This window comes from Chrysochloris asiatica, unplaced genomic scaffold, assembly GCF_000296735.1.
Source record: "Chrysochloris asiatica unplaced genomic scaffold, ChrAsi1.0 scaffold00007, whole genome shotgun sequence".
NCBI lineage: Eukaryota > Metazoa > Chordata > Mammalia > Afrosoricida > Chrysochloridae > Chrysochloris > Chrysochloris asiatica.
The window spans coordinates 29,651,519-29,713,266 of NW_006408525.1; the positions used below are offsets into that span (position 1 = coordinate 29,651,519).

At 46.1% G+C, this 61,748-nt stretch overlaps 2 protein-coding genes across 2 annotated transcripts; one reads left to right on the forward strand and one right to left on the reverse strand.

Moving 5' to 3' along the window:
* Positions 1-47,523: 47,523 nt before the first annotated feature.
* NAGS (N-acetylglutamate synthase) lies at positions 47,524-51,742 on the forward strand. Its single transcript, XM_006832720.1, has 7 exons — positions 47,524-47,931; positions 48,426-48,700; positions 48,784-48,997; positions 49,302-49,482; positions 50,573-50,744; positions 50,842-51,024; positions 51,589-51,742. The coding sequence occupies exons 1-7, from the start codon at positions 47,524-47,526 to the stop codon at positions 51,740-51,742; spliced, it is 1,587 nt and encodes a 528-aa protein (XP_006832784.1).
* A 2,105-nt stretch (positions 51,743-53,847) lies between these two features.
* Positions 53,848-56,401, reverse strand: TMEM101 (transmembrane protein 101). The gene is made up of 4 exons (XM_006832721.1): positions 56,260-56,401; positions 55,782-55,962; positions 54,841-54,987; positions 53,848-54,156 (listed from the first exon to the last, which is right to left on the reverse strand). The coding sequence occupies exons 1-4, from the start codon at positions 56,394-56,396 to the stop codon at positions 53,848-53,850; spliced, it is 774 nt and encodes a 257-aa protein (XP_006832785.1). The 5' UTR covers positions 56,397-56,401.
* Positions 56,402-61,748: the final 5,347 nt, after the last annotated feature.

The window sequence follows — 61,748 nt, forward strand, 5'->3', positions numbered from 1 at the left end:
GGACCGAGGATCAGCATCCATACTGCCTGTGAATAGCTGGCGCAAAGGACACCTTTCCAGCCTGTTGTTTGTAGCACCTTGGAGAAGGCCCAGAAAGGGACAGGACCTGAGGAAAAGTTTCTAGTAGAGACAGGAGTGAGAATTATGGTCTCTTAGCCAGCTCTGGTAGTGTAGTGGTTACGAATTGGGCTGTGAACCTCAGGGTCAGCAGTTCGAAACTACCAGCTGTTCTGTGGGAGAAAGATGAGGCTTTCTGCTCCCATATTTACAGCCTCTGAAACCCTGTACGGGGTCACTATGGGTCGGAACCGACTCCATGGCACATAACAACAACTGCTTAGCTGGAGTCCTGGTGTGGTGCTGTGGGTTAATGCATCAGACTGCAAAGTTGTTTGAACTGAAAGTTTGGTGGTTCAAGCTCACCCTAATACAGGGTCTGCTATGGGTCAGAATCGACTTGATGGCACTTAACAAGAACAACAACAACAACCCTTCAGCTGCTGTTTCTGACGTCCTGGGGGCCCTCTCTGGACACCTTATTATGTTCTCTCTCAGATGAAGAGTTGGAGACAAGGGTGGGAGGAGACAGAGCCCCAGAGTCAGAATGGGCCATCTGCGTCCAGCCTAATAGCATCAGACCAGGGTCCAACCAGTCCTATTTAGAGTCCTATACAGGAGGGATCCTGATACAGTGTGCCCCTACCCCCACACCAGTGCCTTCTAGGTCTGGGGGATGCCAGGGCCCACTGCAGTCACCACTGGACCTCAGAAAGAGGAAAGTTCAAATGTTCATTAAATACCTACTGCATAACATGACCGCAGACATGATTGGAGGACTGAGTTTATTCATGGATTCCAAATGAGGAAACTGAAGTTCTGAGCCTTGAGGTCAACTAGGATCTGAACAAGACAAAAGAGGTGGGGTAGACTCCCAGCAAAAACCTTCTCAATGATGGGGACAGAAGGGTACAGCACCAGGAATAACCACTGAGGATCAGGAGTCATGCATGACAGCTGAGGAGAGGAGACCAAGTTTGGGGGCCTGCCACCCACTCTGAGAGAGGGACTTCCAGACTGCCAATCCTATCAGACCTACCTGCCCACACCAGAAAGACTCCTAACAGCTCCTCCCCAGCCTGACCACAGCCTCCAGGGCTTCTAGGCATCCCATCAGCCCCTGTGGGCAGCAGGGCCATCTTATCTCAGGCCCCATTCTGGGCCAACCCCTCCACTCTTCAGGACAGATGGCTGAGGGTGCTATTTTTAGAGCTCTCCTGAGATGGAGAGCCCAGGGCTGCCTCAAATCACCTTTTTATGGGTTCAATCACCTGCACTTTCCGGAAATAGCTTATCAGCCATCTTCATGGGTCCTGAACATCGTAAGAAAGACAAGGCCCTCTTGTTAAGGATGGAGGACACCAGTACTATGGGACATGGATGCTACTTCAGAGGAAAAAAATCTTCCTCAGGAAGCCGTAGTCTTGGGGGCATAGCACAGCCCTGTCCTTTCAGAACCCCTTGTGGGGGTGGGGTCCCAAAGCTGAGAGGAGAGGCACTCAACCAACCCAGGAGAGCCCTAATCTGGGGAGGTTACCAGAACCCAGAGACAGAGAAAAAGACAAGCCTGTGCCCCTTTGGAGGAAACAGCAGAAATAAACACATTCCACTTCATTCCTTCCAAGGCATGGGAAGACAAAGACCGCTCACCTAGGAATAGAGAGATGGCAGCAGGGGACTAGCTGGGAGAACTGTGATCCCAGGTTCAGGGTCTAGACAAGGACTTCAGGCTACAGTGGCTGAAAATATCAGAGACTGCTGGTGGTGATGGGCTTTGCACCAGTATCTCTAGTGACAGGGTGGGTGGGGGCTGTCCAGGAGGTGGTTTCCAGTGTACTGATGGGGCAGAGAGAAGGGGGAGGTTTTGTCGTGCCCCCAGGCAATCTGTGGTATTCCTGGAATCCCCTCATGCCCAGGGGAGTGTAGGGTGCAAGAACAGATTGGGGAGAGGAGAAACAGTGGAGAAACTAGGGGGTATATACAAAGGTCTAGATTTGGGGTACAACCTCTGAAGAAATACACCCCCTTCTATCCCTCAATCCCCACCCCACCCCACTCCTGCCTTTAAAGTCAAAATAAAAGTACTGCAGAAGGTCCCTGGGTGGACCAAGAGCCAGCCTCCCCTCATCTTACAAACTCTCTCTATCCATCACACCCCCCACCCTCCAATTCCACTCCCCAATTAAAGGGCAAGCTGATTGGTTCATTAATCACCAGCTCTTCATTAGGGAGCTTATTAACTTGTTGATTTGTGGGGAGGATGTCTCAGGCCTCAATCAATAGACTCAGCTACCCCCCACCCACACACCCACCACCACCATGGATGCGTGACTCAACAGCTGTGAGACATGTCTGGGGAGTTGGGGTTGGAGTGAGGGCGTTGACAGCTGTGAAGGGAGAAATTTCAGTATCAGTCGTAATTGTACATTTGAGACCAAGACTTGCCTCCAACTTGTCCTCAAAGGGAAGGGGACAGAATGATTATCATTGGGGTCTCCTTGGTCCCTGTTCTCAGAGGTCAGGGTGACCATGCACTTGAATCCTAGCAGGCCATTCATCTTGCCCCGTGGTTTCAAGGGCCATTCATCAAGATAAGGTGGCCCGGACCACTCACCCAAGAGGCATAGCACCCCTCACATTTGGCCACTCCCCACACACAAGCTGTCTCAGAGATGTACTGCACAGCACCATCACACCCTCAGGTCAGGCCTTGTGTCCAAGGTGCTGTATGCACAGCCAACAGATCGCTACACACAAGAGTGATGATTGAATCCTCATCTAGTCAACATTTATTAAGCCCCTATTTGGAGTCCTGATGTGCAGCCAGAGTGCTCCTTGGAGGCCAGGATGGCCAAACTTCGTCTCTCATGTTTTGGACATATTGTCAGGAGGGAACAGTCACCGGAGAAGGATATCATGTTTGTTAAGGTGGAGAGTCAGAGCAAAAAAAGGAAGACCCCCAACGAGATGGATTGGCAAAATGGCAGCATCAATGGGCTCAAGAATGACAACAATTGTAAGGTTGGCCCAGGATCCGGCAGTATTTCGTTCTGTTGTGCACAGGGTCGCCTTGAGTTGGTACTGACTTGATGGCACCTAACAACAATAGGAATCCTGCTGTGGTGCATTAGGATAAGCACTGAACTATTAACTGAAAGGTTGGCAGTTCAAACCCACCAGCTGCTCCTTGGAAACCCTATACAGGGTCACTATGAGTCAGAACCGACTCCATGGCACTTCACAACAATGACAACAAGCCCTTATTATGTACCCCCACCACTTGTCTGTCAGTTTGTCATACTGTGGTGGCTTGAGTGTTTCCAGAAGCTATGCCACTGGTATTTTAAAGACCAGCAGAGTCACCCATGGTGGACAGGTTTCAAGGGAGCTTCCAGACTAAGTCAGTCTAGGAAGGAGAGGCAGACCATCTCTGAAAAGTTGTTGTTGTTGTTGTTAGGTGCCGCCGAGTCGGTCTGACTTATAGCAACCTTGTATTGGGTTTCCACTGACCTTGTGGCTCAAATGGACCTTGTGGTCCAGTGCTTTATCTGACAGAGCCACACCAGGACTCCCCTGAAATGTTAGCCACAAAAAACTTATGAATAGTAGTTGAACTTTGTCTGATACAGTGCCATAAGATGAGTTCCCTCAGGTTGGAAGGTACTCAAAATATGACTGGGGAAAAGCTGCCTCCTCAAAGTAGAGTTGACCTCAGTGACATGGATAGAGCCAAGCTTTCAGGACCTTTATTTGCTGATGCACAGGTCAAAATGAGAAGGAACAACAGCAAACATGCATTAATAACCAGAATGTGGAATAGACGAAGCATGAATCTAGGAAAATTGGAAGTTGTCAGAAATGAAATGGAATGCATAAAGATTGACATCTTAGACATTAATGAGCTGAAATGGGCTGATATTGGCCATTTTGAATCAGACCATCATATGGTTTACTATGTCAGGAATGACAAATTGAAGAGGAATGGTGTCACATTCAATGTTAAAAAGAACATTCCAAGATCTCTCTTGAACTACAGTGCTGTTTGTGATAGGATAATATCCATATGCCTATAAGGGAGCCCTGGTGTGGCACTGTGGATTAATGCACTGGGCTGCAAGGTTGGTCGGCAGTTCAAGTTCACCAGCTGTTCCTTGGAACCCTATGCAGGGATGCTATGAGTCAAAACTTCAACAACATAAGGAAGACCAATTAATACCACTATTATTCAGATTTATCCACCAATCACTAAAGTCAGTGATGATGAAACTGAAGAATTCAATCAAATCTAAAATTTTACCAATCTATAAAATTCTGAAAGTGATCAAACCTACAATTAAGAAGTATTCATATTCATATTACTGGTGACTGGAATGCAAAAGTTTAAAACAAAGAGGAAGGATCAGTAATTGAAAAATATGGCCTTGGTGATAAAAATGATGTTGGAGATCATATAACAGAATTTTACAGATGAAAAGAATACAGAATGGTGGAGTACAGGGAATTTTGGGGAGAATGGTTTAAAATCAGGAAAGATGGTGTATTCTTTCACCATATTTATTCAATCTATATGCTGAGCAAATAATCCAAGAAGTTGGATTATATGAAGAACATGGCATCAGGATTGGAGGATGACCCATTAACAACCTGCAATATGCAGATGATACAACCTTGCTTACTGAAAGTGAAGAGGAGTTAAAATACTTACTGATGAAGATCAAAGACCACAGCCGTCGGTATGGGTTGCATCTCAATGTAAAGAAAACAAAAATTGGATCAATAATTAACATCATAATATTATTTTTGATGAATAGTTTTGGAGAAAAGATTGAAGTTGTCAAGACTCCATTTAGCTTGGATCTGTCATTAACATTCATGGAAGCAGCAGTCAAGAAATCAAACGACATATTGGGAATAGGCAAATCTTCTGCACAAGATAGATTTCAAGTGTTGAGGACTGAAGTGTGCCTGACCCAAGCCATGGTATTTTCAGTAACCTCACATGCATGTGAAAGCTGGACAGTGACTAAGGAAGACCGTGGAAGAACTGATGCATTTGAGTTATGATCTTGGAGGAGAATATTAAAAGTACCATGGACTGCTATAAGAACAAACACATCTGTGTTGGAAGAAGCACCACCGGAATATTCCTTGGAAGTCAGGATGATGAGACTTTGTCTCTCGTATTTCAGACATATTGTTAGGAGGGACCAGTTCCTAGAGAAGGACATTATGCTACATAAAATGGAGGGTCAGTGAAAAAGAGAAGACCCCCAATTAAATGGATTAGCACAATAGCAGCCTCAATTTAGCTCATGCCTCACAATGATTGTAAGAATGGAGCAGGACTGGGTAGTGTTCGTTCTGTTGTGCACAAGGTTGCTATGAGTCAGAATCTATGCAACAGCACCTAACGACAATGACAGCAACGAAGGAAGGCCCCACCTATAAAGTGGCCTTTGAAGAAAAGAGAGGTGACAAGCCATGAGGTTACCTTGAACGATAATTTTCCAGGCAGTGTGGGGAGGATTGGACAGCAAGTGCAAAGGCCTTGAGGTGAGAATGTGCTTAGCAGTTTAAGGATTAGGAAGAGACTGACGTAGCTGGAGTGAAGTGAGCAATGGAGAGTGGCAGGAAATGAGGCATGAGAAGCAGAAGGGGATTGGCTCATGTTAGTCTTTGTAGGATAAGCACTGGACTGGGAACCACAGGTCGGTGGTTCGAGCCCACCAGCCGCTCCATGGAGAAAAGATGAGGCTTTCCGTTCCCATGAAGTTGTGCAGCCTCAGAAACCCTATACAGAGTCACTATAAGTCAGAACCTACTTGTTGGAGCTTTAACAACACCAACAAAAGATTTTGATATACTGTCTAGGCGGGGCTGATGAAATGAAATGTGGATAGGTCTCTTGTGATACAATAGTGAATAATTGTTATCAGGACTGATTGTGAGGGTTGGAAAAGTAAAGGTAGACATTTTGTAGCAAGGAGGGGAGTGATTAACTTTTCAGTCTAGGAGCGGAGGTGCCTAGGACCATCAAGGGAGAAGAGCAGAGTACAGGACCCTACCCAGAGAAACAGTGATGCCTGAGATGGAGGCAGAGACGATGACGCGGAGAGATGGAGCAGCTGGGGACTTTAGATCCAGAGAGGGAGAGGGGCTGTGCGCTGACGACCAAGGGGCAGGCTTGTAGTGTATGCCCTTTGGTTGAGTGATGATGCATGGAGGAGATTGTAACCATGGCAATGAAACAATATACGATAGGATGAATGTAAAACTAATGTTCTCCCATGTAAACTATCACATAATTCACAATAAAACATTTTTTTTAAAAAGAAGACTTTGATTTTAAAAAGTTTTTTTTTAAAGACTAGCTTTTGTTCAGAATGAAATGGAAACTTTGACTAGAGGACTGACCTACTTTGACTTAGTTGTAAGAGCACCACTGATGAGAATTAACTGAAAGGCAGCAAGGCCAGAAGCAGAGAGAGCAGTTCGTAGCCAATTGCAATCATCCAGGGGAGAGACGATGATAATAGCATGGACCAGAGTGGCAAACCACACACAATCCTCAATGCCAATGTCTCATACACATTTACATCAAGAATTGCTGTACAGTCCTAATAGCCCATCTAACTGAAACAATCTGCTGAAGAAGGTTGTGGAAAATCAATGGATGTCTGCAGCAGCTCCTAGACTGTGGGTCTGTCTGCTCTGATTGTCCAAGTTCCTGGCTTATTAATTAGTCCATGTGAGATACTCTATGGTACCTTCAGTACTTGTCACAGCCCAGGAAAATATTGTCTGTGGTAATGGTGCCCATAGAAATGCAATCATGCACTTTTTATTTATTTATTTTTGCTTTAACAAACGGAAATTTATCCTCTCCCAATTTAGGAGGCTAGCAGTGCCAGCTTCAGTGGAAGACTTTCTCTCTTTGTTGGCACTGGAGAAAGGTCCCTTCCTTTCAGCATCGGTAGGCCCAGCATCCCTTGGAAATTTCCATTTATCTTCACATCACTCTTCCTGTAGATCTAGGAGCTTCATGGTGCAATGATCCCAGGTCTAAAGTACTCACTTCATTCCTGGTTCCTCTTTCTTGGTAGTAGGTCCCCAAGCATGCACATTTAGTCATGAGCACAATTGTGCCCTTATTTGAAAAAACACTTGGACTCTTTGCAGAGAATGAAGAATAAGCAACTGATCCATTAAAAATGACCACATCCCCATAGATCTGATGGAAAATCTGTTTTTAAAATAAGTTTCAAGGTGATAAAACTTTTGATAATACTAACAGTTTGATATGTTTGCAGTCACTGAATTTACAAAATAAATATTCATATAGGAAATAAAAACATACAAAAAATGACCTCATCCTACCAAATAAGTCACATTCAAGGAAACTCTGTAATTCTGTTGGACAAATGATAGGCTGAGACACACTCTATGTCTCATGATGTGTCATCATGTGCAAAGCACCACAGAGGGCAGGTGGGACCATGGATAAGTGAGTGAGGTCGGTGGAAGCTGTCCAATTTGAGTCCCATTATGGATTCTATTTATACCTGAGGAATGAGCTTCAGAGCTTCATAATTTCAGTTCTCCCTTCAAACTTCCCTTTTTCTGATGTTGTGGGTCTTTCTGTAAATTACAGTGATAAATACCTGTAACATGGTTGGTGCATGCTCAGGACTCAGCATTCTTTCTAGACAGAGATCAGTAAATGCTCTGTAAAAGGCCAAATAGTAAATATTTTTAGGCTTTGTTGCAACTACTCAACTCTGCTGTTGTAATACAAAAGCAAACATAGAATAATACAAAAATGAGTGGGCATAGGTGTGTGCCCATAAAACTTTTTTCATGGACATTACAACTCAAATTTCATATAATTTCCACATCATGAATTCTTCTTTGAATTTTCTTCCAACTATTTAAAAATGTAGATCCATTCTTAGTTGGACTGCAACGTTGGTTTGAACCACAAGGTCAGTGGTTCAAGCTCACCAGCCGCTCCTCGGAAACCCTATACGGGGTCCCTATAGGTTGGAACTGACTCGACGGCATTTAACAACAACAGCAACAGAGGCAAAATGAGGAAGAACACCAGAATTTGAAGAACCACTGAGCTATCAATGAGTCTCCCATTTTTCCTCTGATACTCCCCAGCTGACACTGGGTATGAAGAGAGGGGCTCCCAAGAAAAGCTCTCTGGTTTTGCTTCAACAAGTGGAAGACAAACATCTAATAGTCAGAGTAGAAGAAATAACACTTTTTTTCCCTTTCCTTTTCTTCATTTTCTCATGCCCCAGAACCCAGGCAATTGCCTGACAGTGAAGTATTGGCAGCGACATCAGCAGCTGCAGGACCCACCAACACCTACAACTCTGAAGAAGGAGAAGAGGCCCCCCTGATCAAAAGAGCTGTGGTCCCACCATCAAGGGAGAAGAGTAGAGAGCGGGGCCCTACGCAGAGAAGCAGTGATGCCAGAAATGGAGGCAGAGATGATGACATGGAGAGATGGAGCAGCTGGGGACTCTAGACCCAGAGAGGGAGAGGGGCTGTGTGCTGATGACCGGGGGTGCAGGCTTGTAGTGTATACCCTTTGGTTGGTTGATGCATGGAGGGGATTGTAACCATGGCAATGAAATGATATATGATAGAATAAATGTAAGCTAATGTTCTCCCTTGTAAACTATCATATAATTCACAATAAAACATTAAGATTAAAAAAAGAGAGAGAGAGAGAGCTGTGGTCCCAATAGTGTGCTGAACCACACTGCTTTTGTTCTGTCTCTGTTCTCCTGACATTGGGCCCTGGACATGGGCACATTCCCAGGAAGCGTCAGCTGTGGGCAGAGAACATAAAAGGAAAGTACCTGGGAATCAGGAGATCATCACAGAGCAGGGAGAGTTAGGGACAGTAACACCAATAACTCCTACAGGTCATGAACTACTAGACTCACTCCTGAGCTGTACATCAGTGGATCTGGTCTTAAACAGTATTCCAAAGACTTTGAGAATGGAACTCGGGACTAAACTACTGTCCAGGACCTAGATTAGCCACCGGATGACATACATGTGGAACAGAACTCAATTAGCACTTCAAAGTCTTTGAAAACAGAAATGGCATTGAAACCACAACCCATAAGAGACTGGTCAGGACTTATGACCAGAACTCAGCTGGGTCAATTGCCTGCTAAAACAAAAATGCCAGCATCTTCCACAAGATTTCAATAATATCCAGAGTCTTATAATTTTTCAAATGTCCAGGATGCAATCTAAAATTATTTGGTATACTAACAATGAGGACCACCACTCGTCTGTCATTTTGTCATACTGTGGTGGCTTACATGTTGCTGTGATGCTGGAAGCTATGCCCCCGGTACTTCAAATACCAGCAGGGTCACCCATGCTGGACAGATTTCATAGGAGCTTCAAAACTAAGACAGACTAGGAAGAAGGAGAGGCATACCATTTCTGAAGGTTAGCCATTGAATATCTTATGAAGAGCTGCAGAACATTGTCAGATATAGTGTCAGAAGACGAGCCCCTCACATTGGAAGGCACTCAAAATATGACTGGGGAAGAGCTGCCTCCTCAAAGTTGAGTTACCTATGATGACGTGAATTGTGTAAAGCTTTCAGGACCTTCATTTACTGATGGAGTACAATTCAATATGAGGAGAAACAGCTGCAAACATCCATTAATAATCAGAACATGCTATGTACGCAGTATAAGTCTAGGAGAATTGGAAGTTGACAAAAATGGAATGGAATACATAAAGATCAACATTATAGGCATTAGGGAGCTGAACTGGACTGGTATTGGCCATTTTGAATCTGACAATCACAAGGTTTACTATGCCAGGAATGACAAATTGAAGAGGAATGGCGTCGCATTCATTGTCAAAAAGAACATTTCAAGATCTATATCTATTTTGAATACAACTCTGTCTATGATAGGATAATATCCATATGTCTACAAAGAAGACCAAGGACCTTAGTTTGAATCTACCAATTACTCCAAGGGAGAAAGAGGAGGCTTTCTGCTCCTGTAAAAAACAAGTCAAAACTGACACGGTAGCACACCACCACCACCACAAGGAAGACCAGTTAGTATCACTGTTATTCTGGTGTGGCACTGTGGGCTAATGCGCTGGACTGCAAAGTCTATTTGAACCACAAGGTCAGTGGTTCAAGCTAACAGGGTCACTATGGGTATAAACCAACTCAACAGCACTTAACAACAACAAAATCACCCACTAAAGTCAGTGATAATGAAATTGAAGAATTCTACCAACTTCTCCAGGAGCCCTGATACTATAGTGAATTACAAACTGAGTTGCTAACTACAAGGTCAGCAGTTCAAATCTAACAGATGTTCCATGAGAGACAGATGAGGCTTTTTGCTCCTGTAAAGATTTACAACCTCAGAAACCCTATATAAGGTTGCTATGAGTCAGACCAACTCGATGGCACACAACCCCCACCACCAACTTCTTCATTCTTGCAATCAATATGTATTGTTAATTACTGAGGCTCCATAGGTGGACAATATGGCCTTGATGATAGAAATGATGCTGAAGATCACATGATAGATTTTACATGACCAATGACTTATTCATTGCAAATACCTTTTTTTAAACATCATGACTCTACATAGAGACTTCACCAGATGCAGGAATCAAAGTGATTACATCTGTGGGATGAAACAGTGGAAAAGTTCAATATCATCATACAAAACCAGACTAGGGGCTGACTGTGAAGCAGACCTCAATTGCTCATATGCAAGTTCAGGCTGAAGCTGAAGAAAACTAAAGGAAATCTACAAGTACCAAAATAAGACATTTAACATATCCTACCTGAATTTAGAGATCATCTGAAGAACAGATTTGATGCAGTAGACACTAATAACTGAAGACAAGAACTGTGGGATGACATCAAGAATATCATATCAAAAGAAATAAAAAGGTCATTGAAAAGACAGGAAAGAAAGGGGAACAAAACAAAATGCATGTCAGCAGAGACTCTGAGACTCCAGTGTAGAGATGTTAAAGCACATGGAACCAACGAGGAAGTAAAAGAGCTAAACAGAAAATTTCAAAGGACAGCTAGAAAAGACAAAGTCAAGTATTATAATGAAATGTGCAAAGACCTGGAGTTAGAAAACCAGAAGGAAAGGACACGCTCAGCATTTCTTTTGCTGAAAGAACTGAAGAAAGAATTTAAGCCTCAGCTTGCAATACTGAAGGATTCCAAGGCACTCGGGTAGCATAGTGGCAACAAGTCGGGCTGCTAACCACACGGTCAGCAGTTCAAAACTACCGGTGGTTCCGCGGGAGAAAGATGAGGCTTTCTGCTCCCATAAAGACTTATAGCTGAAGATAATTTTTAAATGGTTGCAACAATACATCAACAGAGAGCTACCAGAAATTCAAGCTGGATTCAGAAGAGGATGTGAAATGAGAGATATCATTGCTGACATCAAATGGATCTTGGCTGAAAGTAGAGAATACTAGAAAGATGTTTACTTGTGCTTTAATGACTATGCAAAGGCTTTTAACTTGTGTGGATCATGACAAACTATGGATAACATTAAGAAGAATGGTATTCCATAGTTATGGATAACATTAACAACAATGGTATTCCACAAGGAACCTGTACATAGATTAGGAGGCAGTTGTTCAAATAGAACAAGGGAATACTGAAAAGGTGTGTGCCAAGGTTGTATCACTTCACCATATTTTTTCAATCTGCATGCTGAGCAAGTAATTCAAGAAGTTGACTTTATGAAGAACAGAAGAAGAGTGACATTAGGATGGAAAGAAGACTCATTATGAACCTTTAATATGCAGATGATGCAACCTTGTTTGCTGGAAGTTGGACAATGAATAAGGAAGACCACGGAAGGATGAATTCATTTGCAATGTAGTGTTGGAGAAGAATAAACAAATCTGTGTTGGACAAAGAATGCTCCTTAGAAGCCAGGAGAGTAACATTTCATCTCTCATAATTTGGACATGTTATCAGGAGTGGCCAGTCCTTGGAGAAGGACATCATGCTCTGTAATAGGGAGGACCTTCAAAAAAAAGAGGAAGACCTCCAGAGAGATGGATTGACACAGGGGCAGGCAGTGTTTCATTCTGTTGTGCATAGGGTTCCTGTGAGTCAATGGCACTTAAGAATAACAAGAAGACTGAGGAAAATCCTTTATATTTTTCTGATCTATTTTTCATAGATGACAAGACCGAGGCTCAGAGATTAAAAACCTTGCTCAGGCCATACAGTCTAGCTAAGCAGCTGAAGCTGAGTTTGTACCTATATTTTCTTACACCAGAGCTGGCCTTTTACCTATTACGAGATGCTGTGGTTGTTAAGTGCTGTTAAGTCAGTTATGACTCATAGCATCCCTGTATAGCGTTTCCGAGGAACAGCTGGCGGATTTGAACCACTGACTTTGTGGTTAGTCCAGTGATTATCCTACAGTGCCACACCAGGACCCCAAAGGCATGTTACAAGGATTTAATGAAATAATGCTCATAAGATGCTCAGTATTGTTGCCAGCACAGTGCCCAATAAAATGAAACCTTTTACTACTGCTATCTTCAATAAAAAGATTGGCAGGATGCTCTTGAAACCTTTTGTTATTTCATTATTTTTTTTAAAACGTCAGTTCCAGCAGGTTGAAAAGATTGTTTTTCGTGATGCCTGGAATGCTTTCTCTTTCTTTTAACTATACTTCATATTTTTCTACAGAAAACAAATATTACTTATATAAAAAATAAATACAAGGAAAATGAAAAGAACAAAAAAAAAGTTAAGCAAAACACCACCAAGGACAGAGCCCTGGGGTCCAATGCCATTGCCTCCCACTAACTAATAGCTTTGGCTCCACCATCAGCTGTCTTTAGAACCAGCCCTCATCTTGTTAGGAATTCTTCCAGCCCTGAGCACTTCACCCACACATCACCCTTGTGTCCACAGGATGCCAATGGAGATTTTGCTGAGCGCCTTGCTGAAGACCAGACACAAGGAGCCTGCAGCGCCCACGCCTGCAACCTAGTAATTCCATCAACGGAGAAAATCACATTAACCTAGAGTTATCTGTTCTGAGTCACTCGGATCGCTTTCCACATGCTTATAACTTCGTTGTAGTAGAAAGGGCATAGTAGATTCTGGAGTCAGACTATCCTGGCTCTGAATTCCACATGCAATTCTCAGCTGTGTGACTTAGGGAACGTCACCTGACTTCTCTGAGCTACATATAAAAAGCCTGTGTCACAGGCTTCTTTGAAAACTAAAATGGTAGATGTAGCTGTCTCTCTCCCATATCAAACTGGTTTCCTCAAGGTCAAGGCCTGGGACTTCCTAACTTTGTGACCCAGCACCTAACATGAAATGTGAACATGAAAATAGATCCTGTTGTTGATAAGTGTCCTAGAGTCAGTCCCGACTCATAGCAACCCTATATAGGTTTCCAAGGAGTGGCTGGTGGGTTTGAACCACTGAGCTTTCAGTTAACAGTACAGTGCTTATCCTACAGCACTATACCAGGACTCCAAAGATAGATCCTTCAGTCCCTCAAATATCCCTTCACCCCTCTCTGCCATCTGCCTCTCCCCATCTGTCTAAACAATCCTCACAAAGTCCCCTTCCACAAATTTCTCTCCTCCTCTAGCCAGTCCCTCACCTCTTCTCACTCCATGTAAAAGTAGATACACATACAGCTGTAGAGCTAGATACCCTCCTTCAGTCATCTGTGCCCCTCTCTCCAACCCAGCTAACAGGTCCCATCCCCCCCCACCCCACCCCCATTCTGTGTCCCCAATGTCCAAAAGCCACTGTGCAGCCCATGACCTGTTTCATGATTCCCTGTGTGCTCCAGGGGGTGGGAGGTGGGGTGGAGGAAGAGGTGGTAAGTGATGAAGTGGTGTGGAATCATTTACTCAGTTACTTAGCAGCTTCATTAATTCACAGGCTCTGTGGAAAGCCATTAATTGTGGCTCCCGTCTGTGCCATTCATCAGGGAGGGGGGCTGAAGGGTGGCAGGAAGAGAGGTGAAAACAAGAAAATACCTGACTCCCGCCCTCCTGTCGGCTCCCAGGGAAAAATGATGCTGATCCGGCTGCATAGAAACTAGGGTTTTAGTTCTCTCCTGGACACCGCTTTGCACCAAGACTCCTCATCTCTTACAGAACACAGTGAGGGGATGTGGGCCTGAAGTCTACTCACCCCCCACCACAGGCACCACAAACCTGTCCCTTCCTTGGCACAAAGCACTCGGGGGTCTCCCTGCTTCATTTTTCCTTCTCCCCTTGGTCCACTTCTCCTGCCTTCCCTCACCCCTCTGTCTCTTGAGTCCAGCTCTGGAGTCCCTTGACACAGAAACCTGGTCTCAGAGCCTCTCTGCCACTGCCACAGAGCCTTCCTGTTTAAGGATGCTGAGGCAGAGTTGGGTTTTTCAGAAAAACCTCTTGAAAATGCTGTCCCACCACCTGGGTCCTCCTAGAAAGCACCACTAGTTGAAATGGAGATTTTCCTTATGACAAAGTTTCTTAAACTGGGATCCTTCATAGCAAACCCCAGAAGGTTGCATGGCAAAAAAGTTTGTTTGAAGGCATTCTTCCTGAAGAAGAGAGGCCTGGCTTCCATCAACACTTAACACCCGCCACCTCTGCCTTCTCCTTGTGCCTTCCCTCCTGAGGGCAGAGTTCAGAATCTTTGTTGTTGTTGTTGTTAAGTGCCGTCGAGTCGGTTCCCACCTATAACGACCCTGTATAGGGTTTCTGAGGAGCAGCTGGTGAGCTTGAACCGCTGACCTTGCAGTTCAAATGGCTTTGCAGTCTGGCGCATTAACCCACAGCACCACACCAGGACTCCCTAATTTGGTTCTGTGTCTCAGAAAAGCAACACACATCTCTACTTGCTGTTGTGGTGGTTGCTAAGTGTCGTTAAGTTGGTTCTGACCCATAGCGACCCTGTATAGGGTTTCTGAGGAGTTACTGGTGATCTTGAGCCTCTAACCTTACGTTCAAATCAATTTTGTAGTCCAGAGCATTAACCCACAGCATCACACCAGAACTTCTCTAGTTGGCTGCATTAAATTAGATTTTTGTCCATTCGTTTATTTAATCCTCATGATAGCACTAAAGGTAGGTGGGAATTGCTATTTGTAGAGGTCCCTTCCCACCTTAAAATACTTATGATGAAAATCAAAGACCACAGCCTTCATTATGGGTTGCACTTCAATGTAAAGAAAACAAAAATCCTTACCATGGGACCAATAAATAACATCAAGATAAATGGAGAAAAATTGAAGTTGTCAAAGACTTCATTTTGCTCAGAATCAACCATCAACACTCATGCAAGCAGTAGTCAAGAAATCAAACAACATATTGCATTAGGCAAATCTGCTGCACAAGATCTCTAAAATGTTCAAGAGCAAAGATAGTAGTTTGAGGACTAAGGTGCACCTGACCCAATCCATAGTATTTTCAACAACCTCATCTGCATGTGAAAATTGGACAATGAATAAAGACCACCCTAGAAGAATTGATGCATTTGAATTGTGGTGTTGAAGGAGAATATTAAAAGTACCATGGACTACCAAAAGAACAAACAAATGAATCTGTGTCAGAAGTACAGCCAGAATGCTCCTTAGAATGCAGGATGGTCAGACTTCGTCTCTCATACTTCAGACATATTATCAGGAGGGACCAGTCCCTGGAGAAGGACATCATGCTTGATAAAGTGGAGGGTCAGCAAAAAAGATGAAGACCCCCAACAAGATGGATTGACACCGTGACAGCAGCGATCCCTGTGAAATCGGCGCAGGAAAAAGCAGTACTTCAGTCTGGTGTTCATAGGTTGCTGTAAATCTGTAGTGACTCGACAGCACCTAACAACTTCCCATACCCACCTTCTGACTGAGGCAGGGGCCTGAGCTATGAATATTTCTGGTTCTTATTCCTCTCCATCCAGGTCGCCCAGCCCAGTGGCAGGCCAGGGAAGGGGCTCAATAAGTGGGTGAAGACATGACTGAGTCCCCATTTCACAGACCCTAGTTGGCTGGTCTGGGTCTGTGGCCGCCGGCTAGCAGTGTAGAGAGTAAGGGCACGCTCAGACTCTTCCTTCAAGGTCTGTTTTTACTTTCTTCCTTAGTCAGATACTCTCTGACTTAGCTGGTACCTGGACATCCAGAATTTTTTTAAAAAATTGTTTTTTAATCACAGTTACCAGCCTTCTTTGCAATTCCTTATATGACTAAGTCCTGGTCCTGGAGCGGCACTATAGGATAACTACTGGACTGCTAACCACAAGGTCGATGATTCAAATCCACCAGCCTCTACTCAGAAACCCTATACAGGGTCACTAGGGGTCAGAACCGACTCAAAGGCACTTAACAACAACAAACAAGTGAATTGCAAATAGAAAGGGTGTTTATAATTTTCAGAAGTGCCCCTGGGGGTTTTCTTTTAGTCCTTCCTTCCTCTTCCTGCTTACTGAAATGATGATTCGTATGACTGGAACTCAAACATCTTGTACCATGGGGGGTACCAAAGTGAAGTTTGATTCATATTTACATACTAACTATGTGTGTGTTCATATAAGTAATAGATCTTCCTATTGGGGGTAGCCACCGTGTCTCACCAAAACCATTTTGAATGGGAGACAAGAGACCCTTGCATTGGATCTCTGACAACTCACTGCCACACCAGCCCTGGAGTGCCAACCTCTGAGAGGAAAAAAACCGCATTCAGTCATTCTTAAAGCATACATCCTGGACCAGTAGCATCAGCATCACCTGGGAATTTGTCAGAAAGATAACATTTTTGGTTCCCAGCCTCAATCTACTAAATCAAAATCCCTGGAGGTGGGACACAGGAATTTGTTTTAGGAGCCCTCTGAGTGATTCTGATGTCAATTCAAAGTCTAGGAACACTGTTGTATGGCACTGGAGGCGGTCTTCACACCATTGAAACTAAACTGATGAATCGTCAAAATGAACCCAAGGGCAAACTTCAGCAGGGCTGCCACTAGCAACTTTGTGGCTTTTTTTTTAAGATGCTCCTTTCTCTAACAACAACAGCAAAAGCAAATGATACTGGACTGTAACTGCACAACCTGAACAATCAGAAGCAGGCAGCCTGGTGGAAATGTGGACAAATAGATGAAGTCCAGGAATCAAAGAGGAAGAGGGGAAGAGAAAACACCAGGACAAGGGAAGTATAATAGTGACAGCCAGCTGAAATCCAAATGGTAGACCCATAAGTGTTTCTTAAAATATATATATAATAGCAGCTGAGGACTTTAGACCCAGAGAGCAAGAGGGGCTGTGTGCTGACGACCGGGGGAGCAGGCTTGTAGGATATATATACCCTTTGGTTGGTTGATGATGCATGAAGTAAATTGTAACCATGGCAATGAAACGATATACAATAGGATGAATGTAAATCTAATGTTCTCCCATGTAAACTATCACATAATTCACAATAAAACATTTTTTTAAGTATATAGAATATATGTTTATCATGTTGAACATTTTACTGAAGAATAGAGGTACACAAATTATAAATGTTCAGCTTGATGAATTTTTTCAAACTAAGTACGTAAGTGTGACCAGCACCCAGCTTAGGAAACCAAGCCTTGCCAGGCCCTCATAGTCCACTCTTTCCATCACATGTCTAATACAGAAATGGAATCACATAGTATATATTCTTTTGTGTCTAGTTTCTTTCACTCAACTTCGTGAAATTCATCCATGGTGTGTAGTTAGTTTGTTCATTCTCATGTCTCTATAATATTTCATGTGCCCACATATCACAATGTATTTATCCATCCTATTGTTGGTGGTCACTCGAGTTCTGATGTGGCGCTGTAGGATAAAGTATTGATTGGACTGTAAGATGGGTTGAATCACAAGGCTGGTGGTTCAAACTCACCAGACACTCCTTGGAAACCCTGTACAGGGTTGCTATAAGTAGAGCGACTCCATGGCACTTAACATCACATGACATGGCATAACATTGTAGTTTTACTACCACAGTGAGCAATCTTAGAGGTGTCCTGTGGGGGTCCTGAAACAGCTGGAAGTGGGACACCAGGCCACCAAGGACGGTCTTGGGAGCTGAGGTGACAGCCTTAGGATGGAGGAGTCAGTGAGGGGATGTGGGCTGCCTCCAGGGGCTGCTCCTCAGGCCCACGTGTGTGCATATCCACTCACTGTCTCAGGCTTCACACAATTGAGCACAAACACATATACACACCAACAACCCCAATGCCCCTCTTTCCTCTCTACCCCGACCCAAACACATCACTCTCCCCCTCCTTTTCCATACACACGCGCCCACTCACACACTCTGTCAGCAGGACACGGGGGTGCCGTCTAGAAGTGGCCGCCACTGTCGCACCTCCTCTGCACCCCCCGCACCCCTTCCTGGGGTCCTCCGCCCAGCGCTGCGCAGTGAGACGCATCTCCGGTGCCAGCCTTGGGCCTGAGCGTCTTGAGACTAGCGCGTATGTTTGCGCAGCTAAGTGGCATCTGTGTACAGAGCCCAGGGCGAGCGCGCAGCGGGGCTTATCTCCCGCAAACACAGCGCCCGGAACCCAGGAACTGCCCACAGCCCCGGCCTCCATTAGTGAACCGGCTACCGGATCCCCTTATCAGAGCTTGCTTATCGGTTCATCGCACCTAAGGAGCAGAGAGAGAAAGAGAGAGGAAAGCAGGCCACTCCCCACACCCCCATGCCTCCAATCAGCCCTCCTCGATGATGAAATGATGGGGTCACCATTACTGTTAGAAGGCTCCAACCTAGGGAAAGCTGGAGTCCTTCCTCAATCCATAGCATAGACTTGTGGCCATGGGCCCTGCTGACCCATGTGTACCGTCCCTTGTCACCATCTGTACACACCGCTAGGGAGAACTGCAGGCTTGTTAGGAATCACTACTACTTGGACCACTGAAACTGCTGCTAATAATAATCATCATCATCATAATAATAATAATAAAGGAGTCCTGGTGTGGCGCTGGGGGTTAATGCGCCAGACTACAAAGTTGTTTGAACTGCAAGGTTGGGGATTCAAGTTCACCAGCTGCTTCTTGGAAACCCAGCTGTTGTTAAGTGCCATCAAGTCGGTTCCGACCCATAGAGACCCTGTACAGGGGTTCCGAGAAGCAGCTGGTGAGCTTGAACCTCAGACCTTGCAGTTCAAACAACTTTGTAGTCTGGCGCATTAACCCCCAGCGCCACACCAGGACTCCATTATTTATTATTATTATTATTATTATTATTAATTTTAGTGGTCCAAGTAGTAGTGATTCCTAACAAGCCTCCAGTTCTCCCTAGCGGTGTGTACAGATGGTGACAAGGGACGGTACACATGGGTCAGCCGGGCCCATGGACACAGTCTGTGCACAGGGTCACTATTGAACTGCAAGGTTGGGGATTCAAGCTCACCAGCTGCTCCTCGGAAACCCTGTACAGGGTCCCTATGGGTCCGAATTGACTTGACCTTGCCGGCACTCAACAACAGCAATGACTACTAATAGCATTATTATGATTATATCTAACTTGACAGAGTCTTAACTGGAGGACAGACCTGCTGAGAAGCATTGCTATTATCTGACTTAATCGTCCCAATAGTTCCTGGAAGAAGGCACTGTTATTAATCCCATTTTGTTGTTGTTGTTAGATGCCATTTAGTCAGTACCGACCCATAGCAACCTTATGCACAGCAGAACGAAACACTGCCTGATCCTGGGCCAACCTCACTACTGTTGCCACGCTTGAGTCCATCGATGCTGCCACTTGGCCAATCCATCTCGTTGGGGGTCTTCCTCATTTTCTCTGACCTTCCACCTTACCAAACATGATATCCTTCTCCAGCGAGTGGTCCCTCCTGACAATATGTCTGAAGTATAAGAGACGAAGTTTGGCCATCTTGGCCTCCAAGGAGCACTCTGGCTGTATGTACTTCTTCCAAAATGGATCTATTGATTCTTTTAGCAGCCCATGGCACTTTCAATATTTTCCTCCAACACCATAACTCAAAAGCATCAATTCTTCTATGGTCTTCTCTAGTCACCATCCAGCTTTCACATGCATATGAGATTATTGAAAATACCATGACTTGGGTCAGGTACACCTTAGTCCTCAAACTGACATCTTTGCTCTTCAACATTTAGAGAGGTGGAAATGGCTTACTTAGGTTGAAATACCTCAGAATATGCAGCCAGTAAATGGCAGGAAGTAGCTGTAGGATAAGCACTGGATTGCAAGGTCGGTTTGAACCGCAAGGTCAGCAGTTCAAACTCACCAGCTGCTCTCAGAAACCATATATAGGGTCGGTATGAGTCAGAATCAACTCAACTGCGCTCAACAACAACAAGTGGCATTTGAATTCCGTGCTGTCTGAACCCCCAGCCTGCACCCACCTCCTCCTAAGAGACCAGCCTCCTCTTTTGAAGGGGGTGGCTGACCTTGGTAGTCCTCTGAGCTGCCACTTCTGTGTCCTTCCCACAGCACCTGGTGCCAGGCACGCTTTGAAGTTACCTAAATTGATTGTCTTAAGTCTAGACCAGGGACTCATTGAATTTCGATTTTGCTCTTAATTAAATTCCATCAGATTGCACAAAGGGTGGAACTGGGGATAATTTTGTTTGTTTCTCTCCCAAACTTTTTTAAAAAGTGGTTATATGATTTTTATAATGAAAAAGAAAAATCCCTTGTGAATATAAATATTTATTATACGTTGTTATGTGAGAAGAAAAGCAAGGTACAAAACCCAGCACATATAGAATAATTACAATGTTGTAAAAAAAAGAAAAATCTGTATGTAGAAAAAAACCCATAGGGATATTCTATGTATAAAAATGTTAGGAGTGGTTATCTCTTGGGATGAGATTACAAATGACTCTTTTCCTTAATATTTTCTGTAGTTTTTATATTGTTTACAATAGATATTTCTTATTTTTATAATAATAGAAACAGTTTTGATTTAGAATAAAAAAAAAACAGGAGAAAGTGAGAATAAAAAATATATAATCCACAAAGCATTGCTTCCTATGTTATGGGCATTTTATCTCACATACTTCGGACATGTCATCAGGAGGGACCAGTACCTGGAGATGAGCATTGTGCTTGGTAAAGTGGAGGACCAGCGAAAAAGAGGAAGGCTCTCAAGGAGATGGATTGGCACAGTGGCAGCACCACTGGGCTCAAACATAGCAACAATTGTGAAGATGATACAGGACCACGCAGTGTTTTGTTCTGTTGTACCTAGGGTTGCTGGGAGTCAGAACTGACTTGAAGGCACCTGATGACAACACTCAGGACAAGGGACACCATGTTCTTAAAGTTTGCACAAGAATAGGATGCCCGCAGATTGGTCTGCCGACAGGTACCTCCACCACCACCACCACCATTGTCTGGCCCCAAACTCTCCATCCTTCTCTTTCCTGCCTCTCTTGCACAGCAGGGATTTGTTCTGTCAGATAGCTCCTTGCTCCTTCTCATTCCATCTTATCATAAGGTCTTACAACTACAGTTCAATGTCTCCCACCACCACTACCTGGCATCTAGTGCCAAAGCCTAGTCTCTTCTCCCTGCCAGACTCTGCCAGGAATGAGGGTCAAAGGAAGGACCAGAGTCCAGAGAGACTGTGATCTGAGAGAGGCAGAGCAGGAGCCAGGACCAGGGCCTGGACAAGTGGAAGAAGCAGAGAGCTGAGTGCTCCAGGATTAGCTATTGGTGGGACACCACCCTGGCCCAGAGAAAAGAGAGGTCAATGCCCAGATCTTTCTGCCCTTACGGCTTGCACCTGTGTTCAGATATACCTCAGAGATATGGTGAGTTCAGTTCCAGACCACTGCAACAAAGCAAGTTATGCAAATTTTGTGGTTTCCCAGGGCATATAAAAGTTATGTTAACATAATACTGTAGTCTGTCAGTTTGTCGTACTGTGGTGGATTGTGAGTTGCTGTGATTCTGGAAGCTATTCCACGGGTATTTTAAATACCAGCAGGGTCACTCATGGTGGACAGGTTTCAGATGAGCTTCCAGACGAAGACAGACTAGGGAGAAGGAGTGAGGAACTACTTCCAAATATTTAGTCACTGAAAACCTTATGAATAGCAGAGAAACACTCTCAGATATAGTGCTGGAAAATGAGCCCCTCAGGTTGGAAGGCACTCAAAAAGCATGACAACAGTTGTGAGGTTGGCCCAGAACAGGGCAGGTTTCCTTCTGTTGTACATAAGGTCGCTATAAGTCGGTACCAACTTATAGCACCTAACAACAACAATTAAGTGTTCTCTGTGTATTCCTTTCATCTTCTTTTGATGCTTTCTTCATGATTCAATAATTTGCCCCGTGAATCCTTCAATAACAAAAATCGAGGCTTGAATTTTTTTCTTCAATTCCCTCAGCTTGAGAAATGCTAAGCATGTTCTGCCATTTTGGTTTTCTTCTTTCTGGTCTTGGCACGTTTTGTTATAATATTTGACTTTGTCTTCTCGAGCTGACCTTTAAATTTTTCTGCTCAGCTCTTGTACCTCCTCACTTCTTCCATTTGCTTTAGCATCTCTACACTGGAGAGCAAGTTTCATTGTCTCTTCTGACATCCATTTTGGTCTTTTTCTTCTTTCTTGCCTTCTTAATAACCTTTTGCTTTCTTCCTGTATGATGTCATCCCACACTCTTCTGCTCTTCGGTCTTTAGTGTCTACTGCATCAAATCTGTTCTTCAGATGATCTCTAAATTCAGGTGGGATATGTTCAAGGTCATATTTTGGCTCTCATGGACTTGTTTTCATTTTCTTCAACTTCAGCATGAATTTGCATATGAGCAATTGATGGTCTGTTCCACAGTCTGCCCCTGGCCTTGTTTTGGCTGATGATATGGAGCTTTTCCACCACCTCTTTCCACAAATACAATAAATTTGATTTCTGTGTATTCCATCTGGTGAGATCCATGTGTATAGTCATCTTTTATGTTGTTTGGAAAAGGTATTTGCAATGAAGAAGTCATTGGTCTTGCAAAATTCTCTCATGCGATCTCCAGCATCGTTTCTATCACCAAGACCGTATTTTCCAACCACTGATTCTTCCACTTTGTTTCTAACCTTTGCCTTCCAATCACCAGTAATTATCAATACAGTTTGAGTGCATGTTTGATCAATTTCAGACTAAAGAAGTTGATAGAATTCTTCAATTTCATCATCACTGGCTTTAGTGGTTGGTGCATAAATTTAAATAATAGTGGTATTAACTGGTCTTCTTTGTAAGGCATATGGATATTATTCTATCACAGACAGTGTTGTACTTCGTGGCAGATCTTGATATGTTCTTTTTGATGATGAATGGGATGTCATTCCTCTTCAATTTGTCATCCCCGGCATAGTAAACCATGTGATTGTCAGATTCAAAATGGCTAATACCAGTCCATTTCAGTTCACTAATGCCTAGGATATTGATGTTTATTCGTTACATTTCATTTCTGACAATTTCCAATTTTTCTCAATTCATGCTGTACCAAAAAGAAATGGTCACTATTCAACAATTTCAAGCAGCAGTATATGATCAAGCGTCAATGATCATGAAGGAAGAAGTCCAAGGTGCACTGAAGTCATTGTCAAAGACCAAGGCACCAGGAATTGATGGAATATAAATTGAAATCTTTCAACAAACTGATGCGGCACTGGAGGCCCTCACTCATCTATGCCAAGAAAGTTAGTAATTTGGAAGACAACTACCTGGCCAACTGAATGAAAGAGATCCATATTCATGCCCATTCCAAAGAAAGGTGACCCAACGGAATGCGCATATCATCGGACAATATCACTGATAGCCCATTCAAGTAAAGTTTTACTAAAGGTGATCCAAAACGACTGCCACCATACATTCACAAAGAACTTCCAGAGATTCAAGCTGGATACAGAAGAGGATGTTGAATGAGGGATATCATTGCTGACATCAGATGGATCTTGGCTGAAAACAGAGAATACCAGAAAGATGTTTACTTGTGCTTTATGTGTGAATCCATGTGTGGATCACGACAAGCTATGAACAACATTGTAAAGGATGAGTATTCCAGAACACTTAATTGTGCTCATGAGGAACCTGTACATAGACCAAGAGGCAGCTGTTTGATCAGAAAACGGGCACACTGAATGGTTTTAAATCAGGAAAGGTGTGTGCCAGGGTTGTATTCTTTCATGTAATTTATTTAATCTGTATGCTGAGCAAATTATCCAAGAAGATGGAGAATATGAAGAAAAATGTGGCATCAGGATTGAAGGAAGACTCATTAATGACCTGTGATATGCAGATGATACAACCTTGCTTGCTGAAAGGGAAGAGGACTTAAAATAATTATTCATGAAGCTCAAAGACTACAGCCTTCAGTATGGGTTGCATCTCAATGTAAAGAAAACAAAAATCTTCACCATTGGATCAATAAACAACACCCATAGAAATGGAGAAAAGATAGACGTTGCCAAAAATTTCATTTTGCTTTGATCAACCATCAACACTCATGAAAGCAGCAGTCAAGAAATCAAAGGACATATTTTGCATTAGGCAAATCTGCTACACAAGACCTCTTTAAAGTGTTGATGGGCAAAGATGTCAGTTTGAGGACAAAAGGTGAGCCTGACCCAAGTCATGGTATTTTCAATAACCTCATATGCATGTGAAAATTGGACAGTGAATAAGGAAGACCATAGAAGAATTAATGCATTTAAATTATGGTGTTGGAGGAGAATATTAAAAGTTCCATGGACTGCCAAAAAAACAAACACATCTGTGTTGGAAGAAGTATAATTAGAGTGCTCCTTGGAAGCCAAGATGGCCAAACTTCGTCTCTCATACTTTGGATATAGTATCAGGAGGGGCCAGTCCCTGGAGAAGGATATCATGTTTGGTAAAGCAGAGGATCAGAGAAAAAGAGGAAGCCCCCAGTGAGATGGATTGGTACAGTGGTGGTAGTGATGAGCTCAGACCTAACAACAATTGTGAGGGAGATTGGTTCAGGACCGGGCAATGTTTTGTTCTGTTGTTCATAGGGTCGTTATAAGTCAGCACCGACTCGATGGCACCTAACAACGTTAACTGCGCAACGGCATTATGAAAAGTTTGAAATATTGTGAAAATTACCAAAGTGTAAACAGAGACAGGAAGTGAGAATATGATGCTGGGGAAATGGTATTGACAAACTTGCCTGACACACAGTTATCATAACTTTCAATTTGTAAAAAAAAAAATAAAATTTAAAAAGCATTATCTATGAAGTACAATAAAGCAAAGTATGTCTGTATGTTCCAACTTGGGGGTGTCTGAGAAGGAGACCAGGTGCCCTGGTGTTTCCCGTGGCACAAACTAGGACTGGGTCACATGATCTCTCATACACTACTCACCCCAAATTTCTATAGCCTTGCAGCTTAGGGGAAAGGAACTGTGGAGGGCTATGGTACCAGATATGCTAGGCTAGCATTCTAGCTCTACAACCCACTAACTTCTAGGCCTCTGTGAGTCTCAGTTTCCTGGCCTGTAAAATGGGAATAGTAATGATACCCTTCCAAGCGAGAAGAGTGCAACTTCGTCTCATATACTTCAGACATGTTATGAGGTGGGATCAGTTCCTGGAGAAAGACAGCAGATTTGGTAAAGTAGAGGCTCAGTGTCACAAAGAAAGACCCTTAATGAGAGGAATTGACACAGTGGCAGCCACAATGGGCTCAAGCCTAACAATGGTGAGGACCGAGCAGGAACGGGCAGTGTCTCATTCCACTGTGGGTGGGGTCGCTCTGAGCAGAAACGACTGAACAGCACCTAAGAACAGGAACAACAATAGGATCATTGTAAGCAGCACAGATGGTGAACAAAAATGCATTAAACTGAACCCGAGGACTCGGATACAAGTCACTATCACAAGCACCTGCCTGTCCCCACCACCCACTCATCTGCACACAGTGGGTCCCCTGTCCAGTCTCCACAGGCCATGTTTACTGCGTCTTAGGCACATTTCACAATTAATCCCCAGAGCCAGTCTATGAGGAGGTCCATTTTACTAATAAAGAAACTGAGGTTTAGAGAGGTTAAGCAACCTGCCCAAGGTCCTGGTGTTCTTGTCATCAAGTTGATTCCGACTCACGACAACTGCGCATGTGCCGTGTACAACTACTCCCTAAAGCTTTTGGTTGTTTTCTTTTGTTTCACTTTTTATTGTGAAGGTTTACATTCAACAAATCATATACTTTGTTTCATTTCAATGCTTGCAATCCCCTCCTTGTTTTCCCACTGCCTCCCTGTGATTCTTGTTTCCATTCTTCCCTCTTTCCCAACCCTTCTGCACTTTGACCTTAGGGAAATTGTAGCCCTGCTTGACCATTCCACGGTGAGCCTGCCTTGTTAATGCCCCCTCCTGTCTACTGCCTGACTGAAAATTGAATCAGGAGGATGAGTTTAGTTCCAGACTGGAATCACCAGGCTTATCCTCAGAAGCACTTCTGAATGGGCTCGCACTACCAATCTTTTAGCTAAACACTTAAACTTTGCACCATACTTTGCATTTCCCAAGGGGTTCTACAGCAGGTAAGCAGCAACCCCAGAGCTCCTGGGCCTTGCCTTTCGCCAGGCCTTTCTTCTTGCTCCCTCCTGACTGTAGCTTTCTCTAACAGCTCCTTCCTCTGCCTCAGGCTGCCTCATGAATGTGCCTGCAACATTCCTCAGGCCCCTGTGTCCACCCCTCCTCTAATGGTCAGCACAGATGTGGGTGATTGGGGCCCTAAAGCGTGTTGTCATCATTGATGCCTCCAGGCTTAGCAAAGTACTCCCCTCCCCCTGCCCCTATTCATTGCTCAGGGAGCCTTCTCCTCCCTCCCACCTCTGCTCTGGGATTTAATTACTTCTCCTGGCTGTAATGAATGCCTCTGGGCCCCTGAGACAGAAACTTCTCAGCTGCCTCCAGGACTCCAGCCCTGCTTTCCCCTGCCCTGTTCCTTCAGGGCCATGGGTCCAGCCTCTGTCCTTGTCCCACACAGCCTACACAGTCCCATGGGATGCCTATGAGTGGAAGACTCCCAGTGCCCTCCCCGCAGCCTCCTTTCTACCACAGAAAGACTCAAAGACCAAACCATGGTGGGAAGACTGGAGATTCTGGGTGCTCAGTCCTTCATCCTGGAGTCCTCCCACAGGTGCACGTTGGAGCAATCAACCTGGAATGACAACTCCCTCTGGCTTCCCACCTGGGGCCAGGGAACAGAGATCATTTCTTCTCTTCATTCATTCATCCATACTGACTGAGCACCTTCTTGGTACCAGACTCGGCCCCAAGCCTGGGGATACACAGGAAGCAAAACAAGGTGCCTGCTCTCCAGGAACTGACTTGTAAGGTCATAACACAGCCCCCCAAAACCAAACAAATCTATGAGTAAATTTATTTATAAGAAGGGGATAAGTAGGTGCTGAGCTAGAGACGAATCACTTAGGTGGCAGGGCATGGGCAAGAAGAAATGGCAATCTACCTCTGTGATGGATTGAATTGTGTCCTGGAAAAGATATGTTAAAATTCTAACCCCTGGTACCTATGACTTTGACCTTGTCTGGAAAGAGTTAACATGAGGTCATACTAGAGGAGCGAGGGTCCTAATCCCATTTGAGTTGTTGTTGTTAAGTGCCGTGGAGTCAGTTCTGACTCATAGCTTCCGAGGCTGTAAATATTTACGGGAGCAGAACGCCTCATCTTTCTCCTGTGGAGCCGCTGGTAGTTTTGAACTGCTGACCTTGAGGTTGGCAGCCCGACTCGTAACCACTATGCTACCAGAGCTCCTTAATCCCAGTTGAGCAATGCCCAATAAAAGACTAAAAGAGACCGAGAGAAAATGCCCATGTGATTCGGGAGCTGGGTTGCAGCTGCAAGCTAAGGAACACCTGGGCTACCAGAAGATCACCCCCAGCCTTTGGAGGGAATTGGGTCCTGCTGACACTCTGCATTCGGACTATTCGCTTCCAAAACTGTGAGACAATATATTTGTGTTCTTAAAGCTACCCCATTGGTGGTACTTAGCTATTACAGCCCTACAAAATACAATCTCTACCCATTCCTATTTCAACTCTACTGGAAATCCTTATAGTGGTCAGTTCTGCAAACCCATATTTCAAGGTCAACCTGGTTTTACCAAATCATCATCTCCAGTTATCCAGTATTACAGCCACACACCCAAGCTACCTAACACACAAAACAACCTCAAACTGCTCACAACCTGGCAAGTTCCCTGCAAGGGCAGGGGGGACAGAGAGCAAATGGTAGGAACCCCCAGAGCCACTCTGTGAGGGGTGGGGCAGCAGAACAGGGTGTCCAGCAGCTTTCCAGACTCCTGTGTCAGCCCTTCACCTTCCCATGGGACCTCTTATTCCCCAAGATCATCACCTATCAAAAGAATTTGCAGGTAGACTAAAGAGTTAAATGTAAAACATAAATTAAACCAGAGAAAAATAGAAGGAAGAGACCTCTTGAGGGAGGAGATCCTAATGAGCTTAAATGCACTAGAGGCAATCATGAGAAAGGTCAACTGCGTTGGGCACGTCAGCGTTTCACGTGCGTGTGCATGTGTGTATCATAAAAGCACAACTGAATTGGCTAATCAGACAACTCTTCTTTACCAGGCTAACTCATCCTGATTCAGCTCCCAAGCTCCCTAACCACCCTGCCCCTGCCCAGAACTCAGGAGGGCTCCATGGCTCCCCCAGCCCTGACTGCTTGACTTTTATCAAAGCACATATAAGACAATGTTGATTGCCAATTTAGATATCTGCCCCCTTGGACTTGGGCACCTTGAAGTTCTCTTGTTTTTATAATCTCCATGTCCAGCACACCAAGAGACTTTAGCAGACAGTTGTTGTTGTTAAGTGCCATCGGGTCGATTCCGACCCATAGCAAGCCTGTATAGGGTTTCCAAGGAGCAGCTGGTGAGCTTGAACCACCAAACTTGCAGTTCAAACGACTTTGCAGTCTGACACATTAGTCCATAGCGCCACACCAGACAGTAGAATCCCTTAACGATTTTCTAAACTAAGAATAATGCATACGGCAGTTAGGATAAAGGGTTGTTCTTGTTCTGTGCTGTCAAATCAACTTGAACTCATAGAAAACTTACAGGACAAAGTTTGTTGTACTGTGGTGGTTTGTGTGTTGCTGTGATGCTGGAAACTATGCCACTGGTATTTTAAATACCAGCAGGGACACCCATGGTGGACAGGTTTCAGAGGAGCTTCCAGACGAAGTCACTGAAAACCTTATGTCTAGCAGAAGAATATTGTCAGCTATAGCGCCGGATGATGAGCCCCTCAGGCTGGAAGACACTAGGGAAGAGCTGCCTCCTCAAAGTAGAGATGACCATAACGTTGTGGATGGATCAAAGCTTTCGGGACCTTCATTCACTGGTGGGGCATAACTCCAATTGAGGGGAAACAGCTGCGAATATCCATTAATAATCATAACACGGAAAGTATGAAGTATGAATCTATGAAAATTGGAAGCTGTCAAAAGTGAAATGGAACACATAAAGATTCATATCCTAGACATTTAGTGAGCTGAAATGGACTGATACTGGCTATCCTGACTCAGACAATTACTATGATGGGAGGGGCAAATTGAAGAGGAGTGACCTCGCATTCACTGTCAAGAAGAACATCTCAAGAGCTGTCCTGAAATACAATGCTGTTTGTGATAGGGTAATATTCATATGTCCACAAGCAAGGAGATCTGGTAGTATAGTGATTATGAAATGGGCTGCTAACCTCAAGGTCAGCAGTTCGAAACTACCAGCGATTCCGCAGGAGAAAGATGAGGCGTTCTGCTCCCATAAAGATTTGCAGCCTCGGAAACCCTGTGCAGGGTCACTATGAGTCGGAACCGACTCCACAGCACATAACAACAACAACAAGCAAGACCAGTTAATATGAAAATTATTCAAATTTACACACCAACCACTAAAGCCAGTGATGATGAAACTGAAGAATTCTACCAACTTGTTAATCTGAAATTGATCAAACATGCAATCGAGATGTATTGATAATTACTGTTGATTGGAATGTGAAAGTTGTAAACAAAGAGGAAGGATCAGTAGTTGGAAATACGACTTTGGTAACAGAAACAATGCTAGACATCACATGATAGAATTCCAGAAAACCAATGACTTATTCATTGCAAATACCTTTTCTCAACAAAGTAACTGGTAACTGTACCCATGGACCTCACCCGATGGAATATACAGGAATCGACTTGACGATCTGTGGGAAGAGAATCTCAATATCATCCGTCAAATCAAGGCCATGGGCAGATTGTGGACCAGACTGCAAGTTCAGGCTGAAGCTGAAGAAAATGAAAACAAGTCCCCGAGAGCCAAAATACGACCTTGAAAGTATCCCGCCTGAATTTAGAGACCATCTCAAGAACAGATTTGATGTATTAGACACTAGTGCAGACTATAGAAGTTGTGGGATAACATCAAGAACATCATACAGGAAGAAGCAAAAGAAGTTAAAAAGGCAGGAAATAAAGAAAAATCTAAAATGGATGCCAGAAGTGACTCCAAACTTGCTTTTGAGCATTGTTGTTGTTGTTGTTAAGTGCCTTCGAGTCGGTTCCGACCCATAGCGACCCTGTACAGGGTTTCCGAGGGTGTAAATCCTTACGGGAGTAGAAAGCCTCATCTTTCTCCCACGGAGCAGCTGGTAGTTTCGAACTGCTGACCTTAAGGTTCGCAGCCCGATTCGTAACCACTACGCTGCCACTGGAAGAAATGAGGCATTAAGAAAACTGAGCAGAAAATTTCTAAGGGCACCTCAAGAAGACACTGTGAATGTGCAGACATGGAGTCAGAAAATCAAAAGGGAAATAAGTATGCTTAGCATTTCTTAAGCTGAAAGAACTGAAGAAAAAATCCAAGCCTAGATGTCCAATATTGAAGAATTCTATCAGCAAAATATTGAATGGTGCAGGAAGCTCAAAAGAAGATGGAAGGAATACACAGAATCACTGTTCCAAAAAGAACTGGTCAGTCAGTGTTCAACCATTTCAAGAAGTAGCATATGATCAAGAACAAATGATATTAAAGGTAGAAATCCAAACCACACTGAAGGCACTGGCGAAAAATAAATGGACTGACTACAAATTGAAATGCTTCCACACACTGATGCAGTGCTAGAGAAGCTCACTTGTCTATGCCAAGAAATTTGGAAGACAGCTACTTGGCCAACCAATTGGAAGAGATCAATATTTGTGCTCATTCCAAAGAAATGCTCATTCTGACCCGACGGAATATCATTAATATCACATACAAGTAAAATTTTGCTGAAAATAATTCAAAAGCAGTTTCAGCAGTACATTGCCAGGAAGCTGCCAAAAATTCAAACCAGATTCAAAAGAAGACGTAGAACTAGAGATATCACTGCTGATGTCAAATGGATCTTGACTAAAAGAAAATATCAGAAAGCTGTTTTACTTGTGCTTTATTGACTATACAAAGGCATTCAACTGTGTGGATCATAACAAACTATGGATAACATTGTGAAGAATGGATATTCCAGAACACTTTAATTGTGCTCATGAAGAACCTGTACCAGGAGGTAGTTGTTTGAACAGAACAAGGGGATACTACGTGGGTTTAAAGTCAGAAAAAGTGTGCATCAGGGTTGTAGCCTTTCACATACTTAATCTGTATGCTGAGCAAATAATCTGAGAAAATGGATTATATGAGGAAGACCCATTAACAACCTGCCATATGCAGATGTTACAAGTCCTCCTTGTTGGAGGACTTGAAAACTTTAATTATGAAGATCAAAGGCTACAGTCTTCAGTATGGATTGCACCTCAACATAAAGAAAATGAATATCCCCACAACTGGACCATAAAGGAGAAAAGATTGAAGTTGTCAAAGATTTCATTTTACTTGGATCTACAATTAATGAAAATGGAAGCAGCAGTCAAGAAATCAACTGATATATTGCATTAGGAAAATCGGCTACAAAAGACTTCTTTAAAGCATTATAAAATGTCATTTTGAGGTCTATGATGTACCTGATCCAAGCCTTGGTATTTTCAGTTGCCTCATATGCATTCCTCCGGAAACCCTGTACAGGGTTGCTACGAGTCAGAACCAACTCCAAAGCACACCACCATATACATGTGAAAGTTAGACAATGAATAAGGAAGACCAGTGAAGAATAGATGCATTTGAATTAGTGAAGACGATTGAAAGTGCCGTGGGCTGCCAGAGGAACCACGAATCTGTTCTAAGAGAAGTATGACCCGAATGCTCCTTTAGATGTGAAGATGGCAAGACTTCGTCTCTCATTCTTTGGACCTGTGCTCAGAAGGTACCAGTCCCTGGAGAAGGGTATCCTGCTTGGTAAGTGGAAGGTCACTGAAAAAGAAGAAACCCTTCAACAAGACGAATTGACACGGCGGCAGTAGCAATGGGTTCAAATATAACAACCGTGAGGACCAGGTTGTGTTTTGTTCCGTTGTACATAGGATTGCTATGAGTGGAAACCGACTCTATGGCACCTAACAAAATTCTACTATAGAGATATGCAACCATTTGTCTATTCACCAAGTGATGTACAGTTAGCTATTTTGACTAAAGCTGCTATAACATATATGCGCAAAAAAAAAAAAAAAGTTTTCTACAAAAGAAGTATGCTTTAACTATAACACCATCATCCCCTCTCTACATTCCCACTGCCAGGACCCTCATTCTCTGTCTGGGGTTCCTCCCTTTCCTGCTCCAACCTCCCCCTAAATCTTTAGGTCACTCCCCTCTTCAACTTGCAAGCATCCACAGCATTGACCTCAATCTTCCCTTCACCTTTGCCCCTGACCTTCCACATCCACCCCTTCCCACTCTCTGTATGATAAACACTGAACTGCGAAGCACAAAGTCAATGGTTCGAGCCACCATTCGCTCTATGGGAGAAGGATGAGGTTTCACGAGGCTTTCTACGCCCGCAATTTGTGGCGCTGAGGGTTAATGCACTGGACTGCAAAGTTGCTTGGAACTACAAGGTCTGAGTCGGAATCGACAGCACTTAACGACAACTCTTCTTAATGCCTCTGCCCCTGATATATTAGACACAAGTGAAGACCCGTTTTGGGGTGCGCTCCCTGTAGCGAGAGCAGAGGGCTCTGTCTAGGAGCTGAGAGGTGCTGGAGTGAACTCAGGTGGGTGATCCAGCGTTGGGGGGTGAAGGTTAGGGCGGGTATAATCTGGGTCCAGGAGAAGAGCGGTTAGCTTAAACGCGAAGCAACCAGGAAGTGGCCTCCAGACTCGCTGTCCCAACCGGTTTCCATTCGGCCGTCGGCGGGTTGCTGGACTCCCGGGCTCTACGTACTGCCAGCGTATAAAGCACAGCCTCTCCGGAAACAGCCTGATCTGCAACCAACGTGGCCTGGCCGGCACCGCCGCCTAGTGGCGATAGCTTATACTTGCAGCCTAAAAGTATAAAGTGGAATCCGTGTCCTCTGGAGTGTTTCAGGGTGTGGACTGCGCCCTACGTTTCCTGAGTCTGAAATTGAATATTCAACATTATGACAGTTTACTACATCCCGGTACCACAAAATCCCCTACTCACATATAAACATCATATTAATACATACACTTACCAGTACTAGGTTGAACCATATGAAATTTCCATCAATAGATGGTTTTTAACATATAAAAACAGCATACGTACTTGATATGCTTTGACCTGTGCGTGTGTTTTTCATACCCACACCTACTCATGTTGTTGTTAGGTGCCGCTGAGTCTGTTCCAACTCATCTATGCACAACAGAACAAAACACTGCCTGGTTCTTCACAACTGTTGCTACGCTGGCTGCTACCACTGTGCCAACCCATTTTGTTAGGGGTCTTCTTCTTTTTCACTGACCTTCCACTTTACCAAGCATGATGTCCTTCTCCAGGGACTGGTCCCTTCTAATAATATGTTCGCAGGATGAGAAACGAAGTCTCGCCATCCTGGCTTCTAAGGAGCATTCTGGCTGTACTTCTTCCAACACAGACGGGTTTGTTCTTCTGACTGTCAATAATCTTCTCCAACACCATAACTCAAATGCATCAATTCTCCTGACAGATGAGTGATAGATGTTAACTCTTGGACTATAGTAAAACATTTCAGACACTCTTCTCTCCAATGAGATGTCCCACACCTGACCTCATATATGTCGGCATTTCACGCACAGACATGCAACACCTTTACATTCTCCGCTCTCACTGAAGAACACGCAGATGGACACCCCTCAGGGAAATTTCAGTCATGGGACACAGAAGTACCACCTAGCACTGTTGTTGCTGTTCTTAAGCGCCGTCGAGTTGGTTCCAACTCATAGCAATCCTGTACAGGGTTTCCAAGGAGCAGCTGGTTGGTTTGAACCACTGACCTTATGATTCACAGCCCAGTATTTATCCTACAGTACCACACCAAGAGTCCACCTATCACTACATCGTCTTAATTGTGAATCCCAAACAACACTCTGTCCACACACGTGGACACACAAGATGCCATGCTCCCTCAGTCACCAACTGCACCCCAACATCTCCACCTTTGTCTCTCTCTCACTCAGGCCATCCCATATTGAAAGCCCTGTCTCTGAACTCCTAGGAACCAGTGCACATCTCTGCGCCATGACTTATTAAACTTTAATGAACATACTGATGATTCCCTGGGGATCTTACTAAGATGCAAACTCTGATGGGCATAGGATGGGCACCAGATTCTGCATTTCTAACCAGTGTGCAAGTGTTGCCATTGTTGTTGTTAAGTGCCATAGTATTGGTTCCAACCCATAGTGACCCTGTATAGGATTTCCTAGGAGTGGCTGGTAAGCTTGAACTGCCAACCTTAGGGTTCAAGCCAACTTTGCAGTCCAGTGCATAAACCTGAAGCGTCACACCAGGAGTCCAACCAGTGTGCAGGTATCCCCATAGACCACACTTCAGTATGGTGGTGGTGGTGTGCTGTGGAGTCAGTTTCGACTCATAGTGACCCTGTATAGGGTCTGAGGTTTCTAAATCATTACAGGAGCAGAAAGCCTCATCTTTCTCCCATGGAGTAGATGATAGTTTCAAACTGATGACCTTGAGGTTAGCAGCCTGACTTGTAACCACTACGCCACCAGAGCTCCTTACACTTAAGAATAGTCTGCTTCATTCGTCAGCCATAATTTCTCCAGAAGCTTCCATGCTCATGCCTCACCCCTGGCTCTTCCCCAACCCTCTGCCATCTTTCCCACCTACCTCCCCACCCTGGGGGCTGCCTCCTTGACAGGTCCAGAACGTCAAGAGCTCAATTACAAACTGAAAAATCAGCAATTCGAACCCATCAACCACTCCATAGTAGAAAGACGAAGCATTCTGCTTCCACAAAGATTACCACCTTAGAAACCTTAGGGGCGGTTCTACTCAATCTATCGAGAGGCTGAGTTCCAAATCAACAAGCCGGCAAAAGACACACTTTAGAGAGAGATTGGAAGTAAGGCGCCACCTGCTGGACATAAGACTCATGGAACTCTTGAAACGGAATATCTGAAATCCCTAAATTGAAAGGGTTTCCTTATGCAATTTAGGAAAGAGTAAGTTTAAAAAGAATTGCTACTAGGATTCCAGTTCACACATGAACAAAACAAAATGCATTTAAATGTTTCTCTGATCGGTGGATCACTGCAGACAAGTTCTCTTGGTAATATACTTGTCTTAGTCTCTTTATTTATTGTTGTTGTGTGCCGTGGAGTTGGTTCCGACTCATAGCGACCCTGTACAGGGTTTTGGAGGCTGTAAATCTTTACGGGAGCAGAAAGCCTCATCGTTCTCCTGCAGAACAGCTGGTAGTTTCAAACTGCTGACCGTGAGATTGTTGTTGTTGTTGTTGTTATGTGCCGTGGAGTCGGGTCCGACCCATAGCGACCCTGTACAGGGTTTCCGAGGGTGTAAATCTTTACGGGAGTAGAAAGCCTCATCTTTCTCCCGCGGAGCGGCTGGTAGTTTCGAACTGCTGACCTTAAGGTTCGCAGCCCGATTCGTAACCACTACGCTACCAGATTAGCAGCCCGATTTGTAACCACTACACTACCAGAGCTCTTTTTAAAAAAGGACTTTTTGTGCCATGGGGAAAAAAAAAACTATTTTGAGTTCAGGGATAATATCACATTTTTAGCAAAACTCAAGTGAACATCTTCCCCACTGAAGCTCTGCAACAAATTTACAGCAGTTTTAGCTGGATCAAGTGTTTAAAGGAAGGTCAGGAAGACTTCAAAAATGAACCAGGCAAGGGAAGGCTGTCAACCTGGATGAATGAAGAAACTCAGTCTGAAGTCTGATGAAGTATTGTTAGTGCCATAGTTACTGAACTGGGATCTCACATGGTTCGGCAGTTCCCATAGTAAGGAAACATCTTGACTTCAGCAAGCTTTAGATGCCAAAAGCAAACCACAAAGATCAGCTAGCTCCGAGTTAATCTTTCCATCAGTCTTTTAAGATCCAATCGAAACAGTGACTTCTGAAGGGATCTGCTGGACCAGTTACATTCCAGGCAGAGACATTAACTCAGAAGATTATGGCAACTATTTGGGGAAATATCTTGATAGATTTTCTTAAACTACACAAAGTGATTACAGGAGTTTATTATGAAGTTTTGAGACAATTGAAAACTGCATTAATGAGGAAAAGGCCAGGAAAATTGTGCTCAGGAACATTTTTCCATCATAACAAAGCACCTGCTCTTTCTTGGAGGATAGCAAGGATTGTCCTACAAAAATGTCATTGGGAAACCTTACCCCATCCGCCCTATGGACTTGGTGTTGCCCCTCCAGACTTCTTTTTTGTTCCCCAAACTCTAAGAACATTCCAAAGGAACACGATTTGAAAGTGCTATTTTGACACAGTGCAAATCAAAGAGTGCAGAATTCTTCAGGGAAGGGCTAAGGAGATAAATACACTACCTTCAGAATTGACTATGTTGAGAAATAATAGCTTCAGATTTTTTTTTAACTTTTATTGTGAATTATGTGATAGTTTACATGGGAGGACATTAGCTTAACATTCATCCTATTGCATATCATTAAATTGCCATGATTACAATCCCCTCCATGCATCGTCAACTAACCAAAGGGTACACCCTGCAAGCCTGCCTCCCTGGTTATCAGCACACAGCCCCCTCTCCCTCTCTGGGTCTAGAGTTCTTGGCCATTTCATCTCTCCACATCATCATCTCTGCCTCCATCTTTGATGTCACTGTTTCTCTGGGTAGGGTCCCGCACTCTGCTCTTCTCCGTTGATGGTCCCAGGGACCTCCCCTCCTGGCCTGCAAAGTCAACCACTCCCCTCCTTTTAATAGCTTCACATTTGGATGTTGTTGTTAAGTGCCGTCAAGTCAGTTCTGACCCACGGCGACCCTGTATAGGGTTTCCAAGGGGCAACTGGTGAACTTGAACCACCGACCTTGTAGTTCAAATGGTCTTGCAGTCTGGCGCATTTAACCCACAGTGCCACACCAAGACTCCTTCAATAGTTTTGTTTAATAAAGGTTTCTATGGTCTCCTAAAGGAGCTCTGGTAGCGTAGTGGTTACGAATCAGACTGCGAACGGCAAGGTCAGCAGTTCAAAACTACCAGCCGTTACGTGGGAGAAAGATGAGGCTTTCTGCTCCCGTAAAGATTTACAGCCTTGGAAACCCTGTATAGGGTCGCTATGAGTTAAAACCAACTCCACAGCACGTAACAACAACAACAACAACAATGGTCTCCTATAGAGTCCTGGTTTGGCACTGTGGGTGAATGCACTGAACTGAAAAGTCAATTTGATCTGCAAGGTCAACAGTTCAAGCTCACTAGCTGCTCCTCGGAAATCCAATCCAGGGTCGCCATGGGTCGGAACCAACTCAAAAGCACTTAACAACAGCAACAATGGTCTTGCAGCAATACTTTTTGGCTGACTTTCATATTGTCTGTGGAGTTTGGTACTTGGTATTCCACATATAACACATTGGAGAAAAATGATGCCTAGAAGACACAAACCAGAATTTATTGTCTCTATTACATCAGGCTGGGCACTCATACATATATAAACTCATTCACTTTGTATCTTGAAAATGCTCATATATATAGTTGTTGTTGTTAAGTGCCGTTGAGTCCATTTTTGACTCACAGTGACGCTGTCCAGTGTTTCTGAGGGGTTTAAGTCTTAGAAGGAGCAGAAAGCCTCACCTGTCTCCCACAGAGTGGCTGGCGGGCTCAAACCGCGGACCGCAGTGTAGGGAGCCACAATGCTCCCGTATAAAAGTAGAGAGATAGTGTAATAAATCCCACATCTTTGCCATCAACTTCACCAAGTATTAACTCATGACTAGATTTTTTTTTTTTTTTTTCTGTCCTTCTCCCCCACCTTTTTCTTCCCTCTAGGATTATTTTGGGATTCCTGGTATGGCACTGTAGGATTAGAACTAGACTGTGAACCACAAGTTCAGCAATTCAAACCCACCAGCTGCTTCTTGGAAACCCAATACAGGGTCACTATAAGTCGGAACAGACTTGACAGCACTTAGCAACAGGATTATTTTGAAGCAAATTCAACACATTTTAGCATTTCATCCATGAATATTTCAGTATGTATACTAATTGGTATGGACTATTTTTTTAAAAAACTTAACACAGAATCATTTCACACCTTAAAAAAAAATTAGTATTTCAGAAATCCTTTATGTTCAAATTCTCCTATGCTTTCCAAAGTCTATTTGACCAACTCCATGCCCACAGCGATTTTTTTAATACTCACTGTAATGTAATGAAATTGATTCTCTTTGCTCCCATTTTACAGGTGAGAAAACCGAGGCTCAGGGAAGTTAAATGACTTGCCCAAACCTTTGCAGCCCAAGAAGTAGCAGCATGGAAAGAAGAACTAGAGGTGGCAAGTTTGTTCAACTATTTGCAGGAAATTTGAAGCTAAAGGGAGCAAGAAAATGGGCAGGAGTTAGTTGACCAGGGAGTGGAGGATGGAGGCAGGAAATCAGATCAAGAGAAAGGCTTTATTACATGGAGAAATGGCTGTGTTTATGTGCTGATGAAATGATCCACTAAAGAGGGAACGTTTGATAACGGAGCCATGTTGTTGTTAGATGCCATTGAGTCAGTACTGACTCATAGTGACCCTATGCACAACAGAACGAAACACTGCCCAGTCCTAGGCCAGCCTCATCTCTGCTGCCTGCCAAGAGCCTGCCCTGGCATACTTATTTCAGGGTTTTTTCCAAAGACGTGTGCGGCGTCGGTGATTAAGGGATTACACGGAGTCATGGGTCATGATAAATTCAAAATCTTCTTATTACATGCTTTATTCTTCCCATTTCTATACTACTCTACTACTCTACTTCTCTCATTCTTTACTGCCCTGCTCATTTTTTTACCCTCCTGCTCATTCTTTTCTCTCCTGCTCATCTCTTCTGCGTCTCTCCCTTCCCCTGCTCCTGTTTTCATTCTTTCCTCTCCTGCTCATCTCTTCCTCTTCTTTACTAGCTTCCCCTCCCTCCATTCTTTACTGTTTCTTTCTCTACATTACTCTCATTCTTTTTCTTTCTACACTACTCCTCCTAATTATCTACATTACTACTTTCACTACTCCACTCCCTGCTTCTTCTCTATATTACTCCCTCTATCTTCCCTCCATTCTTGTCTCGTCTCCTTTCCACCTCATATTCCTTTCTTCTCATCTCTTTGTTCTATCTTACAACCCCTTATATACCATTACAGAAAACATTGCATTCATAGTAATCAATGACATCAAGGTACAATCTATCTTGGGGCACATTCCTCGTGATTTACAATTCTTAAATTTACAATAGGGATGAGAAGTTACAGCAAAGACATTATCGCAAGGCATAGGAGACATTCAGGCGCCTTGAAACCTTTTAGTTAAACATTTGTTCCTATATAAATCTATTCTTTTCTCTGAGAAGCAAGTTAACCTTTATATGTTTCTTAACCTTTGTCTGTTAAGTCTTGTTAATTTTAGTTGTTGGGTGCAATTAACTCTCCATTAACTTCTTCCATACACTATCTGTTTATAGCCTACAAAAGCATCACTTATCAGGGAAACTGAGGCTATGAAAAACAATTCTAATTTACTGATCATTAATTTAAGAACGTCTAAGTCAGACTTTTTATTTAGTATCTGTATATACCCATAGCCTTTATCTATAGTCTAAATGTTTTTAGAAATTCTTGTACCCACAGCCCTATTTATGGCTGTGGGATTCTTTATTGCCTTAAACTAAGGCTACAAGGAAGAATGTTTACAATCACGAAACCTAAGCTGGTAGTAATTCAATTGACAAATCCTGTCTCCTAGCAGTCTTAAGAACATTTTTAATATAAGTATTAAAACTACCTAAGATTACAAGTAGAATAAAATGTAGCTAATGTGTGGCTTCTAACTTTTAATAAAAATATACCAACGTGTAGGAGAGTCAAAGATCTCAAGTAAAAAGGGATACTAATAAAATCATGAATAAATCAGAGAATGATTTAACAAGAGAAAAATTTAACTAGGGGTCTGTGCATAGAAATAACTTTGCGGCTCTGCCATGCAAAGAAAATAATTCATCATAGCTCTGCTAAAACAATGAATTCTTCTATGCCCAGGTTTCCCCATGTCTCATTTATTTAATTCCTCAATTAATATGTCTCAGTTTATTTATTTTAATTCCTTAATTAATTATGGCTGTTGCCAGCCACCAGTGTCAATCCATCTTGTTGGGGGGGTCTTACTCTTTTCCTTCAACCCTCCACTTTACCAAACGTGATATCCTTCTCCAGGGACTGGGATTGGTCCAAAGTATAAGAGATGGAAGTTTGACCATCCTGGCTTCCAAGGAGTATTATGGCTATATTTCATCCAACACAGATCTGTTTGCTCTTTTGGCTGCCCATGGTACTTTCAATATTCTCCTCCAATACCATAATTCAAATGCATCAATTCTACTACAGTCTTCCTTATTCACTGTCCAACTTTTATGTGCATATGAAGTTATTGAAAATACCATGGCTTGGTATGGAGCCATAGAGGAGAGACTTGTTCCAACCATGCCAGTGGAGGGACTATCTTTAGATGGAGAAGGGCAGTTCATTTATGGTCACAGGAAGAAAGCGGAGGCATGGATGCAGAGGCTGAGATGGGGGGAGGGCTCTGAAAGTCCTTTCTGGAAGCTTCCATTTTCTCCTGAAGGAGGAAGCTATTTGTAAAGAAGTTGCTAGGGGTTTGGGAAGAGAAAAAAAAGTGAAAAATCATTGTTTGGAAAAGAAACTGAATGAATCAGGGATTTGTGGTTTGTGGTTGTAAACCTAAAGTGAGACCAGACTTCAAAGCTGTGTCTTTTTCCAGTTATTAACCACATCGTGGAATTGAGGGAGGGCTGATTTACATACCAGCCTTTTGGTCTAGTGAGTGTGCCCTGCATCTACCTTTGACTAACCTGAGTGCGTCTGTGTCTGCGGGTAAGGGTAAGCAGGCACACTCCGGGGAGAACTGTGCTTCTCGGGTTGTGTCTTGATGTGTGTGTTAGTACCCTGGAGTCTGTGTAGCATTTCATCAGGGTGTGTGTGTCTGAGTATTTGCGTGCGTGTGGGCATGAATGTGAGTGTGTGTCTCTGTATATGGGTAGATGTAGGTACAGTCTAAGGTTTGAGTGCTGTCTCTTTGACATGTATACGTGTCTCTGTGCATGTGTGTATATCTGCAAGTCTGTACATTCATATCTCAGTAGTTGTCAGTGAATAAAATCAAAACCAAACGCACTACCATCGAGTGATTTCCGACTCATAACTGTAAATCTTTAAGGGAACAGGAAGCCTCATCTTTCTCCCACGAAGCAGCTGGTGGGTTTGAACTACCAACCATGCAGTTAGCAGCCCAGTGCTTTTCTATCATGCCACCAGGGCTTCTTGGTAATAAATAAAGCTGGTTATAGTTTCGTGTATTCCTAGTGTCTTTGTATGTGTATGTGGGCACATTCCAACATGCAACATGGCATCTGAGGCGTGCACACTTCTTTGTGCAAACGTGTGAGGGAAGCTGTCTGTACCTATCTGTACCCCATGTGTCCATACTCAGTACCCCTCGACGTGTACACCTGTCTCTGTGCTTCCCTAGGGAGGTTGTGAGTCTCCCCTGTGTGTGCTCTCTCTGTCTGAGGGCACATCTTCCCTCAGGGCTGTGACATGGGACTGCCAGCTGTCAACATTGGTCCTCCCCTGGCCCCAATTCCTGTCACCTTCAGGCCCTCCTGCGCTGAGTTGCAGCCAAGTAGGACCCCACTGAGAGCAAAGTCTTAGACCCTCAAACCAACTTCCAGTTCGGGGAGGTGTTGGGGGAAGTGAGAGGGTCTTTGCTCTCAGCATCTGCAAGACCAAGACCTGGTGAGAAGGCAGGGCCCTGATTCTGGCCACAGTGATGACAGGATCTGCTGTACTAACAAAACAACAGGGGTGAACTGCCGGGGTGGGGGGGTGGGGGGGTGGCTAACATTCCAGCTGGAGTCACACAACAGTGAGGGAGATGGGTCAGAGAGAGCTGCTGACCCTGGTACACTCACACTCATCTCCTCCAGAAATCAGGGCCAGCTCTCCAGCCAGAGAATGGCCTTCCTCTAGAGAAAGGTGACAAGAACACAGTGGACCTAGGGTCACTGGGCCTGGAGTTAATCATCCACTGGGGCATCCATGGACCCCATTGGCTGCCTAGGGACACAGCCCCCTGGGCTGAAGCCCAAGAGAGTTGGAAACAACTGCATCTTTGACACAGGGTACATGGGGCTGATGTTGTCTGTGCTTACTGAAATGGGTGGCCCTCTGGCAGCCCCCAGTCTGGGGAAGGTGACATCAGCCCTGCCATCAAGTCCAGCTGCTCCCCTCAGAGAGGTTCGGTGTGAGGGGAGAAGCAGCTTTTGCCCTCCCAGGAAGGAGACAGGATTCTCCCAGGATGGGTGTCACCCAGTGTGGTAACTTATAGTGCATTCCCTCCCCCTTTTGTATGGTACCAGACCATACTGCATCCTTAGTAATATTTACTATCAATTTTCATCTCAGAATAATCTATGATAAATATAGTTGTAAATTGTTTAAATGCAATATTTATTAGGTTGTATGAATACTAACAACAAAATTGTTTTATAAAATCTTTTTACATTGAATTATAACCTTATTAGTTATAACATTATCAGTAACTGATATTAGATTATATGAATACTAACAACAAAATTGATTCATAAAATCTTTTTACATTGAATTATATTATTAGTTACATTATTAGTAGGAAACCTATTTTTATTTTTCTCCTTTTTATTTATTACCTTATTCACACAAAAAAAGTTATTGAGGTTCATAAACACTAGTTACCACAACATTGTAGCTAAAACACTAGAAAATTTTACAAAATCAGAGACTATAAAAACACTTTGTTGTTGTTAAGTGTCGTCGAGTTGGTTCCAACTCATAGCGGCCTTGTATAGAGTTTCAGAGGAGCAGCTGGTGGATTTGAACTGCCGACCTTGTGGTTCAGAGTCCAGTGCTGATCGAAAGCCACAGAAGTCACAGTGCATGTGTGTAGCATCTGCAGAAAAAACAACAACACTTGATTCAAAGCATCGTTGTAACAGGTAATAATGATATCTCTGAGTGGAGCATATTAGAAGGCTCAAGAAGTAAATTGGCATAGAATTTTAACCTTGAATGTATATGATACTAGGTTTACAAAAACTATTTTTGTTGTTATAACTAATTACTGGGATATTTTTATTAAAAATAATAAATTTCTGCTGAAAGTTTTTGTTTCAGTTGTTGCTTTAACTAACAAACAGAAATCTACTCTCTTACAGCTTACCAGGCTAGACATGCAGATTCAGAATGCCAGCTGAGAATGGTCCTCGTCTCCTTCCGGTATCCGTAAACCCAGCATTCCTTGCAGAACTCCATCTATTCTTACATCCATTTCTCCTTGGACCTAGGAGCCGCACAGTGCAGGGATCCCACTCCTGGCTCTTCTGTCCTGGTGGTCGTGGCTTCCTCTCTGATGAAACATTGTATAGCCAATATATACAAAATATATGAAACTATATACAAAATATATGAAACATTGTACAGACAATATATACAAAATATATGAAACATTATATAGACAATATATACAAAATATCTGAAACATTGTACAGACAATATATACAAAATATATGAAACATTGTATAGACAATATATACAAAAAAATGTATAGACAGTTCTTTTAGTACTGCCATCCCCTGTGGTAGTCTGGTCTGCACTTCAGCATCCTCTTGAGGGAAAAGACCTGGAAGGGGAATGCATCTGGCTTGGGAGCAGCGATGGATGCTGTCTTAGTTATCTCGTTGTTGTTGTTGTTATTGTTAAGTGCCGTCAAGTCGCTTCTGACTAATAGCGATCCTGTATAGGGTTTCTAAGGAGCTCTGGTAGCATAGTGGTTATGAATTGGGCTGCTAACCTCAGGGTCAGCAGTTCGAAACTACCAGCTGTTCCGCAGGAGAAAGATGTTCCGTTCCGCGGGAGAAAGATGAGGCTTTCTGCTCCCATAAAGATCTACAGCCTCGGAAACCCTGTACAGTCAGAACCGACTCCATGGCTCATAACAACAACAATAGGGTTTCTGGGGAGCGGTTGGTTGGTTTAGCCTACAGCGCCACACCACGACTGCTATAATTCATACCACAAGTGGATGGCTTTAACAAAAACTAGTTCCTTTTCTCAGTTTGTTGTTGTGTGTTGTCGAATCCTTTCAGACTCATAGTAACCCTGTATAGGCTTTCCAAAGAGTGGCTGGTGGTTTTGAACTTCCAATGTTGTGATTAGCAGTCCAATGCTTATCCTATAGCTCCACACCAGGACTCCTTCTCAGTTTGTTGTTGTTAAGTGCCGTCGAGTTGGTTCTGACTCATAACGACCCTGGATAGGGTTTCCAAGGATCAGCAGTAGGTTTGAGACAGAAATCTGAATTTAGGGCATCAGCTATAGGGAAGGTTTTCCTGTTTGTCAACTCTTGGGGGAGGTTTGACTCTTTTGTGATCTTCATGTTGCAGGGCATCTATCTACCCTACCTCATCTCTCCTTCCTCAATCTGCTCCTTTTATATCTTGTAAAAGATTGACTGAAAACACACCCTGTAATAACCCTGCCTCATTAATGTAACAAAAACAACACGTCCCCAAATAGGATTCTAATCACAGACATATAACCACAGAGGGTAGAATTTACAACACACATTTTGCGGGGGACACAGTTCAATCCATTACAGAGGGAAAGAGTGGAAACAGAGTCCTAAATGGAGAGAGGTCGGAAGGGGTGGAGGGCCCTGGAAGAGGATGCTGCATTTGAGGCTGCGGGCTGTGAGGGTGGGGAGGAGCTTGGAGAAGAAAATCCAGGATGCCCAAGGGGTTAGGACGACCTCCTCTGGAGGATTCTGGGGAGTTGGCCTGTGGAGGGAATAGAACCTACTTCCGTGGAGTCTATTCTGAGTCATATCGACCCCGTAGGCCAGAACAGAAATTAGGATTTCTGACACCATTGGTCTTTATGGAAGTAGACAGCCTCATCTTTCTCCTAAAGAACAGCTAGTAGGTTTGAACCACTGATCTTGAGGTTAGCAGCCAAGTGCTTAACCCATTGAGTCACCAGGGTTCCTATAGGGGATAGAGGGAGCAGTAAAGAAGGAAGAGAAAGTAGACCCTGGGAGAAATGCTAAGGGGATGGGAGGAGGGGCAGATCATACCTGCCATGGCTTCACTCCTGCCTTGGTACATGATTTCTAAGCCAGAAAATGGAAACGCTAATGGAGGACATCAGAGATCAGAAAAGTCGTCGTTCTCCCTCTCCTCTGGAGTCTCCTGCCTAGGACAGTGTGTGTGTGTGTTGGTGTGCGTCGGTGGGGGAGACCCAGGAAGGGCTCAGTGTACTCACCCAGCATGCTCTAGGATGCTCTCTAGGATGCTCAGCGGAGAAGCAGAGAAGTTGAGGCTATTCTCTCCCCTTTAGGCAGAACCTCTAAAGCCCTGACTCCCAGCATGGGGAGCACAAAATCAAAGGAAGCAGCAGAGTGAAGGTTGGGGTTACTTGGGTCCGGTCATAAGAGCTGTGTGACCTTGGCCAAGTCACTTCCCCTATAGGGCTGCTGTTTCCTCCTGTTTAAACACAGAAGGGGGGGGGTGTATATGCACTGTGGAGTCAGTTCCGATTCATAGTGACCTTGTACAGTGTTTTCAAGGCTGTAAATCTTTACAGAAGTAGAAAGCCTCATCTTTCTCCCACAGAACAGCTGGTAGTTTCGAACTGCTGACCTTAAGGTTCACAGCCCAACTCATAACCACTACGCTACCAGAGCTCCTGAAACACAGAGGGTAGGGTGTGTCTAATGAATGGTGCACAAGGTTGTCACGCACATGACCACAGTATTAAGTAACATTGAATCATATCCTGTGAAATTTTCATCTTTCAAGTTCTTTTCAAATCTTGCTTAGAGCATGGATCTGGAGTTGAACTGTTTTCAGTTTTAAAAGATTAAAGACAGAGTTTAATGCTAATACGAGTGATTCAAGGATATAACAAAATCCTTCAGCGGCTGGAGTCTGGCAATCTCTGGTAGCTTCGTGATGGTAGGAATCTTCTGAGAGCTCAGCAGGCACCTCCTTCCCTCTTCTCCATTTTACCTCCTGGTCTTTATTCCCTTGCAAATCCTGAGTTCTGCTACCTTTTCTCCCTTCTAGCCCTAGACAACAAACCAGATGCTGTATGTCATATAGTTACCCTATATGACAGGGTAGAACTGCCCTCATATGATCTCCTGATGGGAGTCCTGGTTTGGCGCTGTAAGATAAAGCACTAGACTGCTAACCTCAAGGTTGATGGTTCAAGCCAACCAGCCGCTCCTCGGAAACAATATTAACCATCTTTACAGAAGCAGACTGCCACATTATTCTCCTGGAGAGGCTTTGATTTACTGACCTTCAGGGTGGCAGCTGAGCTCAAAGGCACTGTGAGTGAGACCAGGGCTCCCTACTGGCCCTAAGCCCAAAGACCTCCTTTAATTATCTGCCCTTTTCATGTCCCTGCAGACACAAAAGTCATCCTGGGGTCCTTTCCTGGAACCAGCCTTGGCAGCAGATTAAAGACACCCCGCCACACTTAGCCTCGTGATTCTCGTTAGTGGGTACCCTCCTCCTCTAAGGCGGGGCCGCCTGGGAACCCAACCCCTATGACGTGACCCTCCTCGATCGCGCCCAAAGGTGACTCTGGGTCCCTGTCTTGGCCCGCCCCTGACGGATCCAGCCCCGCCCTAGACAGGTTAAGAGCCTCCCAGAGCCGGGAGCTCCAACAGACGGTCACCCCTGTAGGGGCTAGCAGGTTTGTCATGGCGACGGTGAGGGTGGCATGGGCCATGCGGGCGGTCGCTGCGGGTGGGCTGTTGCGCGGCCCAGAGGGCGCCCGGAGGCTGAGCGGCAGCGCGCGGCGGCGGGCGGCTGGGAGCGCCAGTCCCGGGCGCCGGCTCAGCACCGCCGGAGTGCCAGCCCAGCCCCGGAGCGAGGAAGCCGAGGGCGCGGAAGACGCCGTCCCGCCTCCTGCCGCAGAGGAGCCGTCGTGGAGTCCGCCCTCCGCACCGCTCGTGGCCCCCGAGCACCCTGCCCGCCGTTCGCTGGTGCAACGGGACATCCAGGCCTTTTTGAACCAGTGTGGGGCCAGTCCCGGGGAGGCGCGCCACTGGCTCACGCAGTTCCAGACCTGCCACCACTCCTCCGACAAGCCCTTCGCGGTCATCGAGGTGAGCGCCAGCGTCGGCCTGTGTCACAGTGAGGGGTTAGGGGTGGCGACATTTACTCAGGCAGAGCAGGGCTGGTTGTGGACCTTGAGCAGCGGAACCTGGAAGGGCCGCAGCAGAACCCTGATAGATGCGTTTCACCGAGTGAAGAACCAGGGGACCCCAACCTGTTAGGTGTGTTGCTCTAAGGCATCCCTCTTCGCGAGTGCAGTTATGGGAAAGTGGACAGGAGTCGCCAGCGTCACTCCTCCCCCCAGTGTGTCCCAGAGTCCAAGGCCACTGGTGTGAGATAGGGGATGGCAGGACCAAACGGGCAAAGGGCAAGCAGGTGGGCTCGTTGGCCATAAGTGGAGGCTGACAGTTCCTTGGAAGGCTGGAGTTCTGGAAGGAGCAGTGAGTCCTGGGGGCAGAGCACGTTCTAGGAGCAAACGACTTTGAGGGAGGTGTGCAAGGGGCTCAGGGCCCCAGTCGCCCCTCTGAACGCCACACCTTGGTAGGTGGATGAGGAGGTGCTCCAGTGCCAGGAGACTGTATCCAGCCTGGCTTTCGCCCTGGCCTTCCTGCAGCGCATGGACATGAAGCCGCTGGTGGTCCTCGGACTGCCTGCCCCTACAGCGCCCTCGGGCTGTCTCTCCTTTTGGGAGGCCAAGGCCCAACTGGCGCAGAGCTGTAAGGTACTGGTGGATGCCCTTCGACACAATGCCGCCACCGCAGTGCCCTTTTTTGGAGGCGGATCAGTGCTGGGCGCCGCTGAACCCGCCCCCCATGCCAGGTTAGTGCCAGCCCTTCCTGCCCTGCCCCCACCAGGACGGCCTAGGGAGGGAGGCCTTGTCGAGCACCACATGTGGCCTACAGCTATGGTGGCATCGTCTCGGTGGAGGCAGACCTGCTGCAGTGGTGCCTGGAGTCCGGCAGTATCCCCATCCTGTGCCCCATCGGGGAGACGTCTGCGCGCCGCTCTGTGCTCCTGGACTCGCTGGAGGTGACGGCGGCGCTGGCCAAAGCGCTACAGCCCACCAAAATCATCTTCCTCAATACCACAGGCGGCCTGCGCGACGCCAGCCGCAAGGTGTGTTTCCTCTTGAGGTCTCCTCCCTCACTACCCAGCCTGCAGCTCCCCCTGCATACCTCCCCAAGGGGCCCCGGAATTCGTCTTAAGTGGTGGGCCTGGAGAATCGAAAGGAGTTATTTTCAAATACAGCTCAGCCTCTGAGGTCCGAATCTGAGCTCTCCCTGGCTGAGGGCTCTGGAAGTCAAGGTAAAAGTGTCAGGGACGAGGAGGTCCATGGAGTCAGGGCGCAGTCTGGGAGTCAAGGAAGTGTGTCTGGGGCTAACAGTGGGCGGGAGGGTCACACCCTTTCTTTCGGCCACAGGTCTTAAATAACGTGAACCTGCCCGCGGACCTGGACCTGGTCACTAACGCAGAGTGGGTGAGCACCAAAGAGCGGCAGCAGATACGGCTCATTGTGGAAGTGCTTAGCCGTTTGCCCCACGACTCCTCAGCCGTCATCACTGCCGCCAGCACAGTGCTCACGGAGCTCTTCAGCAACAAGGGTGAGGGGTCGCTGGCGGGCAGCAGTGGGTCACAGGGCCAGTCGGGAACAGAAGTGGCTGACCAGCCAGTTCAGAAGCCATAGATACCACAGTAATGGTTTTCTGCCCTGAGGGAGGTGGGTAAGGTGGATGGGCGGGGCTTGGGCTGGTAGGAGAGGATGGAGGTTGGGGGACAGGATTTGGGAAGACACACTGGATTAGAAATAGGAGTCATGCTGGGCCACTATAGGATAAGCACAGTACTGCTAACCACAAAGTTGGTGCTCCTTGGAAACCCTATACAGGGTCACTATGAATCAGAACCAAACACCCATAGAAGCAGTAACCAAAAAATCAAACACTGCATTGCATTGAGCAGATCTGCTGCAAAGGACTTCCTTAAAATGTTAAAAAGTAAAGATGTCACTTTAAAGATTCAGATCTGGTATGTCCCAAGCTATGTATTTTTGATAGCTTCATACGCATGCAAAACCTCAGCAGTGACTAAAGAAGGTTGAATAAGAATTGATGCCTTTGAATTATGATGTTAGTGGAGAATACTGAATGTACTACACATAATCAGCCAAAAGAAAGAACAAATCTGTCTTGGAAGGTAAAAAACAGACAGATAGCTAGGACTGCAAGACTTTGTCTTACATACTTTGAACATGCTATCAGGAGGGGCAGTTCCTGGAGAAGGACATTATGCTTGGTAATGTAGAGGGTCCGTGAAAAAGAGGAAGCCCCTCAATGACATGGCTTGCCACAGTGGGCTTAATCATGCAATGATCGTGAGAACAGTGCAGGACTACTTTGTTCTGTTGATTTGACTCAAAGCCAGCTCTACTGGCACCTAACACCACCAGCGGATGGCACTACCTAGGAAACGGGTGGGATTTAGAGGACAGACTTCCTGGGAAAAGCATCTCCTGGCGTGAGAGTAACACCCAGTCTGTGCAGATGACAGAGGTCCTTTCACCATGGCCATCTCCTAATGAGGGCAATTATCCCACCTGTCCTCTTCTAAGAACCTGGCCCTGGTAGCACAGACCAGAGTGGGTGGCTAGACCTGGAGCTAAACTAGCCCCCTTGCCCTCTGTCATGCCCCCAGGGTCCGGGACACTGTTCAAGAATGCAGAACGGACGCTGCGAGTGCGGAGCCTGGACAGCCTGGACCTGGGCCGCCTGGTGAACCTGATCAACACCAGCTTTGGCAGGAAGCTCCGGGATGACTACCTGGCCACGCTGCGCCCACGGCTGCACTCCATCTATGTCTCTGAGGGGTGAGCCTGTGAGCCTCAGTGGGCAGGGGCGAGGGAAAGAGCCTGGCAGCTCTGGGCCCAGGTAAACTCCCAGCCGACCTCTTCCCCGTTACACCAGGTACAACGCAGCCGCCATTTTGACCACAGAGCCGGTGCTGGGAGGCACCCCATACCTGGACAAGTTTGTGGTGAGCTCCAGCCGCCAGGGCCAAGGCTCAGGCCAGATGCTATGGGAATGCCTGCGGCGGGACCTGCAGACTCTCTTCTGGCGCTCCCGAGTCACCAACCCAATCAACCCCTGGTAGGTCCCACCGTCCCAGCTCTGGCTGGATTCCACCCCTCCTCTCCTCTCTGGCTCTGGTCAACCATGTCCCAGGATAAGAGCAGACACCCCACTTCCCTCTCTTCTCCCACAAAGGCCCTACCTAGTGTGGCCCCACATTTTCCAGAGGATAGACCACACACAGCACCGGACATTCCTCAGAGGAATCTTTCTGAGCACCCCTAGAAGAGAGTGGTACTGCCTGCCTCCACAGCTCTTCCCCACAAGTCCTAACCCTTCAGGCCCAACTCTTGGCTCACTGTCTCTCACTCCCGATACCTCTCCTCACTTTGCTTCAGTAACTAGCCCCTCGTCCCCTGCTACCTTGCTCCGTGGGCTCAAAAAGGTGAACAAGAACCTCTCCCCATTACTGCCCAGCCAAGGCATTGTGTGACCCTGGCCAGTTACCTAACTTCTCTGAACCTTGGCTACGTCTCTGTGAGGAAGCCTAGATAGGTCGTCAACGTACGCTTTTTAAAGAAGCAGTGAGAGTACACCGGCAGTACCCTAAAGGTGCCTTGCCCTTAACCCACCCTCTTCCAGGTACTTCAAACACAGCGATGGCAGCTTCTCCAACAAACAGTGGATCTTCTTCTGGTTCGGCCTAGCCGATATCCGGGACTCCTATGAGCTGGTTAACCATGCCAAGGGGCTGCCAGACTCCTTCTGCAAGCCAGCTTCTGACCCAGGTAGCTGACTCTTACCACAGGCTTTGCAGTCCCTGGGACAGCCAGGGTGAACCGAAGCCAAGCCTGCTGGAGATGAACCCACCCCGAAGCCATGCCTACTGGGGTGGAGTCTGCCAGTCAGGACCCGGTAGAGCAGCAGGCAGCCCCGCTTGACTCTACCGAGGTGGGCGCACTGAAAGTAAGCACAGGAAAGAGGGGGATTGGCCCAAGACTTCCACTTGCTCAGAGCCACAACCAGATGATCAAGTCTCAGCCTTGAGATGGGGGAGGGGCTTGACGTAGAGGACTCCATTCAGAGGAGCCTTGAGGGGGCTGTTCTCTGTAGCCTCTCCTATTTTGAGGGTCCCTTTCCTGATACCCCACCACCCATTTTAGTTCCTTTTGGTCTTGCGACTTTTCAGGAGGCCCTGATTAAAACACAAATATTTGTCTAAGAGTTAGCTCACGTTTGAAAGGAAATTAGCCTCGGCTCTTAGAAAGCAAGATCATGGATGAGGGCTGGGGACCAGGGACTAAGAGAACTAAGTAAGGTGGAAGGTCCCAAGGAGGAACGCTGCTGCCCTCTCCTTCACCTGCATGTCAGCAGCCCCCAGAGGTAGGGAATATTCTCCATTCCACAGCCCAGCTTCCGCTCCCTGGATGCCCCTACCACAGATATCCTTCCAAGCCGAGCTCAGAGCCAGGCTCAGCAAACAGCTGCTCACCCTTTACTGACAAGACAAAGCCATCAGAAGGTGGTTTTGGTCTAAAAGCCCAGACTTGAATATTTCCCCTAGGCCCACTGGAGACACGTGGAGTCTCAGTCTCAACAGGACCGCAAACCTTCAGGGCTGAGTCTAAAGCCTATAGGTTTCTTTAGACACTGTGTGCTAAGTCCCACTCTGGCTGCTGGGGTGTTTCCTGTCAGGTGGTGTCTGGATGAATGAGCAGATAAGCAATTAGGAAATCATCTTAGCACACTAAGGGCCGTGACAGAACCAATGCTCTAAGGAGCTAGGTCATTCTAGTACACATCAGGCTCGGGCATTAGACAGCCTGACTTGGAATCTAGACAGCAATGTGCTCTGTGGCTTTAGGCAAGCTACTTACCTTCTCAGGGCCTCAATTCCTCATCTGTGAGATGAAGATAATGCTCATCCTCATAGTGGACACTCCCTCTAGTTGCATTTGGCCAAAGATTTCACCAAAAAGAGCTGCATCAAAGGTGGAATGAAAAGACAAGCTCTAAGAAGAGGGATTGAGGCTAGATACCAGAAGGAGGACTGAGATTTTTGAAAAAAAGAGCCAAAGGAACAAGACGATAGGAGGAGCGAGATACCGTTTACCAAAGACACAGTCCTTCAGCAAGCCAGGAACAATCCCAGCCAATGGCAAAGTGCCCCATGGGGAGAACACAGAAGCAAAGCCTAATGTTGATATAAAATGTTTATTTTTGGAGGACTATGTGGTCTGGTGTTTGGGAGGGCACTCCAAGCCCACCAGGCGAACCACAAAGCTGCAAACAGACAGCAGGAAGCTGGCTGCTAGCCGCCCATCCATGCATACTCCGGAGCTGTCAGGGCCGCTCTCCAGAGAGGTGGTAGAGAGCTGGTAATGTCTGTCCCAGCAGACCCTGAAAACCCATCTTTCTGTGGTGCCCAGCTCCTCTGCTCTTCCCAGGCCTGATACACATGTGCCAACACACCCCCACTCTCAGTCTCCTCAAAGCACTGCAGAGAGCCTAACTGCATCCTCCAGGTTCAAAAAGGAATTTTTTCAGATTTGCTCACTTCTGGTTCTCTGACTTCCTTCCTGTCTCCCACTGATCAGTGGCCCCCTCCACCCAACCCTGCCTTAGAGGCTCCTCAGGGACAGGAAGTCCTACGGTGCAGCTGGCCCTCAGCTCTCCAAACGAACAGGAACTAACCCGAAAGTCATCAGCATCAGGGCTCCCACCCTCCCCAGGGCTGAGCCCAGGAATTTGGGGACAGGACCTGCCTCCTACCAACACACAAAAAAAGCAAAGATCAAACAAACAGATCAAAAAGGATAAACGGCAACCGGGCCAGCAAGGAGGAAGACAGGGGGGTCCCCAGTGGTTCCCTGCATCCAACTCAACCCCTCACCAAGCATCTCAGCCGTCAGTGGCCAGGATGACAGCAGCCCCGAAGATGCCCACACTCTCTCCAATGAGCTTCATCTGGTTCCAGAACTCGACGCGTCGTGTGTTGTGCCAGTAGGCAACATTGCCATCGATGAGGAGCATGACTGGAGGCAGCAGCACAGCCAGGATCTGGGCAGCCAGGGTCACATAATAGCCTGACAGGAAGGCCAGGGCCAGGACGCCATACAGCACGAAGAACAGCTGAACCATCAGCTCCCCTCCTGGCAGGTGGTTCAGATATGCCAGCCGGTCCTCCATGCTGTGCTGCAGTGAGTAGGCCTGGAGACACACACGCTCTCAGAGTCCCGCAGGCTGAGAAGCCTGGACAAGGACGGTCACTCTAAGACAGTGCCTAGGGGGCCTCTGCAAGATGGGCTTCTGACTTCCCTCTCAGACTTGGGGCTTTCTGGAAGCAGGACTGTGTCTGACTCTCAGACTGGGGAGCTCCAAGAGGTTAGAGCCTCAATCCCCCCTTACCCTTAGTGCTCAGAAAGGTAGATGGTGTCTCTGCCACCAGACTGGGGCTCCCACCTCTGATTATTCCAAAGGAGCTCTGCACACACAACAAGGTACCCAATAACAAAGAGAAGGCCAGCTGGTAGAGAGCCTGCCTCTGTTCCCATTTACACTGGCCTCCCCAAGCACCAGGGATGGCCAGAACTAGTGATCCCCCTCAGGTCTGGATAGCAGAGTCTGGATAGCAGAGCCTGAAACCCACCAAACCTCTCCTTTGTCCCCATGAGACAATATCGACCTCTTCTCTCCCTGGTGCCAATAATGTTGGAAGAAAAAATGTCCACCCAGGCCTCAGGCACTTGGGATTCCCTAAGGCCCAGAAACTGGCCAGGGCAATTCTTGGATGCCAGGTCCTCAGGGCCTACATGCAAGCTTTGTTCTGCCCCCTCTATGGGGGTACATTTCACTCCCAGTCAGGTACCTCTAGCCACCAGGCCCCCAACCTACCACGCAGATGAGGTAGATGCCCAGGAACACCTGGCCAGTGGACTGCAGGGAGCGGCTGCGGGGTTTCTGGCGGTACAGCTCTCCAGCACCACTGGCCAGCACCAGAAAGCCACCAATGATGGCAACTGTGCGCGAGTACATCCGGACCTAGGGCAAAGGGATCCGTTAGAAACTACAACCAACCACAGTTTTCCTAACTGCCCAGAGCACAAAACTGCCCATCTCTCTACATGGCACTCCATCTGATGTGGGCAGTACAGCAGAGATAAATCATTCTTTTTACAGAAGTAGAAACTAAGGTCCAGAGGGACTAGGATAAACTGTCCAAGGTCCTACAGAAAGCAAATGGCCAAACCCAGACACCACATGTTGCCCCACCCCACAATCTCCAGACAAATCCCAATGTTCTCTACACAGGATAGTCTAGTCTGTTAAAACAAAAAAAAATCCCCACTGATGTCATTGTCCTGTCACTGTTCACATACCTGCCTTTCTGACTACTCTCATGGGTAGTACCTTTGGCCAGATTTATTTCTGTCTGCAGTGCACATTTTTACAGGGCAAAATGCTGCATCAAGATTAATTAAATTTCTTAAAAACATGATTGGACCAGGTACTTCCCTTTGCTATGTGAGTCAAGGATTACTACACTAACATTATAAAAGATTCTAGGAACTAGGTGACGTATATTGTGGTCCCACCTGTGATGCTAACACGTGGTGTGACTTTCCTAAAGTCACTTCCCATCTATGGGCTTTTGAAGGGGAGGTTCCTGTGGTCTCTAAATCTCCTATTACACTCTAATATCTCCATAAAGCTATGGTTCAGCCCTCCCAGCATTCCGGCCTGTGCACTACCTAACACCACGCATAGGCCACCAAGTACCACGAGCTCCCCGTCACCCTCGCGAAGTTCTGTCCAGGGCCAAGGGGCTCGCTCACCTTCAGCCAATCCCCGTAGTGGACATGGCCCCCAATGTAGGCGGCGTAGGTGCTAATGGCCAGCTGGAGTGCGGCCCCCAGCGCAAACCAACGCCGCTTCACCCCGAAGGACATGAAACTAGCGCACAACACGGCAGCCCCCATGTCGAAGTAGAGGTAGGGCACTGGGATGTCAGGCTTCCTGCAAACGGCGGGGAGGGGAAATAACGAGGGCAGAAAAGTTCGAGCAAGAGGCCTCTAGACCTCTTGAGGTCGCATAAGCTCCCCCAAACTGAATCCCACCCCCTCATGACCAGAACCCCAGTATCATGTTCAATGCCCACCCTGCTCCGGACCAGAGTCTTTCATAGCAAGTCGGAAATCCCAATTCTTCCCAACTTCGTGGGCGCCAAATTCTTCACTACCCCACCGCACCTCAGTTCCCTGGACTGGCTGTACCATTTCCCACCGTGTTCAGCAGCTGCGTGGGACTACTCACCGCCGCGCCTCCGCCCTCTCAGCATACAGCATGAGCTGACTGAAGCAGCCCCAGAAGGGGCAACGTGTGAGTAGCACTGAACCCAACTGCATGATTAGCTGCAGCATCCACCGTCTCGAACCCACTTTCGACGCCATTTTGGGAAAGGGCAGTCCGTTACGACCTCATCCCCGGCAACGAAGCCAGGTTGGGGGTGGGGGGGGAGGGAAATGGAACACGCCGCTTCCGGGAACCTCTTTTTATCCCATCCGTCCAGGAACAAAGCTCTTGCTCCCTAGTTCCGGAGCAAAGGCGGGCAGTGGAGCTCTCTAACCATGGAGAACTTAATATTCAGAATCATAGTTTGATGTATTAAAGCGAACTAGTCTTTGGATGCTCCAATTCTGTGACTTTAAGCACATCATTTAAACTTTGAGACTCATCTATGAAAGGGTGATAATGACACCTACCTCACAGGAGATGTGACAGTTGATCTGGGCACATACTGTTAAGTTCCGACTAAGAGCGACCCTGTATAAGATAAGGTTTCCAAGGAACCGCTAGTGGGTTTGAACGGCCAACCTTGTAGTTAGCATTTCAGGGCTTATTCTACAGCGCCACGCCAGGAGTTCAATAAAGGATATATACACCAGCAAGAAAATGTCTCGGCTTCAGTTTTAGTTGTTCTCTGGCTACATCACCTACAGAGAATTTTGGTCTTTGTCTGCCTTTTGTTCATCCCTTGAAATAAGGTCTGATGTGAACATATGGGACATCTCAAATTGGTTCACTTTCTCCAGCTCCAATGCTCCACTCTAGCCCATCTTTTTTTTTTTTTTTTTTCGGTTTAATACAGTAAACTTACAGCTGGTCAGGTCCTAATCTATGTTCTTGTAACATCAAGCACCCATCTTTTCAAACACGTTTGTTGTTGTTAAATGCCCTGGAGTCGATTCCGACTCATAGTGACCCTGCACAGGGTTTCCGAGGCTGTAAATCTTTACGGGAGCAGAACGTCTCAGCTTTCTCCCGCGGAACTGCTGGTAGTTTCCAACTGCTGACCTTAAGGTTGACAGTCCGACTCGTAATTACTATGCTACCAGAGTGGTAAGTATCTTTCTGATTCTTTTATTGTTGACTGTCTCCCCTACTAGCTGGTTAGGTTCTATGACAACTAGGACCAGGTCTGGTCTCTGTTTACTTGTATGTCCTCAGGAGGCACTCAGGAAATATGTGCCAAATAGCTAAATAAGTGATGCTCTATGCCTAATTTATAGTAAGTGCTCAGTAAAGAATTGTTGAATGGGCAAAAGTTCCAGGCACTCTGGGGTTGCCACCACATGGCTACTCCCACCTATGCACCCCCCTCCAACACAGAAATTCACCTTCCTATGCTGAAGATAAGCTCTGGTAGTGTAATAGTTACGAATTGGGTTGCGAACCTCAAGGTCGTTAGTTCAAAACTACCAGCCGTTCCGCGGAAGATGAGGCTTTCTGCTCCCGTAAAGATTTACAGCCTCAGAAACCCTGAGTCAGAACCGACTCCACCGTACTTAACAACATCATGCTGCACATAACACCCTGCAAGTGTCCCCAGTAGAACACTGAATTCAGATCTGTTCCCAGTTCTGACAAAGTAAATTTAAAATTCCCAAGCAACCAATGGAAAATTGGATAAGAAAACATTGTATTTCCATGTCTCATGTTTAACAAAATCACTAGGATAGTCTGAGATATCAAAATAAGTGACGTATCTATGTCCATTCAAAAAACAAGTGCAGTGTGTAGGTGTTTGCTGGGGAGTGGGGAGCGCTCCAGGTAGAGAATGAGAGAAATGCTGGGTTAGTCATTTTGCCTACCCTCCATCCACCAGTTTTTTTTTTCCCTGAAATACAGGTACATGGTACAGAATCAGCTTTCCAACTGGCTTTATTTTTCCGGTTTCCTCATTCATTCCTGATGGAAATGAACAGACAAAATGCACAGGATAGGGTTGAGGGGGTAAGGAGGACAGAATTGGGGTGGTGTATGTCCTAGAAACTTGTCCCCCACCAGGACTATGCAGATTTGCCCCCACCAGGACTATGCACCACTCTCTCATCAAATCATCAACCAGCTTCCAATCAAGTAGAGGTTAGGGACATGTGTGTGGAAAGGACCAGAATTAGGATTAGGAAAATTTGCCTTAGTATCTGCCCCAGTCCTCTCTGGACTTCATTCCAGACCATCCTTTTACTGCCTCTTCCCCAGAGGAGTGTTAAGAAGCCAACTCCGACTTTCCAAGGTTGAGACAGGTCAGAGGCAAGTTGGGGGCTCCTAGATGCTGAACATAGTCACTGTCCTTGCCCACACGCCCATCCCACTCCACCCCAGATTTCTGAACTTTCCCTTTACTTCTCCCACAGCTCCTTCAGCTTGCTCTCCTCCAGCTGCCAGGACCTTCCTCCTTCAGCAAGCACCTCTCCAGAGGGCTTTCCTGCTCCCTCAAGGCCCTGCCTGCGTTTGCGCTCAGCCATGACCACAGCCAGGACCACAGTGTCCAACATGGTGCCAGTGATGCCCAGCACAGTGGCTGTCTCAGCCAAGCAAAGTCGGGCCTCTACACTGCTCAACACCGCCCCTGCCAGATGCCCAGGCCTAGCACAGGTCAGGTTGTCCAGGTCAGCCACACGCAGATGCCCAGCTTCCCAAAGGCCCGCTGCAAGTCACAGTCACACGTCCAGGGGTTGTTGGCCAACAGCAGCTTTGTGCCTGCTGTCCGGATACCCGCCACCACCTTGAATTCGAGGTGTTGTAGCTGGTTGTCCACCAGAGAGAGGAGACCCAGTGCCGGTAGGGAGGCAAAGGCCTCGGCCTCCAGCTCACTGATGATGTTCCCAGCCAAAGAGAAGGCCTCCAGGCTCAGCATGGGAGCCAGAGCATCACCCTGGATCTGCTGCAGCCTGTTCCCAGCCAGTGAGAGCCAGCGCAAGCGGAAAAGCCTACTGAGCCCGCCTGTCCCCAGCTCCACCAACTGGTTGTGACTTAGGTCAAGTTGCTCCAGGCTGCAGGCATCCAAGGTGGTGAGCAGGTTGTGGGAGAGGTCCAGCAGGAGCAGGGAATCTAGGGTGGCTGAGAAGTGCAGGGGTAGGCAGGCCAGATAATTGTGGCTGAGATCCAGCTGCTCAAAGAAGCTCAGGCTCCTCAAGACCCCACCGGTCAGATGGCAAAGGCCTGTGTAAGAAAGCAGCAGCACCTGCAGTCCCGAGGCCCTGGAAGGAGCCAGCCTGCATGTGGCTGAAATTATTGTGACTCAGCACCAGGAGCCAGACTCGATCAGCGAGCCCAGGGGGGAGGCTAAGCAGGTGGAAGCCCCTGCAGTCCACCACACTGCCTGCGGCTGGGCAGGTACAGGGCGCCAGGCATGCTGCCACCAGTTTCCCGAGAAAGGCTGATGCCCCCACTGTGACTGTGGTCACTGTGAGGAAGGAGTGGTCATGTCTGCCCCGTCCTAGCTCCACGAGGGGCTGGCGTGAGGAAGGTATCAGGCCCTCAGGGACGCTGAGACCCAACACCTCACTTCTCCACCCAGGACCCTGGGGAAGCAGTGATGCTGGCAGAGAAAAATAAGAGTTAAGTACCATTCAGGGGTCTCACCATCAACTTGGTCCCCCATGATTTCAAGGACACCCTCAGTCCACCCCGTTTGTCAATTTATGTCAGGCTTCTGGCAAGAGTAGTCTCAGTTTGATGCCCCAGCATCCTGACACCACCCCCACCCCCAGACACACACACACCTGGTAAGCGCTGCTGAGTCAGTTCCGACTCACAGCGACTCTGTATAGCTCTTGGTCTGGGCCTGCCAAGGCAACCACAGTTACGTCATCACGTTGTTTGTTGTTAAGTGCCACCGAGTTGTTTCCGACTCACAGCTACCCTGTATAGGGTTTCCAAGGCGCAGCTTTTGAGTTTGAACCGCTGACCTTGTGGTTCAAACCAACCTTGCAGTCTGGTGCATTAACTCCCAGTGCCATACCAAGACTCCAGCCATCACATCCAAGGCAAGTTAATTAAATGTTTGACCAAACATAGTAGGCTAATTTTTAAGTTTGCTTATCCTACAGCACCACACCAGGACTCCATTTTTCCTTTATTCCTACGAGGATGAAACCAGAGAAGATGGTCCTTTCCCTTCTGAACCCCTCTCCACCCCCAGTTTACATCCCACATGTTCCCAGGAAGAACTGCTGACTTCTGCCCCTGAACACTTGCCCAGTGATCTCATATAGCCAGTTATTCGCAGAGTTCTACCAGGAGACAGTGCCTCAACTAGGTCCCGGCTCTCCCTCAGCCAAGACTGGCCCAGTCCCTCAGATCAGGCCCACTACACTCACCTGCCCTCTGGCAGCCCCAGGCCAGGAATGACAGTGGAAGCAATCTCAGCTCTGGTCACCTGCCCAAATGGCTTACTGCCAGAGCACCACCTCCAGAGCAGTAGACAGGCTGGCTCCAAGGAAAACTATAGCTTGAGGGTGGGATAGGGGACCAAGTGAGGAAATCTCAAGGTTTTGTGGCCTTATAACAATAGAAAGACCTGGGCTCTGCCTTCTTTGAGAATCCCCTTTACCTCATTCGGTGTTCTCTTTTCAGGGGGCAGCCTGAGGTTCCTCAGGGCCTCCCTCAGGTTGGGAAGGAGTCAGGTGTCTCCTTTCAGTCCATGCTGCCTAAGAATCTTCCATCATCTCTAATTCACCCTAGCCTTGTCTTGGAACAAAGGAAGGTATTGTCTCTGGTTCTCACTACATCAACATACTCCATCCTGGCCTTCAAGGAATGCCCAGCATCTTTCTGAGACAAAGGGATCTGGGGTCAGAGTGTCTGTACATCAGGTTTCTACTTTGCCTTGTTGCTAGGTGCTGCTAACTCGACCCATAGTGACTCTATGTGACAGAGAACTGTCCCATAGGGCTTTCTAGGCCATAATCTTCATGTGAGTCACTCTACTGGCACAATGACTTAGTGCTCAGCTATGCTTTCAACCCACCAGGGACTCCACGGGAGAAAAGACCTGGCGATCCACTCCTGCAAAAACCAGTCAAGGAAACCCTATAGATCAGTTCTACTATCCCATAGGGTCACTGTTGAGTGGAAATCAACTAGACAGCCACAACTATCTCTACAGAAGCTGCCTGGTGGGTTGGAACTGCCGGTCTATTGGTTAGCAGCTGAAAGCTTAACCACTGCACCACTTGTCTTTGTTGTTGTTGGATTACATGCCATCAGTTGGTTCCAACTAATAGCTAACCATCTAAGTAGGGCCTCCAAAGCTGTAAATCTTTTTGGTAGCAGACATCCTTATCTTTCTCCTATGAAGCAGCTGGTAGGCTCGAATCATGGAGTGCTTCTCCTACAGAGCCACCACACTCCCTTACAGTTTAGGAGGTGAGAAGTCCAATTTCAGAGTGCCTCCTCTGGAGACAGGTCCTTGTCTCCTTTTAACATCTGTAGGCCCAGCATTCCTTAGAGATCCC

Coding starts and splice junctions, on each gene's coding strand:
- NAGS (XM_006832720.1), top strand. CDS start 47,524: ATGGCGACGGTGAGGGTGGCATGGGCCATGCGGGCGGTCGCTGCGGGT. Junction 48,701..48,783: donor GAACCCGCCCCCCATGCCAG/GTTAGTGCCAGC, acceptor TGTGGCCTACAG/CTATGGTGGCATCGTCTCGG. Junction 48,998..49,301: donor TGCGCGACGCCAGCCGCAAG/GTGTGTTTCCTC, acceptor TTTCGGCCACAG/GTCTTAAATAACGTGAACCT.
- TMEM101 (XM_006832721.1), bottom strand. CDS start 56,396: ATGGCGTCGAAAGTGGGTTCGAGACGGTGGATGCTGCAGCTAATCATG. Junction 55,963..56,259: donor GAGAGGGCGGAGGCGCGGCG/GTGAGTAGTCCC, acceptor CGCCGTTTGCAG/GAAGCCTGACATCCCAGTGC. Junction 54,988..55,781: donor ACTACGGGGATTGGCTGAAG/GTGAGCGAGCCC, acceptor CCTTTGCCCTAG/GTCCGGATGTACTCGCGCAC.